Raw genomic sequence first — 72,089 nt, 5'->3', positions numbered from 1 at the left:
ATTAAATTTTTTTAAAAAATAGTCAGTAGGGAGATAATGGGAGGAAAAAGAACAGGTATCCCCTACAAAAGGGTGTCAAAGTCCCTCCTCGAGGGCCGCAATCCAGTCGGGTTTTCAGGATTTCCCCAATGAATATGCATGAGAGCTATTAGCATACAATGAAAGCAGTACATGCAAATAGATCTCATGCATATTCATTGGGGAAATCCTGAAAACCCAACTGGATTGCTTCCCTCAAGGAGGGACTTTGACACCCCTGCCCTACAACTCCAAACTTTATTTATTAAAATATTTCAATTCTGCACCATTTAACATTCTGGGTGGTGGTACAATCAAACATTCAAACCTGAAAATAGCAAATTACATACAATGGGGCAGATTCTATAAATGGGCATTCCGAACTTAGGCGGTGGCAGGCAATCTGGCAGCCAATCAGGATGCACGTTAAAAAAAAAACACTCCACGAGGCAGGACACCTACACTGTAGGTGTTTGTTGTGGGTCTAGGGAAATGCTTATGGCACTTACGCTCACCCAAGGCTGGGTGTGGATGTGGATTCGCCCGGAAGAGGTCTTGGGCAAGCTTAAGCAACTTGTTGTGGGTGTAGAGAAATGCTTATGGCACTTACGCTCACCCAAGGCTGGGTGTGGGCGTGACTTTGCCAGGAAGTGGTCTTGGGTGAGCTTAAGGAAGTTGCAACTTGTTGTGGGTCTAGAGAAATGCTTATGGCACTTACGCTCACCCAAGGCTGGGTGTGGGTGTGGTTTTGCCCGGAAGTGGTCTTGGGTGAGCTTAAGCAACTTGTTGTGGGTCTAGAGAAATGCTTATGGCACTTACGCTCACCTACGCTGGGTGTGGGCGTGGTTTTGCCTGGAAGTGGTCTTGGGCGAGCTTAAGCAGCCCTAGGCACCTCCATAGGGCCGCAACAGACGCCTGAAATGTAGGCCAGCAAAATACTGTCCTACATTTCCAAAGTTAAAAGTAGACATGGCCAGCTGAGCTGATTGTGGTAAGGGAATCCCCAATCAGCTGAGCCGGCAGGCCTCCCCGAAACTTCAGGGAGGCCTGCCGGCTCAGCTGATCGGGGATTCCCTTGCCGTAATCAGACGATGGCAAGGGATCCCTTGATCAGGCAGGCATGATTCTGTGACTGGCACCGGTGACAGTCACAGAATCGGGAGGTAAGGCATCTGGTTTTACAGACAGGTGCGATTCTGTATAGGGCGATTCTCAGTCACTTATTAGGCGGCTGCTGAGACCGGCATCATATACAGAATCAGCCCCAGAACGAATAGCAAAACAAAAATCCAGACAAAGAGCAACCAGTCTGATATTTGTGATCACATCAATAATGTAAGGCTTTATGTAAAAGTAATAAAGCATTTCCCTGGATTCCAATCATCATTAACATTAATTAACTGCTGCATCTGAGAAAACAGCTCAAAATAAATAAGTCTTCAGTTGCTTCTTAAACTGAGTTAAGGATCCTATCATTCTCAAATCCATAGTTTTGGACCAGCAAATTAAAAAATAAAATAAAATTGGAGCTCTTGTTTCTTCAAGTTGCAACAATCTAACCCCCCCCCCCTTTTTTGGGGTTTTTTTTTTTCCAAAACCGTGCTAGTGGCTGCTGCTGCGATAACTGTCCCAGAGCCCATAGAAATTTAAAGGGCTTTGGGGGGTTTGCCGCGTGGCAGCCACTAGGGCAGCTTTGTAAAACAGGGGATGGGGGGGTGGGGGGTAAACAAAGGGATACCAAATAAATTCAATCCTGCAGATCTTAAAGCACGTCCTGGTTGATTGTAAATCAGTTGAAATAACTGATGGTACTGCGTTCGTCATTGCCTTGAACATCAATAGGAATATCTAAACCAGGGGTAGGGAACTCCGGTCCTCGAGAGCCGTATTCCAGTTGGGTTTTCAGGATTTCCCCAATGAATATGCATGAGATCTATTTTCATGCACTGCTTTCAATGCATATTCATTGGGGAAATCCTGAAAACCCAACTGGAATACGGCTCTCGAGGACTGGAGTTCCCTACCCCTGCTCTAAACTAAACTAAACCTTAAGTTTATATATCCCATCCTCTCCATAAAGATTGTTTTATTTGGGACTTTATTGAAACCTAAGAGTCCAATTGATGGAAAAAAAACCCAGACGACTTATTATTATGATGGGGGTGGCTATGCAGTTAATAACGAGAAATTGGAAGAACTGTGACAGATTGAACTTTGCTTTTTGGTGGGAAACTCTCTCCCTGTTTTATGAAGCCGTGTGGCAACGGCCCCGAAGCCCTTTAAATCTCTATGGGCTTCAGATGGCATTGCCGAAGCACAGCCGCTAGCGTGGCTTCGTAAAACATGCCCTCTTTGTCAATATTATAGATATGAAAGAATGAATGCTGAGCAATTGGGATATAATAAAAAATTTAAAGAAACATGGGGTCCATTGGCGGCATTTGTAAAAACTGATTAATCGAATAAACCTTTGATTTCTAGTTGATTTCTACGCACATCCAGAGAGCGAGAGAGAGGGATAGAGGAAGGGGGGGGGGGAATATATTTTGAATTAATATTTGTTTGGCTATAAGTGCTGATTAATGTATTATTTGATTGTATATTATTTGCACTTTGTATCTGATCTGAAAATTAATAAAGATTAAAAAAAAAAGAAAAAAAAGAGAGCTTGGCAGAGTTTACAGGAACTTTAATATAAGGAAGGAAAAACATAATAAGAATTAGTGATTATAAAGAGGGTAGCGAGATTTACATTTTTGAGAATAGCCAAGTTTTCAGATGCTTTCAGAATAATTTGAGGGAGCCCAGATTCCGCAGCAGGGCAGGAAAGAACATAAGAACATAAGAACATAAGCAGTGCCTCCGCCGGGTCAGACCATAGGTCCATCCTGCCCAGCAGTCCGCTCCCGCGGCGGCCCAAACAGTTCACGACCTGTCTAAATCACCAGAAGGGGCCCCCATGCCTCCTTGGTTTCCCAATTGAGTCCTATCTTCCTGTCAAAGTCCTAGCCCTCCGGTCTTGCACCTGCACGACCTGGTTGGGTTTCTACATTTATTTTCTGGTTAGCTTTCTCAGTTAGCTTTCTCAGTATCCCACGATCCCTTTATCCCTCAGGAATCCATCCAGTCTCTGTTTGAATCCCTGTACCGTACTCTGCCTGATCACTTCCTCCGGTAGCGCATTCCAAGTGTCCACGACCCTCTGGGTGAAAAAAAACTTCCTTGCATTCGTTTTGAACCTATCTCCCTTCAGTTTCTCCGAATGCCCCCTCGTACCTGTTGTCCCCTTCAGCTTGAAGAATCTGTCCCTATCCACCCTCTCTATGCCCCTCATGATTTTGAAGGTCTCTATCATATCACCCCTGAGCCTCCTTTTTTCCAGAGAGAAGAGCCATTCCAAAGCTCAGTAGTTTTGAAGAAAATTTGAAGAAAAGAGATTTCTCTAATTTTCCAGCATAGATAACACCTTTTAACAAGGGGAAAGATAATTTTAAGTTTTTGGATGGATCTGGTAGTGTCAGGTCTCGTAGAATTCCAAGATAGTGGAATTAGGGGAGGAAGAGTTCCATGCAAGATCTTGACTGTTAAGCAGGCACATTTAAAGTGAACCCTAGAGATTGCTGGAAGCCAGTGAAGTTTTGACAAAAGCGGAGAAACATGATCAAATTTACTTTTTGCGAATATCAACCTAGCCACAGTATTCTGGATCTGCTGAAGTCTTTGCAGACTTTTCTTGGCTAGACTTAGATAGATGGAGTTACAATAAAATGATTGATTGTACAAGGACAGCAAAATGTTGTTGGTGGAAGAAGGATCTCACTTTTCTCAACATATCTAGGGTTACTATATGGCTCCAGAAAAAGGAGGATGGATTAAGATATCTGGGTTTTACTTCCATTGCTTTCAAAAGAAGTAAAACCTGGATATCTCAAATCCATCCTACTTTTTCTGGCACCATATGGTAACCCTAGAAATATCCTATATTGAACTCAAAACTCTATAGGTAGCTAATCATTTCTATGATGTTACTAGGTGCACAATGTAATATACATTATAAGCAGATACTTTCTCTGTCTGTAATGGGGTCTCAAGCTGTTTTATACCTAGGGCAATGGAGACTTAAGTGGCTAGCAAGGAGCTTCAGTGGGAACTGACCCTGTTCCCCAGAAACTTGGCACTCAGTACCCTTTGCTCCTCATGATGCCACAAATGTGGATTTTATTAAAGGCCGCAGCCATAAATGCCAATTACAAACATCTTAGCAACAAAATACAAACATTTCCCAATCTTAACAATATACTGTGTCATCAACTTGATAACACTTTAACTCCTTATAGGGTTACACAACCTCTCCAACCTCACTATTCTTCTTCTCCCAAGGAGGCACCATCCAAGCTGCTCCCTCCATTATTCTAGTTTTTTCTTTGACTGATTTGGTCCATGCCTTTCCCCATCCCATCTAAGAATGGACCTCATTGATGTCATTCATTTAACATAACAAAAAATAAAATGGCAGAACCCTATATTAAATGCCCAAAGGGTGTTCAGGTAAAAAACCCTGAAAGGGAAAAATAGGGGATAGCAACTCAAAAAGTCCCACCCCTCAACAAGATATCAAAAAATAAAGTGCAAAGTGCCACTGTCATGAGGGAGACATCTCTTTCACTGGTGTTATACAACGCTCTACGTTATAACTCTTTATTTCATTATCAGCAATGTGGCACTTTTGCCAGATGCTGTGTACCCGTTATAACTTTGTTACCGACCCAAGCATTTATAGCTGCAACGATCCTGGGATGGGAAGGTTGAGAGAATGCTGCTACACTGTCCTCGTTTCGGCCTGTCTGTCAATTCCCCCTGCTCATTGCCTTCATCCCCTCTCCCTTATGTCTACTCCCTACCTTATTGGATATCCTTACCTCTCTCTCCTCCCCTCCCCTCCCTTCTCCCCCCCCTCCGCCAGTCTGTCCTCGTTTCAGCCTGTCTGCCAATTCCCCTTGCTCATTGTCCTCACCCCCCATCCCTTATGTCTACTCCCTACCTTATTGGTTATCCCTACTTCTCTCTCCTCCCCTCCCCCCACCTCCGCCAGTCCTGCTTGACACAAATTCCTTAGCCTATTTGTGGAGATCTTGCCCTGTCTGCTGAACAAACCATCAGGTTACTCCTCTGCTCCCTAGGAAAGCTATTTAGTCTTGGCATGCAGTTTTACCATCCAAAAACAATCTGATGGTCTTTCTCCATTTCTCAACACAAAGAAGAATCCAACGGTTCTGCAGTGAAGATCAAGTAGCGAAAGCAAAAAAGGAAAACCTGCAGAAATGATATACTGGATAAAGGAGCTTTACTGAAGACAGACAAATGTTGTTTTCCAAAAAATGGCTCTTGTAAGTGAAACACCAGGACCCGACACGGTCCGTGTTTCGAAGAACACTCCTTCCACATCTTTATACTGAAAAGTGCTTCCTACGGGAGCCATCCACTGCGTGTTTTTCAAGAATTTGATGTGTTATAGTTTCAATTCTCATTTGGTTCTTCTAACACCTGGCACGATTTACATCCAGGACCCCCGAGGAAGGAGCGTTCTTCGAAATACGGACCGTGTCAGGTCTTACAAGGGCCGTTCTTTGGAAACCAACATTTGTTTGTCTTCAATAAAGCTCCTGTATCCAGTACATTGTTTCTGCAATTTTTCCTTTTTTTGTTTTCACTTTCTCCATTGTTCTGCAGATTTTAGAGACTAATCCTCTGATCTTCAACTAAAATGACTCAGATTACACCATAATTCAGTCTGGCATTCTGTAACACTGGGCCCAAATTTTTGAAATGCCGAGTCGTCCATGGCCTTCCCACTGTCATTCTCTCTTATAGGTTGCACACAAGACATGTTGAGTCTGCGACAGAAAGAATTTAGAATTATGATGTGTAGCTTTACAGATATAAACACGGCAAGCAAGATGTATGTGATACTTTGCTTCTTAGACTATTCTTAGATTAGTACACCCCAGCGAGCTGGCACAGAAATTATGTTTATTTAATACATACAATAAACCAGTGTTTTTCAACCTTTTTTGGGCAAAGTTAAAAAATTTAACTCTGTGCCTATATTGACTATATATAAAGTAATTCTCTTGAATAGGAATCAAATAAACACAAAGAAAGTATTTTATAATTACTTTATTATGAAATATTAAGTAAACAGAATAGTGAAAAATTATAAAATACTTTATTCAGTGCGAAACCTGGGTCTGTTTGGCTGAACACAAAGCTGATATTCTGGCTGGAATCGAAGAAAGACACACACGTAGCTCTTCGTCAACAGCTCTCAGTCTCTCTCTGTATTTGGTTTTTATAGCATACAAAAATAGACAAATATACCCTCCATCCTTTTTATTAAACCACAATAGCAGTTTTTAGCGCAGGGAGCTGCGCTGAATGCCCAGCGCTGCTCTTGACGCTCATAGGCTCCCTGCGCTAAAAACCACTATTGCGGTTTAGTAAAAGGTGACCATATTGTAAAATATAGACAGCAGATATAAATTCAGAACTGTGCATAGTGAGTGAAGGGAAGTTTTCATCTCTGGGAATTTACCCAGTTAACTATTAAGTTATTTGGGCAAATTCCTTTGGAAACTGTGGTAATACTGCCTCCACTTTGCTAAATTTAAAATAAAATCATTTTTCCTACCTTGTCTGGTGATTTCTGGTTGCAATTTCTTCTTCTGACTGTGCATCCAATCTTTCTTCCCTTCTATCAGCCTGTATGCTTTCTCTCCTCCACACCTCATTCCCTCCCCCAACTTTTTCTTCCTCTCTCCCTGACCTTTCTTTCTTTTTTTCTGTTTCTCTTCTTTCCTTCTGTTTCCCTGCCTGCCCCCTTTCTTTCTTTCTCCCTGCCGTTCCCCAAGCCACTGCCACTGCCGCTGCCATCGGGGAACAGGACCCACCAATGGATAACAGGCCCCAAAGTCGACGCCGACGCATGCTCTCCCTGACGTCAATTCTGCAATCGGAGAGGAAGTTCCGCCCAGCCAGGCAGCGATTGGCTGGCCCGAACTTCCTCTCCGACTGCAGAATTGACGTCGGGGAGAAGAAGACTTATCGGCTCGATAGATTAGATCGCCAAGACAAAGTGAGTCCTGGGTGATCGACTCACTTTGACTTGGCGAGCTACTGGCGCCCCTGCCTCGGGCCCCCTGTCAGCTCCGGGCCCCTGAATGCAGGACTTGTAGTACTGCCCTGATGGCGGCCCTGCGGCACACCAGGCAACATCTCGCGGCACACTAGTGTGCCGCGGAACAGCGGTTGAAAAACACTGCAATAAACATTAAAGTCATTTTGGCAATCATATAGCACCTTAAATCTGAATGCTTTATATCAATGTAAAATGCTGGCGCATGCCAATAGGCTATGGAGCATATTGCCTTGGGGATTGCTGAGGTTAAAAAACTGCCTAACTTAACCCCCCCCCCCAAAAAAAAAAAAAAACCCCACAACACTTGGAAGACTTCTTGGAAGGAAAAGCGACGGATCGGTGGGATAACATACCAGTAGTTGGATTCCAGGAAACATAAAAGTTCTTGAAACTTCAGCCGATTGTCATATTTGGGAATCATGAAAGAGTTCTGCAGAACTGGTTGCAAAGCCAGTAGGTTATTTTTTATTATATAGTGCCTTTGAATTACTACAAAACCATAGTGTGGTTTTTAGCGCTGGCTGTGGCAGTAACAGCTCTGATGCTCTTAGGAATTCTAGGAGCGTCAGAGCTGTTACCACCAAGGCCGGCGCTATAAACCGTGCTATGTTTGGTAAAAGAGGGGGGAGGGGGACAATCAGAAGAGGGCTGGCCTCACTGAACCTACAACTAGAGAATGGCACAGGGAAAAATTTGTCCCCGTCCCCGCAAGTTTTGCCACTGTCCTTATCCCTGCCCCATTCCTGTAAGCTCTGCTTTAACCATACAAGCCTTGAATACTTATGATTTTAAAGTGTTTGAGGCTTGTGCTGATGAGGACAGCGCATGAAGGAATGGGGCAGGGACAGGATGGGATGAGAAAATGAATTCCCACAGGGATGGGGAAAAATTTGTCCCCGTATCATTTGCTACTTGGGAGAACAGTATAGAAAATTGCATAAATAGTGCGAAAAGTTTCAACCTCTGATAACTAGAGCTGATATTGTGATGTCATAATGCCTCATTCTACCAATACCTAAGAGCCAAACCTCATCAGTGATATCACAATGGCTTGATTGTCCTATACTTGGTTCATGTTTACTATATTTTGATTTCTAGAGTGGTGCAGTGTAGAGAATGACACGGGGACAAATTTTTCCCCGTCCCCCGTCCTGTCCCCATGAGTTTTGTTGCTGTCCCTGTTCCATTCCTGTAAGCTCTGCCTTAACCACACTGCCACAAACACTCCTCAGAGCGGAGTTGAAAAGTGACAAAACTATGATCTGGCGTGTCCCCTAGAACCAGGGGCATCTTCAAGTCTTCCACTTGGCCCTAGGTAACTGCCTAGGCCTGGGAGTAAAAGTAATTACTGGCTTCGATCATTCAAATACCAAACTCAGGCAGAATGTCTCAAAGTCAAGAATGGTCTTTATTCTGACCTCAATGGTCAAAAGGGTGTAGCAAGAAGCAAAACACATTCAGCTTTCACCACAACAACAACAACAACAAAAAACTTCCAAAAATCAAGTCAAAAGGAAAACATATGTCTCTGGCAAACAGAGTGTATAATGAGCTTCAAATCCAGCTCTAGTCCAGCACTACAATGGTGATTTAGTAGCATTCAACGCCTTGCATGAAAGGCATGGACCTCAGTCCTGATTGCAGGGAGTTACAACCATACATATTTTTGAAAAGGGGGGAAAAAAACACATACCCTTGTCTGGCCTGAGACCATCCACTCTGGCTCAGCCTTCAAATTACCCTTGCTTGCCAGAAAACCCCAAACTTCTTTTCTGTGCCAGTTCATTTATAGGCAGGAACGAGGCATTCACAGAACAGTGCACATAAGAGGGTTATTATCCCAGGCAGCAGAGAGTATTGAACATTTTCTCTGAGGCACCAAATGGTAGGAAAGCCTAAGGGTCTCTAGTCACTGTAGCACATATTGGTAGGCAGCACAGCTGAACGGGATTCTGTGATTGCTCCTTCACCATGGCAAACACAGTGAGTTTTCAGCATACAAAAAACATTCACTCTATCTTAATGCCGTTTGGCTCAAGCTAAGCATACAGTTAGCAGCTTGCAAAATAAACCAGGTAAGTAATCACTTCTTAGCCAGAAATAATGTCCACCAAAACACAAAGCATACATTGAAAAGAAGAAAACACCAGCTGTCTCATAAGAACATAAGAACTGCCATCTCCGGATCAGACCCATGGTCCATCGAGTCCGGCGATCCGCACACGCGGAGGCCCAGTCAGGTATACACCTGATGTAGTTTTAATTATCCATATCCCTCTATGCCTCTCGTAAGGAGATGTGCATCTAATTTGCCTTTGAATCCTAGCACAGTGGATTCCTTAATAACCTCCTTTGGAAGAGCATTCCAGACGTCCACCACTCGCTGCGTGAAGCAGAACTTCCTGACATTTGTCATGGACTTGTCCCCCCTTAGCTTCAAACCATGTCCTCTTGTCCGTGTCACGTTGGACAATGTAAATAATTTGTTTTTGTGCTCTATTTTATCGATGTCTTTCAGTATTTTGAACGTCTCTATCATGTCCCCTCGCAGCCTCCTCTTCTCAAGGGAGAACAGTCCCAGTTTCTTGAGTCGTTCCTCATATTCCAAGTTCTCCATACCTCTTATTAACTTCGTTGCTCGTCTCTGCACCCTCTCCAGCAGTTTTATATCCTTCTTTAGGTTGGGAGACTAATGTTGGACACAGTATTCCAAGTGTGGTCTGACCATTGCTCTATAAAGCGGCATTATGACTTTCTCCGATCTACTCGTGATTCCTTTCTTTATCATGCCTAACATTCTGTTTGCTTTCTTTGCCGCTGCCGCGCATTGTGCCGACGGCTTCAGGGTCCTATCTATCAGTACACCCAAGTCCTTTTCTTGTTCGCTCTTACCCAGAGTTGCGCCTGACATTCTATACTCGTGTTCCTTATTCTTACTACCTAAATGCATTACTTTGCATTTCTCCATGTTGAACTTCATCTGCCATTGCTCTGCCCATTTCTCTAACAGATACAAGTCGCTCTGGAGTTCCTCGCTATCCTCCTGCGATCTGATTGCCCGGCATAGCTTTGTGTCGTCTGCAAACTTAATGATCTCACTGGATATTCCGTCTTCCAGGTCATTGATATAAATATTAAATAGGAACGGCCCAAGTACCGAGCCCTGGGGCACACCACTAGTCACTTTCTCCCAGTCTGAGAACTTCCCATTTATGCCCACTCTCTGCTTCCTGTTTTCCAGCCATTTGCCTATCCACCTTTGTATATCTGCCTCTATTCCATGGCTTTGTAGTTTCCTGAGCAGTCTTTCATGTGGAACTTTGTCGAATGCTTTCTGGAAGTCCAAATATATTATGTCCACCGGCATTCCACTATCAATTTGCTTGTTCACGGTCTCAAAAAATTGAAGTAAATTCGTTAAACATGATTTCCCTTTCCTGAACCCATGTTGACTGGGTTTCAGCAAGTCGTGTGTATCTAAGTGCCGGACTATGCTATCCTTGATCAGTGCTTCAACCATCTTTCCAGGGACAGACGTAAGGCTCACAGGACTGTAGTTGCCCGGTTCTCCTCTCGATCCTTTTTTGAAAATTGGCGTGACGTTCGCTATCTTCCAGTCATCTGGTATCTGTCCAGTTCTGATTGTCAGATTGGCGAGTTTTTGCAATAACTCTCCGATTTCAACCTTCAATTCCTTTAAGACTCTCGGGTGAATTCCATCCGGTCCAGGGGATTTGTCACTTTTAAGTTTGTCGATCTGGTAGTATATCTGGTCTAACTCCACTTCAACTGTGGTGAGGCTGTCTTCTATTACTCCACTAAACACTTTCACTGCTTCTGGTATTTTTGCGGTATCCTCCTCTGTAAAGACGGACGCAAAGAAGGAATTTAGTTTGTCCGCAATTTGTTTATCTTCCTTAATGTACCCTTTTCTTCCCTGGTCATCCAGGGGTCCCACCGCCTCTTTTGCGGGGTTTTTCCCTTTCACGTATCTAAAAAAGGGCTTGAAGTTTTTGGCCTCTTGCGCTATTTTTTCTTCATAGTCCTTTTTGGCATCCCTCACCGCCTTGTGACATTTCTTCTGATCATCTTTGTTTTTTCCATGCTTCGGTTGTTTTCATGTGTTTCCATTTTTTGAAAGAGTCCTTCTTTTCTTTTATGGCTTCCCTCACCTGTGTGGTAAGCCATGCCGGTTCTCCCTTACCTTTTGTTCTCCCTTCTTTGGAGATCCTCGGAATGTGTAGATTCTGTGCTTCTGTGATAGTATTTTTCAGTAGGGACCATGCCTGGTCTACCATTTCAAGTTTGTCCACCTTTTTCTTGAGTCGTTGTTTCACCATGGCTCTCATGCGATCGTATTTGCCCTTTTTAAAGTTAAAGGTTTTGGTTAAGGTTTTGGCACTATTTCTATTCCCGATGTCAAGCTTAAAGTTGATCGCATTGTGATCGCTCGTCCCCAGCGGTACCGTAACTTCTACTTCTTTTGTCGGTCCCGTGAGGCCATTTAGCACCAAGTCCAGGGTGGCGTTGCCTCTTGTCAGCTCTTTTACCATTTGTTCCAGGAAGCAATCCCCTAGCGCCTCCAGGAACTTGGCCTCCTTGCCGCAGTTGGAGGTTCCTAGTTTCCAGTCTATCCTCGGGAAATTGAAGTCTCCCAATATTATTACATTGCCCGTCCTGCATTCTTGTTTGATTTCCTCTATCATTTCTAAGTCAGTTTCCTCCGCCTGTCCTGGGGGACGATAGTAAAGGCCAATTTTCGTGTCTGCGCTGTTTTGGCCAGGAATCTTGACCCAGAGGGACTCTAGCTTCTCTTTCGTTTCCATCGTAGCCACTTCAACAGATTCTACTCCTTCCTGAACATATAGGGCAATACCTCCACCTTTCTGCCCTACTCGATCTCTTCTATATAGTTTGTATCCCTGAAGTACTGTGTCCCATTTGTTTTCTTCATTCCACCATGTTTCTGTTATGCCAATGATTTCCAACTTATCATGTCTTGCTATTGTCTCTAGTTCCCCCATTTTGTTTCCTAGACTTCTAGCATTCGTATACATACATTTGAGTTCTCTTCGTGTTACTTTTTTGGACTTTCTACTCTTTGCTGTCCCTACTGTTTCCTTCACGGTATCCTTAACCGCTCCAGTGTTGTCTCCCTTGTTTGCTATGCGGTCATCCCCTCCTGTGTCTGAGTTGTCCCTTCCTGCCTTGTCTTCCTTATTTGCTGTGAGGTCGTCCCCTCCTATGTATGAGTAGTAGCCCATTGTTCCTTCATCGGGGCATCCTGTCGTCCGTGCCATCGACTGGTGGTCGACTGTCGGCTTTCCCCTATTTATTAGTTTAAAGCCTTCTCAATGGCCTTCTTCATGTTGCCTGCCAATACTCTTGCTCCTTCCTTGTTGAGGTGTAGTCCGTCCTTTCTGTAGTACTTGCTCTTTCCCCAGAACGCCGTCCAGTTGCGCACGAAGTCAAAGCCTTCTTCTTCGCACCATCGTCTCATCCAGGCGTTAATAGCTTGCAATTCCCCTTGTCTCTTTCCATCCGCTCTTGGTACTGGGAGGATCTCGGAGAAGGCCACCTTCACCTCCCTGATCTTCAGGGAGGTGAAGATGATCCCCATCTTCTTTATTCGGGGGTTTCTTGGGGGTCGTAAGTCCACGTCTATGGTATAGGGCCAGTCTTCTTCCTCCAGTGCTACTCTTGAAATTGTTTTCGGCTCTTCTCACAGCTACTCACTGCCTCAGTTAATTTCCATGAGCTTGGACCTCTGAGGTAAGGCAGGCTCCCTGGATTTCCACTTCCATAAAATCCTCTGGAACATGAAGGTTAGAAGTAGAGTGACTGTCTTCTGCTTCCTGCATAGGCCAATCTAATACCTCAGAATCTGCCTTCTCTATCCAAGGCTCCTGCCTTGCTTCATCCTGCTGGAGTGCCTTTAACCAGCCCAAAGCCACTCCCCTTCAGCCTGTATAGGGGGATGGGCTTTGGTTTCACTGCAGGCTGCCTCAGCCTAAGCTTCCCCTGTCTGCTTTGCCTTAATCTTACAGGCACAGCCACCTTGTTGTACTGTCAGGGTGCACATGCTGGATTTCTGCCTGCTCATAACTACCCTGATCCAGCTTACCACTGTTCTAACAACAAGGAAAAGGGAGGTCAGACTCAAGTCACTCACTAGAGCTGATCTGGTCAGCTCTTCTGCACAGGATCTTCTTCGCCGTTCTAGATCCAAATCCGGCACGGAGGCTTGGTTTGTCACAGCACATGCCTCGAACACTTATGATTTTAAAATGTTTGAGGCTTGTGCTGATGAGTACAGAGCTTTCAGGAATGGGGCAGGGGCAGGGACAGGAAAAGAACTTGCTGAAACGGGACGAAAAAATGAGTTCCTGCAGGGATGCGAAAAAATTTGTCTCCATGTCATTCTCTACCTATGACCTTGTGTACACTGGATGTGTCCTTCAAGATATGCATCTTTTTTATGAGTGCCATGTTGTGTAGCTTGGTAAAAATGTAATATGTAGCTATTGGGACTATTATTCTTGCTGGGATAGTGGTGGATTGTAGTATCCATAGTGAGATACAGCATTTTCTTTCAAGGGGAAAAATCTTTGGAACCTATTTTTGAGCAGGCAGGCAATAAACGTAAGGAAAAAAATCATGTAAATCTAAGTTATTCTAGCTTCTGACAGCAGTCAAGTGTGTCATGAGAGGATCAAACAGGCTACAGAGGGAGGAGGGGGGCGCCCAAAATTCTATGAATATATTTAGAAAAAAAATGATAAAATGATGACATAAGGATTGTAAGGAATGTCTGTGTAAATAATATTCCTATGCATCACCAGAAATTCATCCCAACATTTAATGCATTTGAATAATGAATACAAGTCTCATAAGTATAGGGTAAATATTAACTAAGAAAACACTTCTAGACTGTGACAACAGAGAACTTAGAATCAAAGAAGTATTTCTATGGACCGAGTGCAAAATGATTTCTAAACAGAGGCAGAGCCTAGGCAGAGCAACTGTGTGCTTACTGTTGGTTAAAAACCATTACCATGGGGTACACTCAGGCATAGGTGTGGGAACGGGGGAGGTCACAAGGGCCATGGCCTCCCCCCAATTTGGTGGTCGCAGGTTGGTGCCTGCCCTCCCACCCCTTTCCCCAATGTTGTATTTTAAATCTTCAGGGCAGCCGTCACGCAGTGTCAATAAGTGGCCTGCCTTGGAACCCTTCATTCTACTTCCGGGAGCAGGCCTGCTCATTGATGCTGCATGGCAGCTGCCCCGAAGATTTAAAGTACAATGCCAGGAGCAAGTAGGGCTGGAGTTGGGAGCTGATGATGGGCTATGCCTGTGTTTTTCAACCTTTTTACACCTATGGACCGGCAGAAATGAAAGAATTATTCTGTGGTCCGGCATCGGTCCGTGGACCGGCGGTTGAAGAACACTGGGCTAAGTCGTGGGCCAGACCCCGCCCCCATGATAGTACTAATTGCACCTTGCAACGTCAGAGAGAAGGCTTCCGGTTCAGGCGCAGGATGCCCGTAGGAGCCACTGCCCGTGGCTTTGTGCACCGAATCAGTTAGGAAGAGGGAGCTGGCTCGAAGATAACGCCGCATCGATCGCACCGTGGACCGGCGGTTGAAGAACACTAGGCTATGCCACAAGATTCCACTAGAGCTAGGGAGGAGTTCCTGGGTCCCCCCAAACCAAACAGCGTTCCACTGCCTATGCGCTCAGGCATCCCACAGTAGTTTTGTGATCGCTAATAAACAGATTTTATTTTTTCAGAGACAGAGAGTGTTCGGGGATAAAGAGTGGACATGTTCTCTGCTAATCAGGTAATGCAGCTACATTGCCACATGCTAACAAATTGCTGCAGGATTAATGCATGAGCCTTTACCGAGTGCACATGTACTAATGGCCATGTATTAATTGGGAAAATCGAAGATGGGGGTATTTTACCACCACCTTGAAATTATCCTCAGCAGGTGGGTAAGACCTGTGCTGTTACTTTTTAGCTCAGCTTAGTGAAAGGGACCCTAGGTTTGCAAAACTGCTACGATAAACACTGGTGCCAGTAAAATAAAAACTTCTGGTGAAAATGGGATTCAGATGGACTATTTGAAAAGGAAGAACTCCTGTGAAGATTGTGGTCTGGGGCCCCAAACTTCTCTTGATAGATCTATAAGTAATTACATTTTGCTTTAGTAGTTTTTCATTTCCAGAGTGTTTATTGACTCAATAAGTGGAAAATTCAAAAAAGCTTGTGCTTTAAGCAAGGTCCCCTAGTCCCTCTATATGGTTTAGGTATTGTATCAGCTTTCAGTCAGTACTGCCTACATATCTCACCAATATAGGTTTTGGAATACCATTTGGAAGTGTAATACTTGATTTGAAGCAAACCCCAATTTGTCTTGCCCCTAGCAGCTGCATCCTCAAAATGGCTGCTGCGACATACAGAGGGCTATTTTCGATAGGACTTCTAAGTCCAACTTTGGGTGTTTCCCACAAGACATTCAAAGTCAAAGCAGGAGAAACAGCCATTTTCAAAACTGCCATCACCACAAGATGTCCAATTTTTTGAACATCTTCTACTTAGACATCTTGGCATACAGGACATCCAACCCTTAGGACATCCAACTTTATTCACCATTTTCAACCACAAAACCGTCCAAGTTCAAATGGATGTAGGAGGGGTCAGCCTTGTAATGGACTGGCCAGAGTAGACATCCCAATAGAGCAGTGGGGCACCTTACTGTAGAGAGCACTGCTGTGAACTTCACATAAAGGGTGCCAGAAGTACATCTCACCATAACCCCCTTATAATTTATGATGAGTCCTCCAAAACTCCCCCCCAACCTACTATACCCACCTGTCTACCTCCCTAATAGCTCTTATGGCCGTTGGTAGAACTTATATGGCTATATACTAAGGTTTTGATAGGTTTTGGAAGCCTCACACTTTATACCATAAATGTAGTAGTTAGAGTGGCTTATGGGCCTGGATCCTCCTCTTCATGGCTTATTAGCCCACTCTCCAGGCTACTTAAGACACCGATGTGCTACTCTAGTAGACTTTCCCATACAAGGTTCTAGAGATAGGTAATATACTGTTTCATTCAGATTTTGGGGAGGTGGGAGGGGATCAGTGACCACAGGATGATTGTGCATGTGTGTGTGTGTGTGGGGGGATATTCCTTAATGCCTCCAGTGGTCATCTGGTCAGTTTGGGAACATTTTTGGCACTTAAATGTTTGTAAACAGGTCTAGCTCAGAACATCTAAGTTCCGTCCAGGACCTCCTGGGTAAGGTTCAATTATCACCGCAAGATGTCCAAGTCTAAGCCCACCCAGATCATACCCCCCTTTATTCTTGGATGCCCAGTGGGTAGAATGGCTCTCAAGAGATGCAGAAACACAGTTTTGAAAATCGGTACTTGGAGGTCCTGGCATGCCAGTTTTTGCACATCTTACAGTTTTGAAAATGCCCCTAATTGCAATGTGAGCTTGTTGTAGCAGCATTTTGGAGGATGCAGCCACTAGGGTCAGGAGCAAGTGGAGTTTGTTCCCAAACCTGTACTGGTGTGGTGTGTAGACAGTACTGACTGAAAGCAAATGCTGCCGGCCTTTGCTCACATCTGTCATGTACACTAAATAGCTGTGCCGAACATCTAATACAGGGGTAGGGAACTCCGGTCCTCAAGAGCTGTATTCCAGTAGGGTTTTCAGGATTTCCCCATTGAATATGCATGAGATTTATTTGCATGCACTGCTTTCAATGCATATTCATTGGGGAAATCCTGAAAACCCTACTGGAATATGGCTTTCGAGGACCGGAGTTCCCTACCCCTGATCTAATATCCTAGAATGAAGAACTCTCCTCAGACCATAGGCACCCATAGGCTTTAGCCTCCACAGCCACAAGCCACGCACCAGGCTTTCTGTTTCAGGGCCACTGCAGGTGCTGGCATCTCTCTCTCCCTGAGTCTAGCACTTCTCTTTCATCCTCTATTACTCAGCTTCTCTCTCGTTCCCCAACCCCCTTTTCCCAGTTGCAGCACCTGTTCCTCTCCTTCCCTCCCCATGGTCCTTTCAACTTGATTAGATCGCTGCTAGTAGCAGCACTGCAACAACTAAAACATCCACACCAAATCACTTATAAAATTGCTATTCTTTCCTTCATAAGAACATAAGAAGTTGCCTCCGCTGGGTCAGACCAGAGGTCCATCGCACCCAGCGGTCCGCACCCACGGCGGCCCATCAGGTCTATGACCTGTCAGGTGTTCCTTGACTTAGCACTATAATCCCCCTTTTTTCTTCTATCTATACTCTTCCTAACCTATCTCTACTTTTATCTGTAACCCTCAATCCCCCTATCCTTCAGGAATTTATCCAATCCTTCTTTGAATCCCCGTAGCGTGCTCTGCCTTATCACAACCTCCGGGAGTGCGTTCCATGTGTCTACCACTCTCTGGGTGAAGAAGAACTTCCTGGCATTGGTTCTAAACTTATCCACTTTCAGTTTCTCCGAGTGCCTCCTTGTACTTGTGGCTCCCCGTAATCTGAAGAATCTGTCCCTGTCTACCTTCTCTATGCCTTTCATGATTTTGAAGGTTTCTATCATGTCTCCTCTAAGTCTCCACTTTTCCAGGGAGAAGAGCCCCAGCCTTTCTAACCTATCAGCGTATGAAAGGTTTTCCATACCTCTTATCATTTTCGTCGCTTTTCTCTGGACCCTTTCAAGTATCGCCATGTCCTTCTTGAGGTACGGCGACCAATACTGGATACAGTACTCCAGGTGCGGGTGCACCATTGCACGATCCAGCGGCATGATGACTTCCTTCATCCTGGTCGTGATACCCTTCTTAATGATACTCAACATTCTGTTTGCTTTCTTTGAGGCTGTTGCACACTGTGCCGATGATTTCATTGTTGTATCCACCAGCACACCCAAGTCCTTCTCAAGGTTACTTTATCCTAGCAATGATCCCCTCATTGTGTAGCTGAACATCGGGTTCTTATGCATGACCTTGCATTTCTCTATATTAAAGTGCATTTGTCAATTTTTTGCCCACTCTTCCAAAATACTAAAGAACCTGTTTCATTCATAAGCTACTCATTCCATATGATCTCCTAGAACACTAAGACCCACTACCCAACATCTTCTTCAAATACCTTCTTTAAAAATCATCAGTACTCATTGGGCCTCTTCCTTTGCTATTACTACTTCCACAAACCTAAATAAGAAAATAAGAATTGCCACTGCTGGGTCAGACCAGTGGTCCATCGTGCCCAGCAGGCACGGACCTGAGCCCTAACTAAGTCTACCCTTACCTGCATACGTTCTGGTCTAGCAGGAACTTGTCTATTTTTGTCTTGAATCCCTGGAGGGTGTTTTCCCCTATGACAACCTCCGGAAGAACATTCCATTTTTCTACCACTCTCTGGGTGAAAAAGAACTTCCTTACGTGTATACGGAATCTATCCCCTTTTTAACTTTAGAGAGTGCCCTCTTGTTCTCCCTACCTTTGAGAAGGTGAACAACCTATCTTTATCTACTATGTCTTATGAAAGCTGATCTTGCCTTGTAATTGCTTTGGACGATTAGTAATCTGTTCTCTCCTTAACTCCCTCCTGTTTTGGCCTTTTATGTCTGCTGTTGTTTAAAATTGTAGTTCTCCACACTTTCCTCTTGTTTTTATGTATGTCAAGTCTGTCCTGTTTTTTTTGGTTTTTCTTAAACTAATAGTCTCATAAATGTTTTCCCCTTTTTATTGTAAAACGCGTTAGAATTTATGATTAGTGTTTTAATCAAAATTTTAATAAACTTGGAAACTTGCCTTACTTGTGATGCATCACACCTCCTCTGGCACATCTTCCTGTTTCTTATCAGAAGATGGTTTGCCTTTAGGCCAAGGATTAATTGTCAAGCAAGCTCTATTCTAAAGATGTCACACACCGTTGTGGGCCAGTACAGCAGTTACTCCAAATCTATCCAGACATTTGAAGTGCATGTTTCAAAAGGCCAGCGGTCCTTTCTTTTACAGCCATTGTGCAGCCACTTAACTTTGTACTGTTCCTAAGCTGCATCCTGGGGAGGAGCAATGGAGTTTATACACCACATTTCCTGAGGAGATCCTCTATTACCTGCGTCACTCATTGGTTAAAAGTCAAGCTAATAAGCAGTGCTGGGACTTCCCTGGCACTTCTTCAGCTGATATGCAAAGAGAACAACAGTTTATCTGTAGGAAAAAGGACAGCGATAAGTACTTAAGAACATAAGAATAGCCTGGACTATTGGGTCAGACCAATAGTCCAGCAAGTCCAGTAGCCCGGTGGCCAATCCAGGTCGCTAATACCTGGCCAAAACCCAAAGAGTTCCAATATTCCATGCTACCAATCTAGGGCAAGCAGTGGCTCACCCCATGTCTTTCTCAATAACAGACTATGGACTTTTCTTCCAGGAACTTGTCCAAACCTTTCTTAAAACCAGCTACGTTATCCGCTCTTACCACAACCTCTGGCAATGCGTTCCACAGCTTAACTATTCTCTGAGTGAAAAAATAATTCCTCCTATTGGTTTTTAAAGTATTTCCCTGTAACTTCATTGAGTGTCCCCTAGTGTCCTTCTTACTTAGAAACCATTTGCTGCTGATTTGGCTGCTCTCAAAATACTCACTATGCTAGATTATGGCAGAACGTAAGCGCATGGGAAAACATCAGTGATGAAACTTATGGAATTGCATGTTCAGGGAGTGAAAAACTGCAATTTCTACAGCTGGCCTCACCCCTGCAGAGAACATGATTACAATGTACTGCTCCCAGAACTAATGGAAACTGAGCAACGTTATCAAATTCTGTCATGGTTTGCTATTGGTGATATATATCTTTAGGCAAACAAATATTTTGATTGGTTCTCCTCAAAAAACCATTCAGAAACTGTAAATCAGAGCAAGGTGACCATCTTGTTTATTACCACAGTAGCTGCTAGAGTGGTCTGGAAACCTCTCGTGTCCAAAACGGCAAGGGCTTGGAGACCTTCAAGTATACTAGCATAGCATGTCCTCTCCTAGTAGAAAGTTGCAACTTAGCCTATAACACTTGGCATGGAATGAAAATACGAGGGCTGTTCAAAAAGTATCAGACCTTAATTTTTCTTGCATAAACAAATAAAGCTAGGAAGGCGTGGTTTGGTGCACGTATGTAGGCGACCCTAATGCGCATGTTTGAATTTTTTCCCGCCTACAGAAGCTGTCAGTCGCTGGCAGACCGCCGATGAGTGAAGAAGTGTGGCGCAGTGGTTGAAGCTACAGCCTCAGCACCCTGGGGTTGTGGGTTCAAACCCCCCGCTGCTCCTTGTGACCCTGGGCAAGTCACTTAATCCCCCATAGCCCCAGGTACGTTAGATAGATTGTGAGCCCACCGGGACAAACAGGGAAAATGCTTGAGTATCTGACTGTAAAACCGCTTAGATAACCTTGATAGGCAGTATATAAAAATCCTAATAAAACTTGGAAACTTGGAAGTGTAATTGAGCACCATCCGATTTTCATTTTTGACAAAATGACAGAAATAACGCTACAGCATTAAATTTTGTGTAAACTTGGCGATTCCCAAGTGGAAACGATCCGCAAGATTCAACAGGCCTTTGGGGATGAAGCAACGATCCCCACACAGATAAAGGAGTGGTACAACCGCTTCAGAGATGGCTGCACAACAGAGGAGAGTGAAGCACGTTCTGATAGGCCCTCGACATCCAGAAATGAGATCGTCATTGACCATGTGAAGACCCTGGTGATGCAGGATCGTCGAATCATGATCAGAGAACTTGCAGACGAGGTGAGAATCATTCCATTTTGACTGAGGATTTGGGCTTTAGAAGTATTTTAGTGAAGTTTGTGCCAAAACTGCTAATGATCAAGCAGAAGCAACTCTGTTTGGAGATTGCACAGGACATACTGGAGACTGTGAACAGTGATCCGAACTTCCTCAGCACAGTGATCACTGGCGATGAGCCCTGGGTTTATGGGTATGACCCTGAAAGGGACCAGATTTCAGTCAAAAGATATCATGCAGGATGCGATGGACCAGTTGTGAGCAATCTCAAAAGAGACGTTCCAGCACTGCTTCCGACAGTGGCAGAACCATTGGAAGATGTGTGTGGCAGCCCAAGGGGACTATTTTGAAGGAGATTAGTATAAGATTGTTGTATCTGAATACGAGTATTTTTTATGAATAAAGGTCTGATATTTTTTGAACAGCCCTTGTAGTCTCCTTATCAAACCTAGGCCTGTGTAGGCATAGACCCTCTTAAAAATCCAGAAATGGGTCCTGCTTGTATTTGTTTGCATCTCCTATGTACCTCCTTCTGCATTGTTTCCTCCTCTCATCTGAGCCAGAGCCTACACAAATGACTTATTCAGGGCACTCATGCTAAATACATTACTAGAAACAATATAAGCAGCCCACCACAATATCCCCAGGCCCACCATCAATAACATATGTACGTAAGTCAACCCCTGAAATTCGCGGGGGTTATGTTCTTAGAGTGCCTGTAAATTGTGAAAAACCATGAATATTTGATGTGGTCAAAAAATCAAAACACTCGAGACATCTATACGCAGTAAACTGTTATGATGTGGGAATGCTGGAATGCATCTTAGATTGGCTATTTTCAAGCCTTCCGATTGGCTACTTCCAAATCTTTACTGTATATGGAAATTTAGCTGAATATGCGTTAATATTTATGGTACAAAATTAGTAAATTATATTGTTCTAAATAAATTAGTGTTAAAATTATATATTGCCAAGAAAAAAAAAATCATTAAAAAATTGTGGAGGAAAAATCGGCAAACGACTGAGGCCGCAAACTCTGAACCCCAACTTCGCGGGGGTATACTGTACACAGCAAAACGCAGACATCTGGTTAGACATAGACGACAGATAGGCACATAGCTAAAAAGGCAGTCAGCAAGATAGACAAGATAGAGACTCACATCGACTAGAGCAGAGAGAAAATCAGTAAGTACTAGTGGAGTCCCTCAGGGTTCGGTGCTGGGGCCAATCCTGTTCAATATGTTTGTGAGTGACATTGCTGAAGGGTTAGAAGGAAAAGTGTGCCTTTTTGCAGATGATACCAAGATTTGTAACAGAGTAGACACCGAAGAGGGAGTGGAAAATATGAAAAAGGATCTGCAAAAGTTAGAGGAATGGTCTAATGCCTGGCAACTAAAATTCAATGCAAAGAAATGCAGAGTAATGCATTTGGGGATTAATAATCGGAAGGAACCGTCGTATATGCTGGGAGGTGAGAAGCTGATATGCACGGACGGGGAGAGGGACCTTGGGGTGATAGTGTCCGAAGATCTAAAGGCGAAAAAACAGTGTGACAAGGCAGTGGCTGCTGCCAGAAGGATGCTGGGCTGTATAAAGAGAGGCGTAGCCAGTAGAAGAAAGAAGGTGTTGATGCCCCTGTACAGGTCATTGGAGTATTGTGTTCAGTTTTGGAGACCGTATCTGGCGAAAGACGTAAGAAGACTTGAGGCGGTCCAGAGGAGGGCGACGAAAATGATAGGAGGCTTGCGCCAGAAGACGTATGAGGAGAGACTGGAAGCCTTGAATATGTATACCCTAGAGGAAAGGAGAGACAGGGGAGATATGATTCAGACGTTCAAATACTTGAAGGGTATTAACGTAGAACATAATCTTTTCCAGAGAAAGGAAAATGGTAAAACCAGAGGACATAATTTGAGGTTGAGGGGTGGTAGATTCAGGGGCAATGTTAGGAAATTCTACTTTACGGAGAGGGTAGTGGATGCCTGGAATGCGCTCCCGAGAGAGGTGGTGGAGAGTAAAACTGTGACTGAGTTCAAAGAAGCGTGGGATGAACACAGAAGATTTAGAATCAGAAAATAATATTAAATATTGAACTAGGCCAGTTACTAGGCAGACTTGCACGGTCTGTGTCTGTGTATGGCCGTTTGGTGGAGGATGGGCTGGGGAGGGCTTAAATGGCTGGGAGGGTGTAGATGGGCTGGAGTAAGTCTTAACAGAGATTTTGGCAGTTGGAACCCAAGCACAGTACCGGGTAATGCTTTGGATTCTTGCCCAGAAATAGCTAAGAAGAAAAAAATTAAAAAAAAAAAAAAATTTAAATTGAATCAGGTTGGGCAGACTGGATGGACCATTCGGGTCGTTATCTGCCGTCATCTACTGTGTTACTATGTTACTGTATATTCTCATGGATAAGTCAAGAAATGTAGATTTTAAAATGGCTTCATTAAAACAGGGTCTTAGCCATGTGTCCTTTTTCATGGGCAGGCATCTGATCTACTCCCCGCCCCCTCTGCTGTCCAGCTTTTCCTATCTCTCTTAATCTCCTCCCAGTTTATGGGTCCAGCATCTCCCCTCTCTCTTAGCTCTCCACTGGCAGTGGTCTGGCATCTTCCCTCTCAACCTTCCATGCTTCTTCCTATGTCTTTCTTTCTGTCTTTAGAGTTGCTATCAATATACAGTACATACAGACCCTGATTCCATAAAGTTTGCCTAGAGTTAGGCACCTAATTTAATTGAGCAATAGATTTAATCAGTGCTAATACTGGCACTCAACACCTCATAATCAGCTTTAATTGGACTTAATTGAAAGTTAGACGCCTAATATTTTTTAAAATGTGATTCTATTAAAAGTAGGTGCCTAGACCAAAGAGCCTACACTAAAAATGGGCATGGTTATGGACAGCTCATGGGCATGTTTTCAAGTTTGTGAATCAGGTGCCATTAGGCTCTAATATCGGCAGAGACTTTAGGCATAGAAAATCCTGGCTTAAATTGGGGGGAACGCCTAAATCAGGGGTGTCCAATGTCGGTCCTCGAGGGCCGCAATCCAGTCGGGTTTTCAGGATTTCCCCAATGAATATGCATGAGATCTATTTGCATGCACTGCTTTCAATGCATATTCATTGGGGAAATCCTGAAAACCCGACTGGATTGCGGCCCTCGAGGACCAACATTGGACACCCCTGAAATGTTAGGATGCTTAGCCTTTTGGACTACTGTAATATTGTTTATTTAACTACTACCAAGAAAAATATTATTACACTGAAACTGACCCAGAATACCACAGTAAGATTTATCTCTGGTCTGAAGAAGTATGATGACGTGACCCCTTTCTATCGTGAGTTGATCTGGCTCCCTGTGGAGGCACGTGTTATTTTTAAATTGGGTTGCATATGTTACAAAGTCATCTTTGATCAAGCCCCACTCCACCTGACAGATTTTCCATTGCATCTCACAAGAATAACAGAAAAACACATGCCTTCTTTGTATTTCCCACTGTTAAAGGTTGTAAAAGCAAGAAATGCCATGATCATCTGCTTTCTTTTCAAGCAGCTTCTCACGATAAGGTTTTTCGTTCACTGCTACTTACATCTTACTCTTATGAACACTTCAGAAAACAACTGAAGTCCTATCTTTTCTCTAAATATCTGGTCGAGTAGTTAATTATGTAACTTTTGTAAACTGCATTGAACTCATAGTTATGCGGTATAAAAATATGACGTTTTATGTTATGTTATGTAAGCATAATTCTATAAAGCGCCCCCAAGTTTTATAGAACTGGTGCCGATATCGGCGTCTAACTTTAGGCAGACTTTATAGAATCAGAGCCACAGTGCCTATAGCTTGACCTGGAGCCTTTCCACTAATGCATCCTGCCTGTGTGGAAACAGGAAACCACATCAGAAGGGGCAGGATGCATCGGGTGAAAGACTCATAAGAACATAAGAAGTTGCCTCCGCTGAGGCAGACCATAGGTCCATCCTGCTCAGCGGTCCGCTCCCGCGGCGGCCCATCAGGCCCATTGACTGAGCAATGGTCTATACCTATCTATACCCCCCAATCCCTTTTTCTTCTAGGAATCTATCCAAACCTTCTTTGAAACCATTTAGTGTTTTCTTGTCTACAACAGCCTCTGGGAGCGCGTTCCATGTATCTACCACCCTCTGAGTGAAAAAGTACTTCCTAGCGTTTGTTCTAAACCTGTCCCCTTTCAATTTCCCCCAATGCCCCCTTGTGCTTGTGGTGCCCCTTAATTTGAAAAATCTGTCCCTGTCTACTTTTTCTATGCCCTTCAGGATCTTGAAGGTTTCTATCATGTCTCCTCTAAGTCTTCGCTTCTCCAGGGAGAAAAGTCCCAACTGCTTCAATCTGTCGGTATATGGGAGATTTTCCATTCCCCTTATCAGTTTGGTTGCTCTTCTTTGTACTCCCTCAAGTACCGCCATGTCTTTCTTGAGGTACGGCGACCAGTACTGGACACAGTACTCCAGATGCGGCCGTACCATTGCACGATACAGCGGCATGATAACTTCCTTCGTCCTGGTTGTAATACCCTTCTTAATGATACCCAGCATTCTGTTTGCTTTCCTAGAGGCTGTGGCGCATTGCGCCGATGCCTTCAGTGTTGCGTCTACCATCACTCCCAGGTCAAGTGGTATATGCAGGGCTTAATTTCTGTGGAAACAATCTGGAATGCGGTTGCACATCAAATCTGAAGTCGGAGAGGAAGTTCCGGGCCAGCCAGGCAGCGATTTGCTGGCCTAGAACTTCCTCTGCGACTTCAGATCTGACGTCGGGAGGAGGAGGGGGGGAGGCTTATGCAGTCGCTGCTGCACGCACCTAATCTGTTGCTGCATTGGCGAAGCAGGGAGAAGCATTGCCTTTAGATCGCCTGTCCCATTGTCCCCACGCACAGCTTCGGGACGTTCTTTATGAAAAAGGGACATTTCGGCGTCCCGAAGCTGTGCGTGGAGACAACAGGACAGGTGATCTAAAAACGGGACATATGGTCACATTAGGTACGCCGAACTTGGGGACAGAGAGAGGTGTTGAACTAGCAGGCCAATTCTCAGAACTACCACAGTAGAGACAATAGCACACACCCCAGACCACTGGAACAGCAGAGAAAAAATAACTCTCCAGTGATCAAATTATATATATGCTGTAAAAGCGAAAAGCAAGGTGGAGGAACGTGCTTGGCACACAGTGGCATAGTAAGAGGGGCGGGAGAGATGGGCAGTCCGCTCTGGGCGCCATGTTGGTGGTGGTGCCAGCATCCCTCCTCCTCTCTGCTCCCCCTTTTCCCATTCATCCCCTCCATGCGCGCACCCCTCTTCCCTTCCCCCATTCCTCTAGTTGAAGTTGTTCACGGCAGTAAACAGTGTGCTCTTCGTGACCCCATTAGCTCTCCCACTGATGTCACTTCCTGGTGCCCCGCATAGAACATCCAGACAGCTGTCAGGCTCTGCTTGTAAGTTTATTTGGCTACATCTGGAGTAACCTTTACATCATATAAACAATATTTCATAGTAATGGGAAATCTGAATGTTTTGTAACGTTTGGGTCTGCTCTGGCCAAGACTCAGTGTCCTTCATTTTTAATCATCTTAAAGCTAAATATAATTTGTCTCGGTTACAATTCTTTCATTATATTCAAATTAACAGGATTTCTGATAAAGCAGCTGGCAGGATACAAAGATTCACAGCAGAAGAATTTACTGGAAAAGGCTGTCTGGATGAAGTTAGGAGACTGAAGAATAATTAAACTCATTCATTCTGCATTCCATCTACAAAAAGTGTTCCCAAGTATCCCATCACAAAATTAAGTGGTCTTCAGACGCATCTGTGTTTCTGGCTGGTGGTGCTTGGGAGGATATTTTTGAAATCAGTCAAATAATGTGCTCCGCAGATAAATTATGTTGAAGATATTTATATGCAATTCATTAATTAGATGCATTTGCCGACCATCCCCCTCCTATATAGATGGTTTCCCATTGTTCCTGGAAATGAGAAAAGTGTGAAATTATTCACAGCTAAATTGGAAAGCTAGGCTTTTCATGAAACAGGTTGCAAAGCTCATGGGTGAATGTCTTTGCTTTGCACCAGTTAAAATGCATGGATATGTTCCCCATGAAAATTTCCCAAGGGTAAAGAACACATAGGAATTGGGATCTGTGTTTTTTGCAAATGTTTTTTTCCATCAAGAGCTACGTGTCATGGCTTTTCCCAACCCAACCTCACCTTGATGATGCCTCCATGAAAATGAGAGTAGAAATGTATGCATGATAGGTGATTTTCCATAGCCTTTTCACTCAGATAAATACCCATTTGTAAAGATAAGTGACTTTTTCAAAATTGTTCTGCTTATGCTAATGAAGAAATGTCCTTCTCTGTGTCTAACTATATTCACCATACTGTAAAATTTAATGGGATTTTTAAAAAATGAAACAAGCCCAAACCATAAAATTGGTATTAGAAATTGATTGGGGGGGGCCGGATACCCATGATTAACTGAGGGATGGGAACAGGGACAGAGACAGAGCCTGTGAGGACGGAGCAGGGACAGGACAGAGCCCGCGGGGACAGGGACATAATTTGTACCCATGCCATTCTCTAAACTTGAGACTAATATCAATATATAAAAACTTAACACATCTTAAGAACATAAGAACATAAGCAGTGCCTCCGCCGGGTCAGACCATAGGTCCATCCTGCCCGGCAGTCCGCTCCCGCGGCGGCCCAAACAGGTCACGACCTGTCTGAATCATCAGAAGGGGCTCCCTTGCCACCTTGGTTTCTCATTGAAGTCAAATCTTCCCGTCGTAGTCCTAACCCTCCGGTCTTGCACATGCACGACCTGTTGGGTTTCTATACTTATTACCTGGTTAGCTTTCTATACTTGTGTTACATCCCAGCTCCTCCCTCAGTATCCCACGATCCCTTTATCCCTCAGGAATCCGTCCAATCCATGTTTGAATCCCTGTGCCGTACTCTGCCTGATCACTTCCTCCGGTAGCGCATTCCAAGTGTCCACGACCCTTTGGGTGAAAAAAAACTTCCTTGCATTTGTTTTGAACCTATCTCCCTTCAGTTTCTCCGAATGCCCCCTCATACTTGTTGTCCCCTTCAGTCTGAAGAATCTGTCCCTATCCACCCTCTCTATGCCCCTCATGATCTTGAAGGTCTCTATCATATCTCCCCTGAGCCTCCTTTTTTCCAGAGAGAAGAGCCCCAGCCTATCCAACCTCTCGGCGTATGGGCAGTGTTCCAGCCCTTTTACCAGTTTCGTTGCTCTCCTTTGGACTCTCTCAAGTACCGCCATGTCCTTCTTGAGGTATGGCGACCAATACTGAACGCAGTATTCCAGATGTGGACGCACCATCGCTTGATACAATGGCATGATGACTTCCCGCGTCCTGGTTGTTATGCCCCTCTTTATGATGCCCAGCATCCTGTTGGCTTTTTTCGAGGCTGCTGCGCACTGTGCAGATGGCTTCAGTGATGCATCCACCAGCACACCCAAGTCTCTCTCAAGTCTGCTGTCTCCCAACAATGCCCCCCCCCAATTTGTAGTTGAACAACGGGTTCTTTTTCCCTATATGCATGACCTTGCATTTTTCCACGTTAAAGCGCATTTGCCATTTGTTTGCGTCTTCCAGCTTGTCCAGGTCCCTTTGCAGGTCCTCACACTCCTCCCTGGACCTAACTCTACCGCACAGTTTGGTATCGTCTGCAAATTTTATAACCTCGCACTTTGCCTCCTTTTCCAGGTCATTGATAAATATGTTGAAGAGTAACGGCCCCAGCACCGATCCCTGTGGCACACCGCTCGTGACTCCCCGCCAGTCAGAATATTGGCCCTTCACTCCGACCCTCTGCAGTCTACCCGACAACCAGTGCTTGATCCATCTGTGCACATCCCCTCCCACCCCGTGGTTCCACAGCTTCCTAAGCAGTCTTTCATGTGGCACCTTGTCGAAAGCCTTTTGAAAATCGAGGTAAATGATGTCTATGGGTTCCCCATTGTCCACCCGACTGCTTATTCCCTCAAAGAAGTACAGAAGGTTCGTTAGGCACGACCTTCCCTTACAGAATCCGTGCTGGCTTGTTCTCAGTAGGCCATTCCTCTCGATGTGCTCGCAAATGCCGTCCTTGATCATAGCTTCCACCATCTTGATCATAGGATTAAAGGACAATTGACAACTGAATTCAATGATTTAAATAAACCTGCAGAAGCTGCTTTTAGAATTAAATGAACTACTATAAAATTATAACATTTGTGTCTTGTCTGCCTTTGATGTGGCAACAAGTGTCTTGACTGCTGATCATACGTCTACCATCTACAATGTCCTTCCATCATGTACCCAGCTGCTCATGCATCTTACTGTTACTGCAACAGATCCATCCATCATTGGTTGCATCAAGGAGGATTTCCAAAATTTATTAGACATTTATTTTCCTGTTCATCCACTATACAGTTTAAGTTCTCTTCTACACCCACATCTGAAAGACAATCCAATTACGTTCACTGATTATGTAAAAACTTAGGCAACTGAATCTTTGGGAAGGTTGTACTAGATCGAATTGGAAGTCTCTATTTGTGACTTGTACAGAATATTGCCTCTTTTTATACTTTAATACAAATATTTAAATATAAAATCATAAGTGTTTGAGGCTTGTGCAAATGAGGACAGAGTCTGTGGGGATGGGGCAGGTTTTCAGCAGGGATGAAGAAAAAGCTTGTGGGAACAGGAACAAACTTTGTCCTCATGTCATTCTCTCCTATGTATGTTGTGACTACCTCTTTGAACACTATTTGCTATAAATCAATCTCGTCAAATGTTACACAGTCAGTGAATTACATAGAATCATAGAAACATGATGGTTGATAAGTGCCATAGGGCGCCTCCAGCCTGCCTATCTACAACATCTACTCTCTCTTCTTCTCCCTATGCTTGCCCATGCTTTCTTGAATTCATATATAAGCTTTATCTCCACCAGCTCCACCAGGAGACTATTCCACACATCTATCATCCTTTCTGTAAGAAAATATTTCCTGGGACTATAACCTCTTAACTTTATTCTATGTCCTCTCATTCCAGAGTTTTCCTTCATTTGAAAAAGGCTCATCTCCTGTATATTAATGCTTTGGAGATATTTATCTGTTATACTCTCTCCCACGTTTCTTCCAGAGTATACTGTACATATTTAGGTCTTTAAGTTTGTCTCCATACACATTATGACAGAGACCACTGACCAGTTTTATAGCGGTCCTCTGGACTGACTCAATCCTGTATACATTTTTTTGAAGGAGCAGACTCCTGAATTGCACACAGTATTTTAAATGGGCCCTCAAATTCTCCAATACAAGGGCACTATCACCTCTTTTAATTCTGCTACATCTGAACATCATTCTGGCCTTTTACTACCTTTTTGGTCACCTTAAGATTATCTGATACAATCACCCCCAAGTCCTACATCTTCTTAAGTGTACGGCTGAGCAGCCATGGCAGGGAACCCCTGAACCCCACTGTAAACCAACTAGCAGGAGGGATGCCCACTCCTTCCTGCTGCTAAACCAGAACCCCCCCCCACACTGACCACGGCAGGAGGGATGCCCAATTCCTTCTGCCACAAACCCCAAAACAATCTCCAGCAGGGGAGATTCCCACTCCCTCCTGGCATCACTCCTCAAAACACATGATCCCCCCGAAACCCTGAACCCCCATCCCCCAAAGCCCCCCCCCCGCCCCCCAATACCTTTATAAGCATGGCCAGCCGGAAGGATGCCTACTCCCTCTGGGTGGCAGACCCACTTCTTTGGAATTGTGGGCTTTCCTCTTCTCGCTGCACCCTGGGGTGCATTGGGGAGGGGCCTAAGGCCCTGATTGGCCCAAGTGCCTAAGGCTCTTCCCATAGGAGGAGCTTTATGCACCTGGGTCAATTGGAGTCTTAGACCGCCTTCCCAGTGTATTCTGGGATACACTGGGAGTCGCCTAAGAATCTGATTGGCCAGATACATAAAGCCTCTCCCATGGGGGGGTCATGTGTTGGGACGTTCCAGTAGGAGGGAGTGGGTATCTCTCCTGCCACGAACAATGTGGGGGGGGGGGGGTGTCAGGGGTGGCTGTGGGAAGGAGTGGGCATCCCTCCTGCTGGCTGACTTGTGGTAGGGTTCAGGGGTTCCCTGCCACTGCCGCTCAGCTGATCACAGCAGAGATATTCCTTTGTCATGGTCAGTTCAGCAGCAACGTGATTCTCTAAGCAGCGCCTTTGACATGGACACCGGTTAAAGAACCGGGATGGTTAGGTGGGGTTAGGCATCTGTCTGTTAAAGGATGCCCATGTGCGAGTCTCATAAACCGCTTAGGCGGCTGCTGAGACTTAGATTCTACCCCAAAAATAAAGAGATTACAACCATACATGCATAAAATATTAACACCCCTCCCACCTTTTTAGAAAACTGTAGTGTGGTTTTTAGCCCTAGCTGTGGCGGTAACAGCTCCGACACTCATAGAATTCCTATACCTAAGAAACACTTTGCAAGATAATGTAAAACTGTTTGTCCATTTTAGAAACTACATTGAAGCCATTGCTCTCTGCAGCAATGAATTATATACCACGTCATGAAACCGAGTAAGTCCAGGAGCTTTACAGCAGGCAGCACCATCGCTTCCAGCTGCATTGGCACAGACGACGGTGCTGAAGAATACTGGAATATACTGTTGGATTTGAGAAATGACTTTCTGGCAAGCTGTAGTCGGATCTGATCCCGTTCTCACGTATTCCACTGCTTGGTAGCTGGAAAGAGACATCATTATATCACCATCTCCTGTAGATGCTGGACTGCCACAAGTGCTATCGGCATATGCTGTAGCTATTAGGGAATCTCCTACACGACCTGGGATTTTGTGTGTGGCACCATTACGCAACCTTAGAATTACAGGGTTCTAACTGTACCGAAAGTCATTCTCAGGAATTTGAAGTGGAAGTTTGTGGGCCAATTTGGTGTTCAATGACATGTGCGGATTTACCGTGATAAATCCTCGTGAGTGTTGTAACATCTACAAGCCAGATAGAACCTGGAAGTCATCGGAGTTAAAAGTACTGAAAATTGTCACTTAGAACCCTGTAATTCTATGGTCACGATTAGTAAATGTTCCATCAGCAATGTTTCCAACTCCTTCAATTACAATCATGCCACTTGTATCATGATTGTTAACACTGAGAATTGTCGGTGGGAAATTCCATTTTCGGGATTGTCTCCAGCTTATCTTTTTCCTCATTTTGTGCTGCATAGACCATCAAGAGAAACTAGAAACTTCTACTTATTTGCTTATCCAAAAACTAAGGGGTGTAGATATAAGACCTTCTTAGATAGGACCCTAGCAACAATCTTGGTTAGGTAAATGTATTCAGCAAGCTATGTTATCGGAAATGAATTAAGACCACTTTGTTCGATAAGTTTATTACTTAGTGAGTTTTATTATTGAAATTCTATTTTACAAATATTTGTATTTTTTACTGTATTATTGTATTTTGCTGATTGTCTAGCTCTTTTTAGTGTAAACCACCTAGAACGTTTGGTTATGGCAGTATAAAAGAATAAAATTATTATTATTATTTTCCTATTATTTTAATCCTTTTGCCAGCCTGTACGGTCCACAGAATTTAGAAGCTTCTGGTACCAGTGGTGTAGTAAGGGGGTGCGTGGCATGGTCTTCCTAACAACAATGCACCCCTCCTCCTCTCTGCCTCCGCTCCTCGCCATGCACGTACGTCTCTTGTCTTCCCCTCTACCTTTTTTTACTTCCCCGGCCAGAGGTTGTTTCCCGCATCGGCATCAGTGCTCTTTCTGACATCACTTCAGAGACCCGTACCTAGGAAGTGGTATCAAAGGGCGAGCCGATACAGACGTTGGCATGCTACTCATGCTGGAAAAGTTAAAAAGGGACAGGGTAGGGGCGCCGCTCACCTTGCTACGCCACTGTCTGGTACCACATTCTTCCAGAAATTTGGCTGACAATTTTGATTTAACCATGTGGGACATATTGAAAGAGACTTGTTGGCAGTTAAATCGTCAGCAGGAAATCCCATATTCTGAGCAAGTATGAATACATGCCCTTACTGTAAGCCCAATTTTCTATGTCTGCCAATGTTGTAAACTCAAGGTAGAGAGAACGAGAGGGCACTCTCTAAAGTTAAAAGGGGATAGATTCTGTACAAACTTAAGGAAGTTTTTCTTCACCCAGAGAGTGGTGGAAAACTGGAACGCTCTTCCTGAGGCTGTTATAGGGGAAACCACCCTCCAGGGATTCAAGACAAAGTTGGACAAGTTCCTGCTGAACCAGAACGTACGCAGGTAAGGCTAGTCTCAGTTATGGCAAGTGGTCTTTGACCTAATGGCTGCCGCGGGAGCAGACTGCTGGGCACGATGGACCACTAGTTTGACCTAGAAGCGGCAATTCTTATGTAATTGTGTCTCACAGTAGCTCCTATTGATTTATACAAAACTGGAGTTCTGGCATCTTATCCATAGAGTCAAATCTCAAAGACAGAAGTTTAATATTTTGTCTGGACCTTCAGAATGCAGCCGGGCACTAAATGCTACCAGTTGCTATCGTCTTCGTTAGTCCAATTTTTATTGACTTTTATAAATAATCGTAATTTTTTTTCTCAGTTTTGAAGTTTTAATCTTAAAATATTATCACTTTTAATCTAAACCAGAAGAGAGCCACTTAGCTTATAGTGGACTGTCACTCATCTTTCCTTCACCTCTCTTGACATTCATGTTTCAAATTAGAGAATGACACGGCAAATGTTACCCGCGGCTAGCCAAAACGGTGGAGGGGGGAAAGGTGCTCGCCGCAGGTGTGGGGACAAGGCCATCCACCGTCCCGTAGAGCGGTGAACGGCCTTGTCCCCGCAGTTAAGGGAGGGAACATGCACGGTCACCGATTGCATGCGGCCCCCCCTCCCTCCCTCCCTCCTACCTTCCTACAAACCTATCTCCCTCCCAACACCTTACCTTTGCGCCGTGTTTTAAGGTGTCAGAGTACTTGTTGAAAGCCGCTGGAGTCTACGTGCATCGTGTGCATGTGTGGGCAGAAGCTTCTCCTCTGACGCAACTTCCGGTTGCATCAGAGGAGAAGCTCTCGCACGTGATGCACTGGCGGCTTTCAACAAGTACTCTGAAACTTTAAAATGTGCTGAGAAGGTAAGGGGGATGGAGGGAGATGCATGGACCACGTGAGGGGTGCTGAAGGGCAGTGAGGTGGCGAGAGGGAAGGGTGGATGCTGTGGAGACAGGGACGGGGCAGTGAAGGGGACAGATTTTTTTCCCCCGTGTCATTCTCTCTTTCAAATGAAACTTTTCTTTGGGGTCGAGGGAAAACATTTGAGGAAGCTAGTTACTGCCTTGCTGCCTTAGTGTAAGTCAGCACAAAATCAAAGGTACATTATACCATTTTTCCCTCTTTGGGAAAAGATCTTTTCATCATCATCATAAAATACAAGGCCTTACATGGACAATATCTTTAAAAGAAATGAAAAATAATATGGACAGCTCCGGGGACTTGACAATGGCTGCAACTGGATCCTCTCAAAGGATTCAATTTTGCAGTTCAGGAGCAAGCTTTACAAACTAACCCCCCTTTTATCAAACTGTGCTAGAAGTTTTTAGTGCATGCCGGGCTGGTGAGTGCTCTTCCAATCATAACATCACAGTCATGAAAAAGTTATTTGTATTTTTTTTGTATTTGCGGTTCTGTTAATTCCCTATCACAGCGAATAAGGAGGGAGAAGTATAATAGCAAATATAGACAATGTAAAGAAAAAGATGAAACAATCGACCGCTTGATCAATATTGACCACAAACAACGTCAAGACAAGATAGCCATAATGAGCCACTGGAGTTTGTGCAGGAAGTCAATACATGCTGGTCTAACTACCATGTTAAAAAAACAGTCATAGAAAATGAAAATGTCAAGATTTTATGAAACTTTTGAATTCAAACAGGCCAGGCCAGGTTGTGGGTTCAAACCCCATACTCCCCGTGACCCTAGGCAAGTCACTTAATCCTCCACTACTCAAGTACATTAGATCAGTGGTCTCACTCGCGGCCTGCCAGGTACTATTTTGAGGCCTTCGGTATGTTTATCATAATCACAAAAGTAAAATAAAACAGTTTCTCCTATAAATCTATCTGATGTACCTGGGGCAATGAGGGGATTAAATGACTTGCCCAGGGTCACAAGGAGCAGCGTGGGTTTGAACCCACAACCTCAGGGTGCTGAAGCTATAATTTTAACCACTGTGCCACACTCTCCCCATTCTCTGCTTGTTTGGGCTGAGGACTTTTCAGTGGCTCCTCCTATTGTGATGTCATAATGCCTCATTCCACCAATGCCTCATGGGCGATGTCATAATGGCTTGGTACTCAAGCATTTTTCCCTGTCTGTCCTGGTGGGCTTCAATACAAGAATCAATTTGACTCTATGCTTTCTTTTTATGCTAGTTCTATATGACATGATATAGGCCACCTAAAAATCAATGCTGACTAGTACAGTTCTAAGAGTGTGCACTATATAGAATCATGCTTAGTGCAGCCTAAGTGGCATTAGACATTTTGAGACTCCTACCTTTAGGCGTACTGTATTTATGCCAGGGTTTTCATTGCCTAAATATATGCACCTTAATTAAGCATAAGAACATAAAAATTGCCGCTGCTGGGTCAGACCAGTGGTCCATCGTGCCCAGCAGTCCACACACGTGGCGGCCCTTATGTCAAAGATCAGTGCCCTATTTGAGTGTAGCCTTAACTGCATACGTTCTGGTTCAGCAGGAACTTATCTAACCTTTTCTTGAATCCCTCGAGGGTGTTTTCCCCTATAACAGCCTCTGGAAGAGCGTTCCAGATTTCTACCACTCTCTGAGTGAAGAAGAACTTCCTTACGTTTGTACGGAATCGATCCCTTTTAACTTTAGAGTGCCCTCTTGTTCTCTCCACCTTGGAGAGGGTGAACAATCTCTCTTTCTCTACTAAGTCAATTCCCTTCATTATCTTGAATGTTTCGTTCATGTCCCCTCTCAGTCTCCTCTTTTCAAAGGAGAAGAGGCCCAGTTTCTCTAGCATCTCTTTGTATGGCAACTCCTCCAGTCCCTTAACCATTTTTGTCGCTCTTCTCTGGACCCTTTTGAGTAGTACTATGTCCTTTTTCATGTACGGCGACCATTGTTGGATGCAGTATTCTAGGTGGGGGTGCACAATGGCCCAGTACAGCAGCATTATAACCTTCTCTGATCTGTTTGTGAGCCCCTTCTTAATCATTCCTAGCACTCTGTCCTTTTCACCGCCGCTGCGCATTGCACAGACGGCTTCATTGACTTGTCTACAAGTACTCCCAAGTCTCTTTCCTGGGGGCTCTCTCCGAGTACAGCACCGGACATCCCTGTATTCGAGCATATGATTTTTGTTACCGATATGCATCACCTTGCACTTATCTATGTTGAACCTCATTTGCCATTTCGTGGCCCATTCCTCGAGTGCATTTATGCCTAGCTGTAGGTCTTCGCAATCCTTCAGTGTCCTCACTACTCTGAATAACTTTGTATTGGCCGCAAATTTAATCACCTCACTCGTCGTACCAGTTTCCAGGTCGTTTTATAAATATGTTGAAGAATAGGGCCCAAGCACCGAACCCTGCGGCACTCCACTGATGACGCTTTTCGAGTCTGAGAATTGTCCATTTACCCTCCTCTCTTTTTCCTGTCCGCCAACCAGTTTTTAATCCACGTGAGTATATCACTCTCAATTCCATGGCTCGCAAGTTTTCAAAGTAGACGTTCATGCGGGACCTTGTCGAGCGCCTTCTGATAATCTAGATATACAATATCAACCAGGTCACCCTTGTCTATCTGCCTGTTTACTCCCTCGAAGAAGTGGAGTAAGTTTGTCATGCAAGATCTTCCTTTGCTGAAGCCATACTGGCTGGTCCTCATCAGATTGTGTCCGTCAAGGTGATCAATGATGTGGTTCTTTATCAGTGCCTCTACCATCTTTCCTGGTACCGAAGTCAGACTCACTGGTCTGTAGTTTCCCAGATCTCCCCTCAAACCTTTCTTGAAGATCTACAGCTAATAATAAAAGTGAACACCATCTATTTTCAAGGATCAACAATAAAAAATGTTGAACATGATCTTTCAAGTTTTCACAGTTGTAAGATCTTGAAAATCCACCTGCTACAACATGTTTTTTTTTTCTTAGCTGTTTGCAAGGAATCACAGCCTACAAAGATGTAAGTCCTAGACAGAACTGATTCCGTAGGTTGACAAGTGCACTTTCATACAGCATTCTCTAAATACCTTGAAACATGCTTGTTTCTCCCTGTGTCAGAACTGATGTGGCTGCTGTATCCGATTTTCTTTCCTTCTCTGGCATCGCTAACTGTGCATGAATGTCTGGCATCCATTTGGAAAAATTCTCCCTCTCTCTGCCGTACAAATGAATGCTAAACTGTTCCTCTGTGCCAAAATTTATGATTGGAAAATCTGGAGCAAATTTCTTAAGTTTGCTTCACGAGGACAGCTTTAATAAGAAATGCATCTTCCTAATAATTATGGCCCGTGATGATTAAAGGCTGGGAATTCCAGTTTACATTAAAGAGGTTTTATGCTCGAATCCTTTCTACAAAGCAGCATATGCTTTTTAAACATGGTTAAGAAAAAACATGTTAAAAAATATTTAGAAGTTGCATTATATGGCAAAAAAAAAAAAAGTAATTGGTTCCACAATTATTTGGAACTATAAATAACAGATTTGTCAGTCACAATGGTTACTCTACATGCAGCTAATTACACACTTTGCAACCAGCTGATTCATTCATGAGGGGGTTTGTGCGATTTCTCAGGCGCAAAGACAGAATTTCATAGTTCTGAGATAATTCTGATATCTGTGAAAGTGAAGGGATTGAAATGTCATGAGAAAATAGGTGACGGTCTGGGACGGAGGATGTTGCCCTTTAGAAGCAGGGGGATTCAGTGATAAGTCATTACAGCTAACTAATTGCTTTACATTGCTTAACGATATAATTTCCTTCTCCCACCTCCAGCGCTTGCCAATTCATACAACTGTGCAATTCTCAAATCCCAGTCTATTAATGACTGCTTCCCTGATACAATGAAATCCCATTCAGAAACAAATTCTTGGTATGACAGGAAATAAGAATTAAATACGATAAAGGAATTTTATTAAAATCAAATCTCTAGGCGCATGCTAGGACACTTTCAGTGCTGAATTTACTCCATGGATGACTGAAAGATTATTTTATCTAGAATGTGATCATGTCACTGCTCTATCTCCCAATAAGGTAAGAAAATGAGCATTTCCTGGGATTAGTTGGCAAGAATTCAACATTTGCATTTGAACCAATCACTACAGAGGGACTGGCAGGATGTAGGTTTAATTATATCAAACAGTTTTGAGAAAAAACATTAAGGTTAAAACCATAATTGTAGATGGATGAGACCATGCATGCAGATTAGAGCTAATCTGTTTAGCTATTGCATCGCTTCATTGGGCCATTCAAGTATAACTTATATATGCAGTGTTTTGCTTTCAAACCACTGAAGAGTGTTTAAATGCTTTGATGGGCCATATGCCTTCCAGCTATAATAACACACACACAAATATTTTTCACAATTACACGAACCAAGTGTTCAGTGAACGGGAAATGTTGTTTGACAATCCCATAACCATGATAGGGTGGACGACAGCAGTCCGCTTTGGATGTTTAGATTTAATGACTCATCTTTCCACATCCAAATTCAAGGTGAGATGCAAAGAGAAGTGAAAAAAATGACTTGCCCAGGTCACAAGCACCATCTGTAGGAGAAAGAGGATTTGAACCTTGGCTTCTCTGGGGCTGTCTGCAAATTATTCAGTCCTATACAAACACTAAGATGTGTCTAGGAAGCTTTCCTGCCTGTCCCCTTCTTGAAAGAAATGAGATTAGTTAAAATTAAAAACAAACAAATAAAAACTCGAAGTCCAATATTCAAAACAATTTAGCTGGCCAGAGCCAGCTGTTAATATTCAGTAGCGTTGAACTGGCTACGTGCTGATAAATACTGCGATTAGTGCCAAACATAAGTCAACTATCCCGGGAGACGGGGTGTTATTTTATTTATTTGGATTTATTAATGACTTTTTTCATGAAGAGGTTCACCCAAAGCAGTTTGCAATACATTGAATAGTAATCAGGTACTCAAGTACAGTGGAACCTTGGTTTGCGAGCATAATTCGTTCCAGAAGCATGCTCGTAAACCACCCCTGGGAACCGGCTTCGCCCACCTGCATCCTTACCGCAATCGGGCACCAGCACGCACCACCAACCCACAGGATGTATCGGTGCCCAAAGAGCCTTCTGCTTGCCGCTGATTCTGCTGGGCCTTGAGCATCTGCGCATGCTCAAGGCCTTCTGGCTCCCGCTCTCTCAGAGATTCTAATAAGATTCTTGGAGAAACCTGAGAGCGGGAGCCAGAAGGCCTTGAGCATGCGCAGAGATCGCCAGCAGGCTCCTTCGGCACCGGCACGTCCTGTCGGTTGGTGCTGCGCGCCAGTGCCCCATCGCGGTAAGGATTTGGGTTGGTGGGGGGGGGCTATGCCTTGCATATCGAGTCAATACTCGGTTTGCAAGGCAATATTCACAAGAGTGTTTTGCTCGTCTTGCAAAACACTCGCAAACTGCGTTACTCACAAACCGAGGATTGACTGTATTTTCTCTCTCTGTCCAGCAGTTAAGACTTTTTATCTTACTAGTGAACCTTTTCCTTTGATATAATTAGTAATAATAATAATAATAATTTTATTTCTTATATACCGCTATACCATAAGTTCAAAATAGTTTACAACAAGTTACATACAATGAGAGTAAGAGATGTAAGGGGAACAGAAAAGTACTTTCTGGGATACAAATTGCAAATGGAAGAGAACCAAGATGGTTTGAATCAAAAGGAAGTATCTAGTCAGAGATTGGGGTGCAGGGGAAAACAATTTGGGTGGAATACCTTTACAAGTGGGAAGAAAGATGAGTTAATCTAAAATCAAGAGAATTGGGGAATGGGATGAGGATAGCTGAGGGGGATTGGGCAAGAATTGGGAATTAGAATTTGTTAAAGAGACGGGTCTTCAGTGATTTTCTGAAGTCGGCATAAGAAGTGGCCCCAAGAATGGGTTTTACGAGCCATGTCTTTACTTTGGCTGCCTGGAATGATATCATTCTGTCTAGGAACTTCTTGTAAAGACATGATTTCAGGGATGGGTAATTAAAGAAATTTATTCTGCGAGAGCTCTTATTAGAGCTGTTGAGGATGAATTGAGAGGCGAGGTAAGTTGGTAGCATCCCAAAGATAGCTTTGTAGCTGATGCAGGCAAACTTGAAGAGTATTCTGGATTCCACCGGCAACCAGTGGAAGTATGTTCCCATTTTTTTAAACCAAAGATGAGCCGGACCGCAGTGTTCTGAATTAATCCCAGCTTGTTAAGTGTCTTCTTATAAGCTCCCAGATATATAATGTTGCAGTAATCCAGCGTACTCAAGCTGGATGATTGTACAAGTAATCGAAAGGATGAATCATCGAAGTATTTTTTAATGGTGCGGAGCTTCCATAGGACTGATATACTTTTTTTGAATATTAAATCTGTATGCTTTTCCAGGGTGACTCCTAGTATTTTTATAGTAGATAACGTGATGCTAATTTTAGAAGCATGGACATCACATCAAATTATTTAACTCTTAATGTCAATGGTCTCTGTTTCCTGTCCATTTTTGAATTGTCTCTTTAATCTCCCATTTCTTGATTCTGTTACTTATTTGTTTTTTCTGTTTCTTCGTTTCCTTTCTCTTCCCTGGCAGAATCCCCTTCTTTGTCTTGCTCACTGTCCTTTTGTCATCTATCTGAACCACTTTCTGTTTCCTTAATATATACTTTCACTGCAGCTCCGTGATTCTGGGTAGAGAATGACATGGTGACAAAATTCATCACCGTCCCCGCCCCCGCGGATAACCGCGGGAAATAATCCCATGTCATTTTCTAGTGTCTATTTCAACCTCAGTCCTTCTACACCAGCATTCTTCAAAGCAAAGCTTGCGGGTCAGTGGTTGTGGCCATTCATACTCTGATTCTTATGTGAGCCAAGGATAATGAAGCCATTGTGACATCACTGATGTGATTGGCTCTTAGGCATTGGTGGAATGAGGCATTATGACATCACAATATCTGCTCTGGATACCAGAGACTGTCATTCTGTAGTGTCTATTTCAACCTCGGTCCTTCTACACCAGCATTCTTCAAAGCAAAGCTTGCGGGTCAGTGGTTGTGGCCATTCATACTCTGATTCTTCCCTCTCTCCTTAAAGAATGACATGAAGATGGTTTCCCGCGGTTATCCGCAGGGACAGGAATGGTGATGAATTTTGTCATCGTGTCATTCTCTAATTCTGGGCAAGTCACTTTTTAACCCTCCTATGCCCCAGGTACAAAATAAGTGCCTATATAATATGTAAATACTTTTGATTGTAACCACAGAAAGGCAATATATCAAATGCCCCTCCCCCCCATTTCCTTTCCCTTTCTTTACCCCTCTTTCCCTCCTCTATTTTCCTTGGCCAGAAGTTTCAGTTTTCAGTTTATTTTTCTATATTTCTCTTCCTCTGTTTATTTTTAAATGTAGTTTCTTTGGCTCTGCAAGGAGTCCTTTATTATATCTTCTGCTTCTTTAGGCTTTTCTATCTCTCTTGTTGCACACTATAAATTTATTTATTTATTTATTCAATTTTCTATACTGTTCTCCCAGGGGAGCTCAAGCAGTTTTCCCCTCTCTGTCCCGGCAGGCTCACAATCTATCTAACGTACCTGGGGCAATGGGGGTTTAAATGACTTGCCCAGGGTCACAAGGAGCTGCTTGGGTTTGAACCCACAACCTCAGGGTGCTGTAGCTTTAACCACTGCGCTGAAAAGTTCTCAGCCCAACCAACAAAGCTGGGGCAGTCTCCATCGAGGGCTATACACTTGGCCTGATTCTGTATGTATAGGACACCCGGTCTCAGCAACCCGCCTAAGTGGCTTTTGAAAATCACACACAGGCATCCTATATAGAATTGTCTGTCCATTATAGAATCGCCTAATCCCGTCTAATCCTGCCTAACATCCCCCCTCCCCCAGTTCTCTAACTGGCATTTATGTCACAGGTGCTGGTTAGAGAATTGCATTGCCATTGAACTGATAGTGGCAAGGGAATCTCCCTGCCGCGATCAGCTCAGTGGCAACTGCTGCGGCAGGGAACCCCCGAAACCCCTTTCATTTCAAAAAATACCCTTCTCAAATGCCATTTCAATTTTCTTATCCAGAGGTGTAAATCCACTACGAATAGCTCCTGAACTTAAATCCTTTTTAGTTACTATCAAAGGGGCTGAGCTTCAGATCCCCGTGTGTTGTATGTGTTTTACATTCACACTAGAAAGGGAATTAACCTCACTGGCTCATGCTCCCCTCCTGCCCTGTTGTTAATCAAAAATACTTATAGTTCTTAAAACGATGGACCTCCGGTCTGACCCGACAGAGGCAATTCTTATGTTCTTATGTTTTAGAACCCGGGCAGAGTTTGTTGAAAATAGGCAGTGAAAGTCGTTGTTACTCAATCTTTCCTGCTGTCTCTGCTAGTCCCTTCGCCAACATTAAGCTAGCTGTCCGTTTCGCCCTCAGGCTGCAACAGGGCTGTGGACCAGTATAATGTTGCGGCTCTATGATTCACAAGCTCACCACGGCAGAGACCCCCGAAACCCCCCCCCAAGCAATCACCGGCAGGAGGAGTGCCCAATTCCTCCTGCCGGAACCCCCAAAAAACAACTCCCTCACCCAACCACGATAGGCAGGAGGGATGTTCATTCCCTCCTGCTAGAAAAACCCCCCTGGAACACCCCCCACTTGGTGACCAACTGACCCCCCCCCACCCACCTGGTGACTACCCCTCCCATGGGAGGGGCTTTAGGTATCTGGCCAATCAAAGACTTAGGCTCCTCCCAGTGCATCCCAGAATGCACTGGGAAGGAGGAACTAAAACTCCAGTTGGCCCAGGTGCCTAAGGCCCCTCCTATGGCATCTGAGCCAATCAAGTCCTTAGCCTCCTCCCTCATGCATCCCAGAATGCACTAGGAAGGGGAAGGCCCACCATTTTCCAGTGGCGGGCCTGTCAGCCGGAGGGAATATGCCTCCTTCCACCTGGACCTTCTGTTTACAGGAAAAGGGGGAGGAGTTGGGGGAGTAGTCTCCCCTTTTGGGGGATCGCTTGGTGGTTGAGGGGTTGGTGGGTGGAAGGGTGTTCGCCGGATGGTGGGAGATCAGTTGGTCACTGGGTGGGGGGGTATTTCAGGGGGTGTTCTGGTAGAAGGGAGTGGGTATCCCTCCTGCCTATCGCGGTTGGGTGGGGGGTGTTTCGGGGAGGTTCTGGCAGGAGGAATTGGGCACTCCTCCTGCCGGTGGATGCTTCAAGGGGGATGCTTCAGGGTGGGTGGTGGCAGGAGGGAGTGGGCATCCCTCCAGCAGCCTGACTTCACAGGGTGGGAGGCAAGTTCCCTGCCGCAGCAGTGAGAATTCTTTGCAATGATCAGCATAGTAGCCACATCAATTTGAAATGTAGACCAGCTTTTTGTTGGCCTACATTTCAGGTGCCTATTGTGGTCCTAGGGAGACGCGTAGTGCTGTCTAAGCTCGCTCAAGGCCACTTCCAGATGAAACCATGCCCACGCCTAGACTAGCGTGAGCTTAAATGTCCCTACCCGTCTCCCTCAACCGCGACAGACGCCTATGATGTAGGTGGCCTGCCTTGGGGTGTTTTTTTTAAACTTGTGTCCTGACTGGCTGTTTAGACAGCGGAAGGCCACCTACTGCCACTTACAATTGGGACATCATTTATAGAATATGCCCCTTAGTCACTTTTTGTTCCACATTAAGTCCACTTTTTTCCACATTTTTCCATATTTTCCACATTTTCCTCTTACCATTCCACTTTTCCATTTTCCATATTTTTTCCACATTTCTCCCCTCTCGTCCCTATAAACTTCAGAAGTAGTTATTTCATTATTTTCCACTTTTTTCATTCCATATTTTTTCCACGTTGTTCCACTTTTCATTCCACATTTTGTTCCACTTTTTTCCACATTTTCTACTTTTTTCGTTCCATATTTTTCTGACAGAATGAAAAAAATAGAAAATCACTGTTCTGAGGCCAGGATTTTCTATATGGCGCCGATATCAACTGCTTCCTAAAAAGTGGCCACTGACTGCATGCCAATCACGCGATAGCACCATAGAGAGAATCACGCATCTGGGCAAGACAGGCATCAGAAATGTAGGCCAGAGTTTTCCTGGCCTACATTTCTGGTACCTATTTTCAGTGTGAATCGTATCTCCATAGGCACATTAGGACAACTAATGCCACTTCCAGCGTTAGTCATGCCCACAGTGGCATTAGTGCCAGTTTTTTAGATGCCAGTAGGCACCTTGAAACTTAGTTCAAAACATAATTTGAACAATGTGTTTTTACTGAGCTTGGGTGCCTACTGGCGCCTAAAAAAAATCAGCACCGATTAAGAAAACCCGGGCCTAAGTGCATAGCCCACGAAGGAGAATGCCTGAACTTTGTTGGTTGGGCTGAGAACCTTTCAGCAGCCCCTCGTATCTAATTTACCTTGTCCTCTTCCCGTTTCTTCCTCAATAACCACCTTTGAATCGTTGGAAGCGAAAGCAGATTTTTTTCCCCTCACGTTTCATTGACACTGAGATAAATCCAAGGCATATTACTTTCAGCTGCAGCATTAGAAAAAAAAAAAGTTTTAATACAAAAGTGGACAACATGGGGAATGGAGTTAAGTGTTTGACCTCGGTGCCCAACATCCTGGGCACTGTGTCATGTAGGACATGTTAAAAGGATCTTCTGATTCATTAGAACTTAAATACTGCCCAAATGTCAGGAGAATTTGTCTAACCTCAGCTTATTTATGCCTCTCTGACATTGTTCTCCATATTACTGGGCTGTCAGCTCAGGAGCCATTAAGGACACTTTTGTGTGATAGATTTTGAGCAGACACTGTTTGGGTATTATGAATGATAGAACACAGTGAATATGGGTGGAAAAAACACAGTAGTAATTCAAGGTGGTAGTCATAATAAGCTGAAAAAAACAATCAAGTAGAATGCGCCTTAAATCTTCAACAGTATAATGCATTCAGGAGAAACATAACATGAGAAGGAATGCCACAGGTATAATCTAAAAAGTGGAGAAAAGACCTCAGTGTCACGTTGGATTTCATGGAAAAAAAACTCAAACCTCCGGACAAGACAACTTCAAAAAGAATTTTGAAGATGGAGACACATCCTTGGTCTAGAAAAACTCCACTTTATATAATAACTAGTCTTATAGCCCGTTACATTAACGGGTGCTAGAATATATGTGTGTGTGTCTCTCTTTATTTCTTTCTCTCTCTCTCTCTCTCCTTAGCCGCTTTCTTTCTTTCTGTTTTTCTTTTTCCTTGGCTGTCCATCACCACCCCTTGCCTGCTCCCCCTGTCCATTCTCCCTTCCTTTTACTTCCCCTGTGTCCACCACCACCACTTCACAGCTCTCCTTATGCAGCAGCAGCCCTTCTCCCTTTGTTTTACCTCCCCCCTGTCCAGCAGCACCTTCCTTCTCCCCCTGTCCAACATTAGGCCTCCGTTCCTTTTTCTTCACTCCCTCCCCGTCCATCAGCACCTCTTTCCTTCTCCCCCCTGTCCAGCAGTAGGCGTCCCTTCCTTTTTCTCCCCCCTCCTCCTTCTTATCCCTATGATACACTTACCTTGCTCTGCCCCTGATCAGAGGCTCCTGACAGCCGCCCAGTTGCACCCATTGGAAAAGTTCCCTCTGCGGCATCCCGCACCCCTCCTGACGCGACTCCCACTGTCTTTCTTTCTGTCTGTCTTTGTCCCTGGCCCCCTTTGTCTGTTTGTCTTTCTGTATATCTCCCTGCCCCTGTGTCTTTCTTCTTGTCTTTCTGTCTCCCTTCCTCCCTCTGTCTGTCTGTCCAAAGCAGCATTCCCTCCCCCTCCATTTCCCTCCCCCACACCAGTTCCCTGTGCACCTGCCCCTGTGTCTTTCTTCTTGTCTTTCTGTCTCCCTTCCTCCCTCTGTCTGTCTGTGCAAAGCAGCATTCCCTCCCCCTTCCATTTCCCTCCCCCCACACCAGTTCCCTGTGCAGCAGCATTAGCGTTTCCTCTAACCCCTTTCCCTTCCCACAGTCGCGACTACAAACGCGGGCCCGAGTCCTTTGCCGCCCCTCCCCTTCCCTTCCCGCGGGCCCGACTACACATGGCGATTCAAGCAGCGTGTGCAGCAGTCTTCACACGCTGCTTTGGGTCCTTCTACTGCCCTGATTTACTCTGGCACGTCCGGAGCAAATCAGGGCAGTAGAAGGGCCCGAAGCAACGTGTGAAGACTGCTGCACACGCTGCTTAAATCGCCAGTCGGGCCCGCGGTAAGGGAAGAGGGGGGCGGCAAATGACTCGGGTCCCGGGCAGCGGAAAGTTGCTGAGCTCCTCGGTGGGGGCGCTGAGTGGCCGCGATCCCTCTCCTTCCAGACCTCCCCCCCAGGAGGAACGGAGATCGGCGGCTACAGCCGCTGGCTTCGGCGTCTTCTGTCCACTGCGGCTAACCCTAGCGGAAACAGGAAGTAGTCAGAGAGGGCGGGCCGCAGTGGACAGAAGACAGCAAAGCCAGCGTTAGCGTGGTGCAGCGCTTTTCTCTTCATTTAAAAGCGGGTGAGCCAGCGAGAAGGAGGAGGTGGTGGTTTTGGCAGTGAGTGAGGGCGGGAGGGGGGCAGTGAGTGAGGGCGGGGGGGAGTCGCCGGCTGTGCTGTGCTTTCCCAATCTGTCCGCCGCATACGCACTCTGGCCACGGACCTACGGATCACAGATCAGGGATTACAGATCACGCAGGTCTGAATGCGCATGCGCGGCTAGTGTTTTATTATATAGGATTCTTTACTTGGGTAAAAATATTAGTCAGGGAAGTAGCATAATGACTCTGAAAAACTTCACTACATATTAGCTACATATCATTATCTTCACAAAACTCAAAGTAAAGAAACAAAGACTTATCTGTAGCAGGAATTTCTTCCACAAGGTGTGTAAGCAAGGTGCAGAAAAGAGGTATCGTCAGGAGAATATAATATAATAATAATAATCTTGTATACCGCCCAACCATGAGTTCCAGGCGGCTCACAATCAAGAAGGAGCGTACAATCAGTGAAGTATACATGTAAACAGGGTTAGAGAAATAATCATGTCACAAACAAGTAAGTTTTCAACAACTTTCTAAAGTGGAATCAAAGAACTTAACCAGGAATTCATTCTTCCTAACTGGAAATCTCTTATAACCACAAGCTTTTACAGATGGATACATGAACAAACAGTCATTTCGAGTATTTTTTTCGACTTAAACAACTTAAACTGGGAGGATAGGTATCCTGGAGCCAGACCAAAAAGAGCTTTAAAGCCGATGCAGCCAAATTAGAACAAAATTCTCGCTTCAAATGGCAACCAATGGAGTCGCTGATAGAAAGGACTCACATGGTTGCATTTTTTTAATCTGAAGATCAAGCGCACTGCCGTATTTTGTATTACTCGAATACGGTTTAAAATTTTCTAGTAAGATGCCAAGTAAATGATGTTGCAATAGAATTAGAGACTGAACTACTAATCTGAAAGATAATAAGTCAAAATATTTTTTAGTAGTTCAAAGTTTCCAGAGAATTACGAAACTTTTTTTTTTTTAATCATTAGATCAGTGTGGTCTTCTAAAGTTAAGTAACGATCTAATGTCACCCCCAAGATCTTAATTGAAGTGGCTTTGACAAAATTCTGACCTTTGATTTGAAGGTTTTTTTATCTGTAATGCTATCATTTGACTGGAAAGGAAAAATTTATTTTTTTCTGGATTAAGCTTCAGTTTAAATTTGAACATCCAGTGTTCTATCTGTGCCAGGAGAAAAGCAATCTGATCTTTTAAATCCTCTGAAAAGCTGACATTGGCAAAAGTATAGTAATATCATCAGCATAGATAAAGAATTTGACTTTCAAGTCTTGCAATAGATTGGCCAAGGAAATCAAATAGATATTAAAAAGAGTTGGCAACAATGGAGATCCCTGTGGCACTCCTGATGGGTTACTCCAAGAGGATGAATATTGCCCAGCCGAATAGACCTGATAAGACCTATTTTGTAAAAAAAATAAATAAATAAAACATCTTTAAACCACTTCCAAATGTTCCCAGTGATTCCAGAACAATAAGGTCTCATGATCCACCAGATCAAAAGCACTACAGTGCTCCCCCGTGAATTCACGGTCCGCAGTTCTGGTCATGTGTGGTATTTTCAAACTACAAAGGAGAGGCAGGAGAGGAAATCACTCGCGGTATGCCTCTTCCTGTACTAAAGTCGGGCCTCACCAATCAAGAGCTGCAATTGGTGTTAATTACACTAAATAGACGCCCACCGCTTTGAGGTAGGCGCCTCATCCAAGAGGGCGGATAGAGGGCGGATCGTGGGTATGGTTTTCATCTAGGTGCTTGTTTTGGACGTTGGCGCACTCATTTAGGCCAAGCAAACCCTGGCATAAATAGGGTGTGCCTAAGGTTAAGATACCTAGCGATGCCTAAGCCCACTTTAGGTACCATTGGGCATGATTCCTTTTTTGTTGTTGTTGCTGTTGTTGGGAAAGTATTTAATGTAGAATATCATTTAATATGGTTGAAAGTTAAACACAATTGCATTGCTGCTTAACCAAAATGATCAGGGATAAGAATTAAGAACATAAGAATAGCCTTACTGGGTCAGACCAATGGTCCATCAAGCCCAGTAGCCCGTTCTCACAGTGGCCAATCCAGGACCCTAGTACCTGGCCAAAACCCAAGGAGTATCAACATTCCAGCAACTCAAAGAATAGCAAGATTCTGGAACCCCAATGAGAGCAACATTCCAGAGCTGAGATTGTGATGTCATAATGCCTCACTCCACAGTGCCTCAGAGTCAACCTCATCATGTAAGAACATAAGAACAGTCATACTGGGTCAGACCAATGGTCCATCATGCCCAGTAGCCCGTTCTCACAGTGGCCAATCCAGGACCCTAGTACCTGACCAAAACCCAAGGAGTAGCAACATTCCATGCAACCGATCCAGGGCAAGCAGTGGCTTCTCCCATGTCTTTCTCAATAACAGACTATGGACTTTTCCTCCAGGAACTTGTTCAAACCTTTCTTAAAACCTGCTACGCTATCTGCTCTTACCACATCCTCTGGCAACGCGTTCCACAGCTTAACTATTCTCCGAGCGAAAAAAAATTTCCTCCTATTGGTTTTAAAAGTATTTTCCTGTAACTTTGTCCCCTAGTCTTTGTCATTTTTGACAGAGTGAAAAATCGATCCACTTGTACCCATTCTACTTCACTCAGGATTTTTTAGACTTCAATCATATCTCCCCCTGTCTGCAGGCCGCTTAATAGAGGCTCTTTGTTTTTAATGTTGATATCATTGATCTTTCGGGGGCAGTGGCGTAGTAAGGGAAGGAGGCACTCAGGATGGTGGCATCTTCATCACCACACCCCCACTCCTTCCGTGCCCCCCCTCTTCTTCCCCCCCTCCGTACCTCTAAATCTTCGCCAGCCCAAGTGGCTTCTGCAGCACTCTCCTTGTGCCAGAGTTGGATTTCCCTCTAACGTCAATCACAATATCCTGTTTCCAACAGTGGCCAACCCTGGTCCCAAGTACCTGGCAGAAACCCAAATAGTAGCAACATTCCAGAGCTCAGATTGTGATGTCATAAAGCCTCATTCCACCAATGCTAAGAGCCAACCTCATCAGCGATGTCACAATGCCTTGATTGTTCTATACTTGACTCACATAAGAGCATAAGAATTGCCATACTGGGATAGACAGAAGGCCAATCAAGCCCAGTATTCTATTTTCAGCAGTGGCCAACCCAGGTCCCAAGTACCTAGCTAGATCCCACGTAGTAAAACAATTTTATGCTGCTTATCCTAGAAATAAGTAGTTGATTTCCCCAAGCTAAGCTAACTGATATCTGAGCGTGCATGGATATTTCCATACATAGCTGCCTCTATGCTAGTACTTCAGTTTATATGCAGTTTAGAAACAACTCTCAGAGAGTTGGTAGTGACTGAGTGCCTAACTTATCCTGCTGCTTACAGAGGACTTCCGTTACAGGGATGCAACCTTGCTTTCTTCACTGACAAGCATGATGAGTTGGCTACACAACTAGGGTCTCCCCAGAAGTTAGCAGCTACCAATCACATAAGAACTTTTTGGAGATTTTGATATGGCTTGCAGGGAGCTGCTCTTGGTTTGTGATCTATAATAGTTAATATTGTAGTTCTGAGCAACCTGATTTTTCTCTCTCTTCTTTATTTCTGGTTAGAGTTGTAGTTGTTAAACGGAGGGGTTCTTTTTTCTTTTTTTTTAAAATAATGCTTGGCTGGAAGTACTGGATACATGGGCTAGGCAGTCCATCCAAATTTCAAGGGTGTGTGTTGAGGGCATGTTTTCAGTGGGACTTGGGCTTTCCCTAAAATTAGATGTTTTCTGCCGTAATGAAGCAAAAACAAAAACATCCAAAGTAAAAACTGAGATGTTTTTGTCTAGACTAAGTTACAAAAAGGTTCCGTAAATCACCAGATAACCACTGGATAAATTTAGGCATTACCCACCCCTTAATCTCTCAGTGGTCACTGACACTCTCCCATCCCAAAAAGATGTGACAGTGACGGCTGTTCCTATTAGAGCAGCAAGCTGGTCCCAAGAGTACGGTAAGTTCAAGTTCAATTTAATTAATATACCGCAAATATAAAAACAGATGGCAAATCTAAGTGGTTTATAATAATAACTAGCTCTTTAAGCCCGTTACATTAACGGGTGCTAGAGACGCTTCCTCCCTTTCTCCTTCCCCTTGCATTTCCCTTTGCACGGTCTCCCTCGTGATCAGGACGGGGGGACGGGGTGGAGGGGGCTGCCGGCCGGGGCCGGCGGAGAGGAGCTAGGCGGCTGGAGGAGTAGCAGCAGTCACTGCCGATCGCAGCCTCCGTCCTACCTGGATTTGCTTTTTTTGCTGCATTGGGAAGGTGGAGAGCGGCCTGCAAGGTTCGCTACAGCGGTTGGCGAACCTCAGCAGGCCGCTTTGAAGAGCAGCGGCAGCGGGAGGGAGGAGTCTCTGGAACACGCGCCTCCAGCTAGCGCAGGCGCCGTGAGGTGTGACACAGAAGCACACCTCACGCCACCAGGAATCACGATCTTTGAAAAGCGCATGCGCGCTTAGCCTTTTATTATTATGGATAGAAACCCCAAATTAAATAGGGTAAGGACAAAACGTAAAGAGAAACAATTGAGAGCATGGGATTAGAGGGAATCAAGGATTACAATAAAAATAAAAAGGTTGAGCAAAGGGATGAACAATGTGGTAAAGGAGGAAACAAGGAATTTAATTCTGCCCACAGAAAAGAAAAGTAGCCATCAGGCGGAAGTAAGTTAAGAGCTAAAGGCCCAAGAGAAGTCATATGCCTTTAATTGTACCTTGAACGAAGGTAAAAAGGCAAAGAATTCCAGAGAGTAGGAGCCATAACACAGAATGAAGAATTCCTATGGAAATCCAAGAAAAGTTGTCTAAATGAGGGGATGACTAATAACTGCTGTTCTGAGGAGCGTAAGGTTCTTTGAGGCGAGTATGGGACCAGAAGACTATGTAAAAATGAGGCAAGACCACTCGATAGAATCCAGTCAGTGCAGTGGACTGTAGAGAAGAGAACCTGGGGTCATATCGTACTCCAACTGGTACATTTATGGTGGAAAGTGTGAGTCCCAACTAAATGAATAGTGGTTGCATGGGTCAACAGCCAATGCTCTCGTATATTTAACCCTGAATATGTATACCCCAGAGGTCAGAAAGGACAGGGGAGATATGATTCAGACGTCCATATACTTGAAAGGAATTAACATAGAACAAAATATTTTCCAGAAAAAGGAAAATGGAAAAACCAGAGGGCATAATTTGAGGTTGAGGGATGGTAGACTTAAGAGTAATGCTAAGAAATTCTTCTTTACGGAGAGGGTGGTTGATGCCTGGAATGCGCTCCCAAGGGAGGTGGCGGAGAGGAAACCAGTGACAGAGTTCAAAAAAGATTGGGGTAACACAGAGGATCTTTAATCAGAAAATAATGGGTATATGCTGAAAAACTAAGGTCCTCTTTTACAAAGCGTTTTAGCGCGGATTTAGTGCGCACTAAATCAACGCATGCGCTAACCGTTAACACGTTCATAGGACAACATGCACGCGTTAGCGTTTAGCGCGCGCTAAAAAGCTTAGCGCACCTTTGTAAAAGAGGGGGTAAGGCCAGTACTGCGCAGTCTTGCATGGTCTGTGTCCCAGATGTGGCCATTCAGTTGAGGATGGGCTGGGACTCCAGTAGATGGAACCTAAGCACAGCACTGGACAGAGCTCTGGGTTTCTGGCCCAGAAATATCTAAGAAAAAGGACAATTGAAATCATTAATTTATAGAGGGTGTATGGTTGGGCAGACTGGATGGACCTTTCGGGTCTTTATCTGCCGTCATTTACTATGTTACTACTGTCTACCCATAGAGCACAGCTAAATATACTGCATGCATGATTGTTGCAGTTGGCTGGGTATTATTATAGGTATTATTTTAAATGCTGGCACAGGCATTTAAATAAAGCTGCTTGCCACTGCTGCTGAAAATTACCCCCATATATATACATAATGAGGGCAATTTCCAAGTCATTTACTCTGGTAAATGGTAGTTTATCTGGCTAAATGGGGCATTGGAAAACTGACAGCCCTTGTTGTGAATAAAAAGTATGAGCTCATACTTCTTGGAGTGAATGTGGCTGTCAGGATCTATTAGTTTGCCTTAATTTGAGCTGCTCTTTGCTGGCTACCAGAAGCTGCAAGTCTGTCTAATGCACGAGACCTGCCAAGCTCTTTTTCTGTAGGTCTTGCGGTAGCCCGTTCATCAGCATGGCTACCAATTATTATTTTATGTTTCTTAATACAGCTGATCTTGGTTCTTCTTCCTGTTCGAAGTAAATGGGATTCCTTTGTATTCTTTTCAAGAACTTAGCATGCTTGTATCTTTTTACCCTGACAAACTAAGTGAAGGAGAGGTAAGTGATCTGATCTTAATGACAACTTACAGCATTCTTTCCATAAGCTATTCAGTGGTATGTAGGGATATTTGAATCCTCTGGGAGCTACTAATGGAATATCACTAATCTTTTTGCATCCACATCGCAGTGATTGCTTTTTGTTGTTTGGGCCTTCCCCTGTAGGTATCTCTGGGCAGATGGAACCCTCAATACAGACAGTTGACTGCCAGTGAGCATATAAGTCCTTTCAAAACCTGAACCTAGATAGTTACCATAGATATGAGGGGTGTTCAATAATTTACAGTAGGAAAGAAAAGAGTTTTCAAAACATTTTCGTTTCATTTTTCAGTATAGTGCCCTGATGGCTCCATACACTTTATCCACTTTTCCTGCAATGACTTTAACCCCTTTGAAAAGAATTCTTCTGTTTGACCTTCAAACCAGGGCGTCACAGCTTCCTTGACGTCTTTCATCACTTGAAAACTGTTGTCTATGGAGAGATTTCTTCAAAATTCAGAACAGAAAATAATCCGAGAGAGCTAGCTCAGGACTATAGGGTGGATGATTTAACTGCTGAAACCCACATTCTTGGATGGTGGTCTGTGACTGTCGTGACATGTACACTGGCACATTGTCGTGAAGAAGCAGCACATCTGCTGTGAGTTTTCCTCATCTTTTTTCTTGATTGACTCCCACAAAGCGATTATTGTGTTGGCATAACTCTCCCTGGTTATGGTTGCCTTGTATGGTATGAACTCCAGAAGCAAAAGTCCTTCATCATCCCAGAAGACAGTTGTCATGACTTTGCCTGCAGATTTTTCCTGCAGATTTTTCTGTCTTGAACTTTTTTGAGGTAGGGGAAGACTTGTGCTTTCACTTCATTGACTCCATTTTCAACTCAGGATCCAGTCACCAAACAATGAAAGAAATTCACTTGGTATTTTCGTAGCATCTCCAAGTTCTCCTGGCAGCACTGAAGCCTCGTGGTCTTCTGACATGTCATTAGCACTCTTGGAACCCACCTTGCACTAACCTAAGCATGACCAACTTTTCATGAATTATTTTCTAAACTGTTCCTACCGAGATGTCCATTTCTTCAGCTATTTGGGAAACCTTAATTCGTCTGTCTGACAAAATTAAATTCTCGACTTTCTTGCACATTTCTGTGTGAGGGTCATCTTCAATGGACTCTACCCCACTTAAACTGTTTGCTCCAAAATTTTACTTTGTAGGATGATGGGGCAGAATCACCATAAACTGCAGTCAGGCGTTCATGGATCTCCTTTGGCTTTTTCCCTTCTTTTGTGAGAAATTTTATCATTGAATGATCCTCCAAATCTACCAGTTTCTTACTTGATTTGCACGAGGACTCTCCTGACATCCTGTCTCTTGGAATGCTAGACTTGCACTGAGGGCTCCTTTTACTAAGCTGCGCTAGCGTTTTTAGCGCGCGCTGCAGATTAGCACACGTGCACTAAAAACGCTAGCGCAGCTTAGTAAAAGGAGCCCTGAGTCGCAACTGTGCATGAGTAACCTTGAGACATGTGACAACATGCACAAACTTGTTCCAAAGCACTTGCTACTTCTTCCATACTCAAGTAGATAAACTGAACACCCTTCATAGATATAGGCAAATACAATACAACACAATCTTTAATAGGACTAGATTCAGTAAATGGTGCCCAAATTTGGACATCCAAAAATTGCATACTGAGTGTTCTTCTATAAATAGAGCTCGGAGTTGAACATCATGCCTGAATGTAAAAACTGCTTAGACAAGCTCCGTTGTTGGGTGGTATATAAAATAATTAAGAAACTTGGGTGTGATGATTTACACCAGCCCGAAACCTGGTGTAGGCCCTTGCATTTAAATTAGGCGCATATCCCCCCAATTTTTAAATATTGCCCAAATCTTTAGTGCTTCTCCCATGGCTTCATCCCCTTTTCAGTTGTGCTTTAATAGATTTGCAAATCCAAATTGTTGTCCATTAACCCCAAGAATTGATTATTAATTCCCAATTATTGGTGTTTACACAATTACACATGCAAATTAGGTGCACACCCAAATTTGCATGCACAATTTTGAGCACCATATCTAGTATCTAGGGGATTAGGAGTTAGTATAGCCAAATAATAGATTATTTATTTATTTAAAAATTCTACTTACAACCAGCCAGACATTATTAAGGGAAATTACAGTACTTTGTCCTTAGGTATAGGGTCTTGAGTTGACTCTGGAGTCAAAGTTTTCATTCCCTGAAACGATATATTTGTTTGTTGTATTTCCGTACTCACATTTGGTGAAAGTCTTTGTACAGAGCACGGTTACTAATCTCTGTCAATTCTCGTCTGATATAACAGTTAAAGTAAATGAACCACAAATCAGTTATCTTCACTTACTGTTAGATTAGATAAAGTAGATAATTCTGTGGAGGTTTTGCAAAAAACGGCTATTTCTTTACATAACCAAATGGAAAAGATGGAGAATTTGGCTAGAGTAAAAAAATCTTAGATTTCTGAATTTTCCCATATCACACTACCTGGCACCTTTGGAACTACTGAAGATGTATATGAGGGATGTTTTACAATATAATCAGGTGGAATTATTTACTCTTGATAACTTATATTACATCCCCATGAGTACTAAAGAAACTGGTGAAGAAGGAGAATTGGATAAAATTGTGTCTCCAGATGGTTTAAATATTAGCCAGTTTCTAGAATCTTCTAAAGAGGTGGTTACTAAACGAACAACCTTGTTGGTAACATTTAAAACAGAAATTGAAAAACAACTTATACTTAAATTGTATTTTGTGAATAAACAGGCCTTGTTTTGTGGACAACAATTAATGATTTTTCCTGATGTGTCCAGATAGACATGCTGAGGAAAGTAAGATCCTATTTACGCCAACAACATTTCGCCGTCCTTGTCCAATCCATCATCCTCTCCAAACTAGACTACTGCAATGCCATCTACTTAAGCCTATCAAAAAAAAGTCTTCAAAGACTCCAGCTAATCCAGAATACTGCAGCCAAGTTGATCTTTGCAAAACGCAAGTCTGACCATGTCTCCCCACTCCTAGCCAAACTTCACTGGCTCCCAGTGATTTCCAGAATCCATTTCAAATGCTCCTGCCTGGCTTTTAAGATCATTCACAGCATCCTTCCTCCCTTAATCCAACTATCTTATAACTCCTCGAGTCCTGACTCTACCAGACCTGCCCAAAGGTATAAACTATCCTTCCCCTCTCTACACGATATTCGCTATGCAGGCAAACTGGGAAAATCCCTTCTCTTCAGAATCACAGGTCTTTGGAACGACCTTACTACCCCACTGCGGAACCTGGGCTCCCTCCAATTATTCCGCAAACAACTGAAAACCTGGCTTTTCACTAAAATGTAATTCTATCCCCCCTTACTCTTCTCTTCTATATATAAGTTCATGTAAACCTTTTTATTCCCTTCTCTTCCTATATTTTAAGTTCTTGTAAACCGTGCTGAGCTCCACATCCATGGAGATGATGCGGTATATAAACTTAAGGTTTAGTTTAATTTTATTTAGACACAACATAGGAAAAAACAGTTTCTACAGCTTAAACCTAAAGTTATAGCTGTGGGAGCTACTTTCTTTTAAAAATTTCCCTGCAAGTGGATTGTAAACTATAAAGCAGATAAATTTGTTTTTGTGGATCCGTCACAATTGGAGAATTTTTTGATTGATAAAGTTTCACTGAAAGTTTCAGATACTAATGTAGTTGAAGAAGTTTAAGGATATATTGGATAGGAAGATATTATATATAGTTTCCTATAAAAATTTTCACTTTCTGTATTGAGCGGCCCCTGTTAATGTGGACTTGGCGTAAGTCTTAATTGTGAATTTTAAATTGTTTCTTTGAAATGTTTCTTTTGCTTTTCCTGATTTTTTGTTATTGATGTAACAAATGTTAATAAAATATATTTTTTTTTAAAAAAATTATATACCACATAAAACTATGCGGTTTCCATACCACATACATAAAATCTTGTTTCCCTGTGATTACCACATATAACATAAACATGTCTAAACAACATCATAATCATTCCTGTTATGAGCAGGGATAAAACGCAAATTCAATCAATTCAGAAATACAAGCAGGCCTTAAATCATACATTACTGTCAAAGAATAAAAAAAATCTAAAAAGGATATTATCAGCAGGAATAAGCCTTAGCATAGGAAGACATTGGCAAATAATTGAGTTTTCAGCATTTTCTTAAAATTCATCCTCCCCATACAGAACCGCAAGATACCAGGCAAGGCATGCCATAATTCTACGCCAGTCACAGACATCATTAAGAACATAAGAAGCGCCATCTCTGGATCAGACCTTCGGTCCATCAAGTCCGGCGATCCGCACATGCGGAGGCCCTGCCAGGTGTACACCTGGCGTAATTTTTAGTCACCCATATCCTTCTATGCCTCTTGTACGGAGATGTGCATCTAGTTTGCTTTTGAATCCTAGGACGGTCGATTCCGCAATAACCTCCTCTGGGAGAGCATTCCAGGTGTCAACCACTCTCTGCGTGAAGCAGAACTTCCTGACATTTGTCCTGAACTTGTCCCCCCTTAACTTCATTCCATGTCCTCTTGTCCATGTCGAATTGGACAATGTAAATAATTTTTTCTGCTCTATTTTGTCGATTCCTTTCAGTATTTTGAAGGTCTCGATCTTATCCCCTCACAGTCTCCTTTTCTCAAGGGAGAACAATTCCAGTCTCTTAAGTCGATCCTCGAATTCAAGTTTCTCCATACCTTTTACCAATTTTGTTGCTCGACTCTGCACTATCTCCAGCAGTTTTATATCCTTCTTTAGGTTGGGAGATCAATGTTGGACGCAGTATTCGAAGTGGGGGTGCGCTCTATAAAGCGGCATTATGACCCTCTCCGATCTACTCACGATTCCCTTCTTTATCATTGATGCTCCAGTCCTAGCGTGCATAATTGACATTCTACCCTCCAAACTTAATTTTTTCCCATTTATATCTAAGCTCTCTTCTTGGTTTATATCTCAAAAAACTCTTGTAGTATAGAATAGATAGAAAGCAAGAAGCAGGTCGCACCTCAGAGACTAAAGTTTTACGTGAAAGTTCTTTGGAGAAGAGGATTTTCTTCCTCTTCTTGAGAACAAGAACTCTGCAAGTTTGTGCTGTCAGCTCGAGCCCTTGGTTTTATTAAGTCATATTTCACAAAATATCTGTTCAGGAAACACCTAAAATGGGATATTATTTTCCAAGTTATTGAATCCACGTTAGTGCAAAACATTCTTGGAGAAAGATGCTAGTTATCCAAGCCTACACTGTATTAGTACTGTAGGGATATAATGAATGTCCTTGTGTCCAGAATTACTTCAGTTTTTTCTGATTTGTGTCATAAAGTGGTTCATATTTCTTTATTTTGAAAACTATTGCAGAAGTATAGAGAAAAGATGTATCTCTCTGGGAGTCCAAGGCCATCCTATTAACTCCCAGATATACAACCAAACAGCTGAATTGCCCATATGCATCATAGGTTATTCTGACCAGCACAAATTCAAACTCATGCACAGTATGTTGCTACATCTGCTTCTTTCTTCATTTGGCAAAATCATAATTCTGAATTTCACAGTGTTTCCTAGTACAGTCAAACCTCGGTTTGCGAGTAACCCAGTTTGTGAGTGTTTTGCAAGACGAGCAAAACATTCTCGCAAAACGTGTCTCGCAAACTGAGTGTTGACTCGATTTGTGAGCACCCCCCCCAATAACCGGCATTGCTCCCCCCCGCTCGCAAAGGGCCCCCTCCCGCTCGAATCGGCACCCCCCCCCGCGAGAACAGGAACCGCCCGCCCGACCAACTTTATCTCACCCCCCCTTTGGCACCGGCACGCAGCCCACAAGTGCCGGTGCCGCTTGTAGATCTTCTTCCCAGTCTCTGCCGGCTTTGAGCATGTATCTGCGCATGCTCAAGCCCTTCCAATTCTCCCTCTCGCCAAGAATCTCTGCCGGTTTGAGCATGCGCAGATGCATGCTCAAAGCCGGCAGAGACAAGGAAGAAGATCTTCAAGCGGCACCGGACTTGTGGGCTGCGTGCCGGTGCCAATGGGGGGGTGAGTTAAAGTTGGTCAGGCGGGGGTTCCTGTTCTCGCGGGGGGGTGCTGATTTGAGCGGGGGGGGGGGGACCTTTGCGAGCGGGGGGGAGTGGTTCTCGTGCCGGTGCCAGACGGGGGGGGGTGAATTAAAATTGGTCGGGCGGGGGGTGCCTGTTCTCACGGGGGGTGCCGGATCACGCGGAGGGGGACTTTGCGAGCGGGGGGGGGGGAGCAGCGCCCTGGCCTCGGAGGGGGGGGGAACGTATCAAAGCGAGTTTCCATTATTTCCTATGGGGAAACTCGCTTTGATAAACGAGCATTTTGGATTATGAGCATGCTCCTGGAACGGATTATGCTCGTAATCCAAGGTACCACTGTATTACCAAAGTCTCTCTTATACCCAGTGGTGTAGCGAGGGTAGGAGGTGTCCCTTCCCCCCAACCACTTCATCCGTGCCTCCCGCTCCTTCCCATCCCCACTCCATGCTCACGCTCTCCCTCTTCCCCCCCACCATGTACCTCTGTAAATCTTTGCCAGCACGAGTGGCTTCTTTAGCACGCCACTCGTGCCAGCGTTGGGGTTTCCCTCTGATGTCACTTCCTGGCACCCAGAAGTGATTCAGAGCAGAACCAGACCAGCATGAGCAACAGGCAGGAGAAGTTGCTTATGCTGGCGAAGTTTCTCAGAGGTACGGGCTGGGGGAAGGGATGGCGCGAGCATGGCGTGGGGTGGTGGGGTGGAATGCCGGCGCCCCAATTGAGATGACGCTTGGGGCGGTCATTTCCCCCTTACCATGCCAGTACGCTTACCTTCAGTGTATTCCCTTTGATCTTCATTTTTACAACATGAAGATGGTAATTTTATAACATGGAGTTTAGATTATTAGGGCAAGAAGGCTCCTATTTTGGCCTTAATTTATAAAGCAATGTAGAGGGAAATTTTAGAAAGGAAATCCAATCCTAATGTGGACACCCTAGTCAGTATAACACAAGTACATGTCCATCTCACATATCGTATTTTAGAACAGGATACAATCTGTTCTAAAATACATGTTCATGGATGCCCGTGTGCTGGAAACGTCCAGCATAAACATCCATTTCACAAACTGAAATGTCCAGATTATAAACAAAAGAAAATGGGGTACATGGGCACATTTCTGGTAGCAGAGGATCTTCCATGTTATAAAATAGCCTAATGGTTAAAATAGACAGCAGTAAGCAGAGGTTATCAATTCAAGTCCCACTGCAGCATTTTGTAATTTTTGTTTCTTTTCTTTCATTTTGGGTTTTTTTTTTAAATTATGAGCACTCCAGAATAAGAAAAAACAAACAACTTTCTGACTTCTTTTATCTCCTTTTAGTGGAGAACTGCTCGATCGGAGTCTAAATATGAACATCCTTTCCCCTTCTGTGATCGGAGTTGGACATATATGTTTTAGAACCTTCGGGTCTGATTTTCAAAACCCGCATCCCGATTGCAAGTGGCAGCAGGCATCCTGCTGCCGTCTGGCAGCCAATCAGGATGCACATTTTAAAAATAAAATGGATTGAGGTCGGACACCTACATTGTAGGCGTCTGTAGTGCATCTATGGAGATGTGTAACGATGCATAAGCACGCCTGAGGTGGGGTGTGGGCATGGTTTTGCCCAAATTAGCCTTGGGTGTGCTTAAACATCCCTACGCATCTCCGTAGCAGCGAGACAGATACAATTCTCTTTAGGACGCCAATGCGTGATTGACATACAATCGGCGTCCGCCTCTTAGGCGCCCACTGAGATCAACATCCTAAAGAGAATCAGGCCCTTCCTGCCCCATCCAACACATGCTCAGACCATACTCTTCTTTCATAAGGATGTACTGCAGTGTTAAACATGTATATCCTACTTTTGTAAAATTGGGATTTGGCTGTCCTTGAAATATGGATGTCTAAATGCCAGTTTTCAGACATCCAAAACAGGAATATAGCTTCTAAATGACCACCATAGGCTCTCATATCTTTAAAAATAATGTTAGTGGAAAGCCAGCAGTAATAGCGACTGCTTGAGAGCAAGTGAAAGTGTCTGAATTGACAGCATGCGAGCAAACGTGTAGATCAGCAAACTTTATAATGAAGGCGCATCCTATATAATAAAAAGCTAGCCGCGCATGCGCACTCAGACCTGCGTGATCTGTCTTCCTTGATCCGTAGGTCCGTGGCCAGAGTGCGTATGCGGCGGCTACACAAAGCGGGAGAAACAGACTCAGGATGGGAGGATGCGCCGCAGCAAAGTGCTGCAAAGGTACTGCAGGGGAAGAGATACATAGCGTGCTGCGGCTGGCAACGCTGGAGGGAGGTTTGCTATTAATGTCATCTCGCCGGAAGGGTTGCAAAGTCAGCGGGGGTTGGGCTGGGAGGGGAGAGAACAGTCTGCCTCGGGTGCTTCAGGCAGCAGCAGCGTTTACAATTCGCTGCTGTTGCGGCTTCAGGCCTTCCTCTCTGGCCAGTCCTGCCTACTTCCTGTTTTCATGAAGCCAGCAACAGCAATGAATTGTGAATGCTGCTGTTGCCCAATGAAGTAGTTGAAGGAGGAAAGTGAGCACAGGGGAGAGTGGTTTGGAGGGAAGAACAGATGGCAGGGCATGGAGGGAAGGAGGAAGGTATGCCAGACCAAGGGAAAAGGAAAGAGGAGATGGAGAGAGGCCATATGAGACAGAGAGAGAGAGGGCGGACACTGGATGGAAAGAGAAGAGAGGGCAGTGAATGGAAGGGGCAACATAGAGGGTGAACAGTATTCTAGCACCCGTTAATGTAACGGACTTAATGACTAGTACTTTATAACTCCATAAATACCGTACCCCGGCAAACCTACAGTAAAAGAATGCATGTTCACGACAGTGTATGTATTTTTAAAAAATACATGTTTATATTGCAAGGCACTCGTGAAAATGTCTTTACGCAATTACTCCTGAAGTGTCCTTCAGAACCTTCCATCATAGAAAACCGGGTAGAGGAAAACGGTCTGCTATTGCTTCCAAAGTCATTTTATTTCATTTGAAAGGAAACTCTGGAATGAGAGGGAATAGGATGAAGTTAAGAGGTGATAGGCTCAGGAGTAATCTAAGGAAATACTTTTTTACAGAAAGGGTGGTAGATCCGTGGAAGAGTCTCCGGAAGAGGTGCTGGAGATGGAGACTATGTCTGAATTCAAGAGAGCATGGGATAGGCACGTGGGATCTCTTAGAGAGAGGAAGAGATAATGGTTACTGCAGATGGGCAGACTGGATGGACCATTTGGCCTTTAACTGCTATCATGTTTCTATGTTTCATTGCTGATTTATTTGTTACAATCTAGGAGCAGAATTATATTTTGGGTAACGCTTTCAGGTTCTTTTATTAATATAACTTTTATATATTGTTTGGTGCAAGGAGTTCTAGACCAGTGTTTTTTACACCCATGGACCAGCAGAAATAAAAGAATTATTTTGTGGACCGGGAAACTACTAAGACTGAAATTTTAAAAAAAAAACATTTCCACCCCGTCTCCACGAGCTCAGTCCTCGCAAACCATCTGATCCCATCTGCACAAGTCGCAGTTATGATTTTATATTGAATGTATTTTATTAAAGTATAAAAAGAAACAATATTCTGTACAATTGTGATTTTATAAATACAAATATATAGAGCACGGACCAACAAAACCCCTGTCTCCCCTCCCCTTCACATATATCCCCTCTACTATCAAGAAAACTGAACAAGCCAAGTTATTACAGAATGCTACACAGAAATATCATGCTAACAGAATACTGCAGTCACACATGACAGGAATAGTGTTAGGGGAGTGACCCCTGGTCCGAGAGAGCCTTAAGCCAGCTGGAAGCTAAAGATGCACTGCCTGGGCTTTGCAGTCCCCAGTTATGTCTCTAGCAGGATATATATTTCAAATCTGATATATTCTAATGACAAAATAGAAATAATTTTTTTTTCTACCTTTTGTTGTCTCTGGTTTCTGCTTTATCTTCTTTTCACTCTTTTCCTTCCAGCGTCTGCCCTGTCTCTTCAATCCAGCATCTGCCCGTTCCATCCATTGTCTGCCCTCTCCCCCTTCCATATGTATCTGACTTCTTTCTATGCCCCTCTTCCCTTTCCATCCAGCCTATGCCTTCTCTCTCCTTTTTACATGATTCATTCCAGCTTCACTGCTTTCTTCATTTTTATCTCTCCTACACCAGATCTAGCATCTTTATCCCTCTCTCATTTCTCTGCTGACCCCCTTTCCAGCATCAATCTCTCTCTACTTTCTCATTCCTCTTTCTCCCCTTTCCCTCATCTGATCTCTCCATTCCATCCTGACCCCTTCCCTCCCTCTAATCTCCTTGCCAGCTGTTTCCTTCCATTTTTCCTTCTCCCTTTCCTGCTCCCCCTATCCAACAGTAACTCTTTTCCCATCCCTTTCCCTCCTCCCCTCCCAGCAGCATCTCTCCTTCTACCTCCCTCCAGGTCCAGTAGCAGTTCTCCCTTTATCTAGCAGCTTCCCAGCCTCCCCTTCCAACAGCTTGCCTGCAGCAGCGATTTACTTGCCTGCAGCAGCGATTTACTTAGGCAGCCTTGGGTCCATTGCCACCTCTGAGGAAAGAGGAAGTTGCCGATGAATCACCGCCCCACTTCAAAGCAAACATGATGACATGGGTTGACTCCCTTCTATCCACAGGAAACTTCCCTTCCGAGCAAGGTCACATTATGATCACTCCAATCATAAAAAACGTAAAAGAATCACCAAATTCCCCAGCTAACTACAGACCGATCGCTAGCATCCCCCTATTTACTAAAATAGCAGAAGGGTTGGTAAAGGCAGAACTCGCAGCATATCTTGAAAAATTCAACATCCTAAGTGACAGTCAATCAGGTTTCCGCGCAGATCACAGCACGGAAACCATCATAGCCTCCCTTCTCGACCACCTCCACACGCTCTTCAGCCAAGGCTCAAGTGCCCTGATAATACAACTTGACCTGAGCAGTGCTTTCGACCTGGTCGACCACACCATTCTCCTAGATTGCCTGGCCCACATCGGCATTTCTGATCAGGTCCACAACTGGTTCCAGGGGTTCCTAAGAAATAGATCCTACAAGGTCTTCAAAAACAACGCGTTCTCATACAGCTGGGACAACAGCTGTGGGGTCCCTCAAGGCTCGCCGCTGTCACCCACCCTGTTCAATATCTACCTGGCCTCCCTAGGTAACCTCCTACACAACCTCAAGCTCAAATTTTTTATATATGCAGATGATATCACAATAGCCATCCCACTAACCAATTTCTCACAAGACCTATTTAACCACATTACAAATATTCTTAACCAGATTGAACTATGGATGCTCTCTTTCAGAATTAAACTCAATCCCGACAAAACAAAATTCTTCCTAGCCACCCCCAATGACAAAATCAAAAACACTACAATTCAACTGAAAGGAATTACTTTCCACCTTGAATCCACCCTAAAAATTCTGGGAGTCACTCTGGACAAAAATTTATCCTTAGAACCTCATGGTCAGGAAAAGCTTCTCCGTACTATGGAAACTGCGCACCATAAAAAAATACTTCGATGACACCTCTTTCCGCCTACTGGTACAATCCTCCATCCTCAGAATTCTTGACTACTGCAACATCATTTACCTTAACGCCACGAAAAAAACCACCAGGAGACTAAAAATAATCCAAAACACCGCAGTGCGCCTCATTTTCGGCCTAAAGAAATGGGAACACATCACCCCCTTCTACCACCAACTACACTGGCTGCCTTTCGAATCAAGAGTCCTTTTTAAATTTGCATGCTTCTGCTACAAATCGGTAAATGGTTCTTCACCAAGCTACATCAACCCCCACTTTAACCTCTATCACATAAACAAGAAATCTCTGTCACCTTAAAAGATTCATAGACAAAACCTTCGCCTACCAAGCAGCCAAGCTCAACCCATGGCTGGCCCAAATGATACTCGAGGCCCCCTCCTACCTCGACTTCAGAAAATCACTCAAAACCTATCTATTCAGCAAACAAGACCCCTAATGGCCCCTCCCTTGCATATTTACACTTCGCCCACCCCTTCCTCCCCCCCCTGCTCTCCTCCCCACTCATTATAGCTTCTCTTTCCTCAACAAGCTCTCTCCATACCCTGTCAATTTCGGTTTTCCTGTTACATTGTTGTTAATTTCTTCAACAAGCTCTCTCCATACTCTGTCAATTTCGGTTTTCCTGTTACATTGTTGTTAATTTGTTTTTAAATCTGTGTGCAAACATAGATCCTAATCTAACTTATGTAAACCGCTAGAACTCACCGGGTATGGCGGTATATAAAAATAAAATTATTGTTATTATTATTATTATTATGCCCTGGCAAGTACGAGAGCTGCTGGGAGGGGAGACATACGCTGACCATCTCCCTTCCACCTGCACCTTTCCCGTGGCCCTCTTCAGCAACTCGACAGGGGTGGCGATCAAGACAGGCTGCTGACGTCGGGACCTTCACTCTCTGAGTCCCACCTATTTTGTTTCAACTTCCTGTTTCCGAACATGCTTGAGTACCTGAATAATTTCATGTAAAGTTGTAAACCATTCTGAGCTCCCCTGGAAGAACGGTATAGAAAAGTGAATAAATAAATAAAAATAAAAACTGCGCTTAAAAGTGGTCAGCGCTGTTTTTTGCACGAAGGTTTCCCATGCACTGAGATCTCTTTTTAGTGCGACTCTAAGATGGACGACTGCCATTCTCTTCTCGATGGCCAATTAGCACATGACTCACTACTTCAGAAGTGATGGTGTCAAGTCCCAAAAATGACGACAATAGTACAGAAAAAACGGACTTGCTAGCACTCGGTAAGATAAATGTAGCCCTCAGATGCCTGTGCTGCAGTGATCAGAATAATCACACTGAAGCAGCTATGGACAGGTTTGCACGTTGTCTTTCATCGGCATACATATAATTTTTTGAGCTTCTTTTAATTATGCTTATATTTTGGTGGGAAACAACAAACAAAAAATTGTGATAAACAATGCCACTTATCTTTTAAGTGAATCGCTTGTTTGTTGAGCTTGTAACAGTGGCCCAACGGGACCCGTTTCACGGGGTCTGCTTTGTCAAGCGTGTAAAAATGGCATCTGAGGGCTACATTTATCAAGTTTCAAGTTTTATTTATATTTGATTAATCGCTTAATTAAAATTGTTTCTAAGCGAATTACAATATTTAAAAGTAACGTATAACTAAACATAATATTAAAATAGGAGATAACATATAAGATGTTATAAAACTGGCAATTTATACAATAAATACCGAGTGCTAGCAAGTTCGTTTTTTCCGTACTAAAATTAGCGCATGGCCATTAACATGTGAGCCCTCAATGCCACCTATTTTAATAGATATTAAGGGCTCCTTTTACGAAGCCGCATTAGCGGTTTAACGCGAATAATAACGCTAAACTGCCAGCCACGCTAGCCGCTACTGCCTCCTCTTGTGCAGGCGGTAGTTTTTCGGCTAGCGCACAGGTTAGTGTGTGATAAAAAGTCACGTGCGATATAGCCGCTAATGCAGCTTCGTAAAAGGAGCCCTAAGGGTTCCTGCACTAATTGGTCAGTGTGTGCCAATGCCCTCCCCCCATAAAAACACCCCCCCTGTGCTAAAGAATAAAATGTAATTTTTAGGATAGGATCCAAGATGGCCGCGGCCTAGGTGATCGGGTAAAAGCCCTCGATTGAAGCGCTTCTTGCAATATGATTTTCGGCTGGAGACCGCTGTTTCCGGCCTGGATCTACCTGTTTTAGCGGCGCGATGCTGAAGAGAAGAGGCAGGAGTGCTCCTGGCGCCTCGTGGCGCTCCGATGTGCCATCCCTCGGCAACACTGAAGAACTTATTCAGAGGATGCAGGGAGCTGCTCCAATGAATCCAGTTCCCAGCCCGCTGAGGATCCTGGGTGTTAGTGAGACCAACGGGACTCCTCTTGGGCCAGACATCACTCTTAGCCCGGATGTTAGAGCACCGCCTCCTCCACCACAGTTGGCCAGCTCACCCAGGGGTCAGGACACCCCAGAGGATTACTTTCCCCAGAGGCAGACAATTTAACTCGGGGAGTCTGGAAATGGAGATCCCGGTTCGGGTAACCTCCAAGGAAGACTCTGTGGTGTCCATAACAGCTGGAGGAGGACTGAACCAGAAGGAACAGAAACCAGAACATCCAAAGGAAGGTGAGAGACTCTGTACTACAATACAAACTACTTTTTGGGATAGACCTGCTGAGGTGACCTTAGAAGCCCTATGGGATATGGTAGCAAATTTTGCAAAGGTAATTAGTCCCAATTTCCAACAGATTGAAAATAAACTTATCCACCATTCAGAAGAACTGGGAAAATTAAAATTGGATATGACTTCTAATAATTTACTTCAGAAGACTCAGCAGGATATGGTTTCAATGAAACAACTCCAGGAAACTATAATTAAAGACAATTTGAACCTTAGAAGAAAAGTGAAGTCCTTAGAGAATCAGGTACGTAGTATTGCACTAGTAGCACATAGTAACAATTTGAGATTGATAAACTTTCCAAGGATAGCCATGGTAACTCCTAGAAACATGCTTAAGAGATATCTATCAGAAATTTTGGAAATACCGGAAGGTAATCTTCCACCATTTGCCCAGTAAAACTCCGTATCAACATCAACCTGAGCCTAGTGAAGGACAAGTATTGAATATTACTGAGATTTTGGAGAAGTCAGATAAGGAAGTGGTAACACCTGCAACATTAGTAGCTACTTTGGCTCTTTCTATTGATAAATCTTGGTTATTGAGACTATTTCTAAAGAATAAACAAAAGGAATTTCTTGGTTCTAAAATTCAAATGTTCTCTGATGTTAGTTTCAAGTTTATTAGGATTTTATATACCGCCTATCAAGGTTATCTAAGCGGTTTTAACAATCAGGTACTCAAGCATTTTTCCCTCTCTGTCCCGGTGGGCTCACAATCTATCTAACGTACCTGGGGCTATGGAGGAGGATTAAGTGACTTGCCCAGGGTCACAAGGAGCAGCACGGGGTTTGAACCCACAACCCCAGGGTGCTGAGGCTGTAGATCCAACTACTGCGCCACACATAGATGTGATTGCCTCCTTTTGAAACCGGGGGTCATCTCATTAGGGCCTACATTTTATTTGAGACACCCCTGTAAGTGCATTGTCCATAAGTATTCTTTGAACCCCAGTATTTGACTAATTTTCTGGTGATGTCCCGTCTGGACAAGGAAAAAATTCAAGGTTGAGCTCTAAAGAAAATAGTAACTTACTTCCCGATCTATAGGAACAACATTACTTCTCTGATTGTTTTCTTCATGTTTTCTCACAATTAATTCTTGGACCCAATGAGGACTTGAGCTAATTTTACAATAATAGTTTCTCTTGTAAACTGCTTAACATTGTTAAGTATGGATTTATATGATTGTAATATGTTGCGGTTAAATTTGCTTTCTGTACAAGTTTACTTGATATAATATTGAAATCAATAAAAATACTTAAATAACAGAGAAATGTAATTTTTAGCACATGAGTAGCACGTGTCAAGCCCACAGTTAGTATGTGGCTCCCGAGCGCCTGTGTTCCTGCTTACAATCATAGTAATAGGGCCCCTTTGTGTATTAAACATAGCACTTTCAATTCAACATGAGCCTCCAGCTATTAACCAATGTAGAATAATGGAGTGATTCTGTCAAATTTTGACTTGAGCAGAATTATTCTTGCAGCAGTATTTTGAATTAGTTACAAATGAGAGAGTGAATTTTTTCATAACCCTGCATAAAGAGCATTGCAAATAATCCAAACAGGAAAAAATTAAAGCTTCAATCAGTAAAGAAAAATTAAGACCGGATCTGATGAAAACAAAATCATAGATTTGAGGCTTGCCACCTAAGGATGTGGACCTGAAATAATATGGAAATTATAAGAGGTCCTATGATCTGATCACCCACGATTATGATACGCCTGTCTCTTATCACAAGTAAATCTACTGTTTAGAAAAATACAGCAGTTTATTTGGTTGTACATGGGAACAGCTAATATTGAAGATAGACACACTCGTTAGCCTATGGTAGGCCTTTTCATATATTCTTTAAGTCCTTTGGAAACATCCATTTTGCTCTACGACACCTAAGGTTGAATCAAGCAACATTCCTAAATGCCATACAGTAGTTTGCGATTTTAATTCCTCAGATAGTGCTGGATGATTTTTATCTGCTTCCCATAGAACTGTAGTCTTGGGATTACTTACCAAAGGATAGTTCTGTTAAGGGGGGGGGGGGGGGCTATATTTATGCTCCGTCATGATATTGGTGCAGGTATTAGTTTTATCCATTGTAGACTATTGTAACATCATCTATTTAGGAGCACCCAAAAAAATCCTAAGGAAATTAAGGATAATTCAGAATACAGCTATTTGATTGATTTTTGGTTTAAAAAAGAACGACCATATTACTCCATATTATCGTTTGCTTCATTGGCTGCCTTTGGAGGCAAGAGTATTATTTATATTTTCCTGTATCTGCTTTAATCTGATATCGGGATTGTCTCCAGTTTACCTTTTTCCTCATTTTGCGTTGCATAGACCATCAAGAGAAACTAGAAACTTCTACTTATTTGCTTATCCAAAAATTAATGGGTGTAGATATAAGACCTTCTTAGATAGGACCCTAGCATTTCAAACTGGTAGGCAACAATCTTGGTTAGGCAAATGTATTCAGCAAGCTATGTTATCCTATTGCAGTTTTCAGAAATTAATTAAGACCACTTTGTTCGATAAGTTTATTACTTAGTGAGTTTTATTATTGAAATTCTATTTTACAAATATTTGTATTTTTACTGTATTATTGTATTTTGCTAATTATCCAGCTCTTTTTAGTGTAAACTGCCTAGAACTTTTGGTTATGGCGGTATAAAAGAATAAAGTTATTATTATTATTATTATTACATGAGCTTGTAGTGCCACTGGGCCTTGAAAGCATCTGTGAAGCTGAAAGCTACGCCATTGGTAGATTCACTACCAGCAGGGCTTCCCAAGGTAGACATTTTAAAGTGGAGATGTCAGGCTAACAATGTACCACCCATATGGGTGGCAGCAAGGAGGATTGCGTTTGGTGCAACAATGGCGACAACATCAAATATATATTGCACAGAAGAAAGGCCCGGCAATCTACTTCTGTATTTTGCCACAAAATGTTGATGATGCTCATCAAGGACGCGAACACAAGTCAATGTCATCATGGCACCATAGAGGCCAACTGAATTTCAGTTTTGGCTTTGGTTTCAGCACTGAAATTAGCCTGAAATTTGGATTCTGGCTTTGGCAGAAAATGCCAGGGCCTTTTCAACTGAAATCGAAACACCACACCCTACCTCACCTCCCCCCCTGCTGCTGCACAAAGCCTTTCTTCTCCCTCTCTTCCCCCCCCATCGGCTACCACTACCACCACCACAGCGCCAGCAGCCTTTCTCCCCCAACTGGATTTTCCTGTCAGCCGGTTCCACCCCTCCCCCCCCCCACCCAGATCTACCTCAGATGCTCCAATAATCTACTGACCAAACTGGAGCAAGAGTGATTCACAGTTGCTATCACGCTGGTCATATCTGACCCCCAGAAGATCGCTGTGAGCTTCCGTGTCAGTCTCAGGAGGCTGCCACTAAAGGCCTCGACAGCCATCTTTGAACCGGAGCTAGTACAGGCTCCAGTTTCTGCTGAAACTGTGGATTCAGTTTCAGCAGAAACCAAAGATCTTAGGCTCTGTCGGGATCTAACACACCACTTCTGTGTTTAATTGTACAGAATACTGCCACTTTCATGGGTAAATGCACACTTACATGCAAAATTGGCTGCACAGCAGCATAGCGCTATTCTACAGGAATGCTTGTGAATGGCATAGCAAGTAAACGCAAAAGGGTAATCACATGGGAAAGGAATGGGTGGGGCTATCATTTATGTGTGCCACATACAGAATATGGAAGAAGCCTGCAGCAATATCAAGTGCACAGCCGATATAACTGTGGGCACATAGGCCCAAATTCTTTAAACTGTGCCATAAATCAGGCAGTGGTAGGCGCCCTACCTCTACTTAACTTAATCTTTTTAATTGGTGCGGTAATTGACTGCATCCTTTAAAGCCAATTAAAAAGTGATTAAAAAAAAAAACAACAAAAAACGTAGCCGCCCACAGGCGCCTGCAAAACAGATGCCATAATTGCATCTACAGAGATGCCTAATGGTGCATACGGTTAAAGTGGGCGTGGTTTACGCTGGAAATAGCATTGGGCGCTGTTCAGCATCTCTGTAGATGCGATTTTTTTTCAAAGGCAGGCGCCAGAAATATAGGCTGTCAAAACCCCGGCTGATATCGCTGGTGCCTATCTTCGACATTTGCCACGATTCTGCAAACGGCGCCGTATCGTGATTGACATGCGATTGCCGGTGGGTTTTTAGGCGGCTGCCGATTACAGCGCCGTTTGCAGAATCTGGCCCTTGACGCCCGATATGCAATGTCATTTAACACGTCAGGAATGGCTCCTGGCCGGTTTTATAACACTTAGCTGGCAAACCACCAGTAGTCAGCAGCAGATAGCAAGCGATCTCCGATGAATATTCGTAGTTAGAGGCTAAAACAGTCGACTATATTGTGTGATAACCACC

At 43.8% G+C, this 72,089-nt stretch overlaps 1 protein-coding gene across 1 annotated transcript; it reads right to left on the bottom strand.

Annotated features, from left to right (window-relative positions):
- Positions 1 to 31,626: 31,626 nt before the first annotated feature.
- Positions 31,627 to 60,245, bottom strand: LOC117351867 (N(4)-(Beta-N-acetylglucosaminyl)-L-asparaginase-like). Its single transcript, XM_033927714.1, has 6 exons — positions 60,219 to 60,245; positions 37,909 to 37,998; positions 33,037 to 33,148; positions 32,698 to 32,726; positions 32,201 to 32,340; positions 31,627 to 31,975 (listed from the first exon to the last, which is right to left on the bottom strand). The coding sequence occupies exons 1-6, from the start codon at positions 60,243 to 60,245 to the stop codon at positions 31,627 to 31,629; spliced, it is 747 nt and encodes a 248-aa protein (XP_033783605.1).
- Between the last annotated feature and the right edge of the window lie 11,844 nt (positions 60,246 to 72,089).

The sequence above is a fragment of the Geotrypetes seraphini genome, chromosome 18 (assembly GCF_902459505.1).
Source record: "Geotrypetes seraphini chromosome 18, aGeoSer1.1, whole genome shotgun sequence".
Classification (NCBI taxonomy): Eukaryota; Metazoa; Chordata; class Amphibia; order Gymnophiona; family Dermophiidae; genus Geotrypetes; species Geotrypetes seraphini.
Note: the sequence above shows the minus strand (reverse complement) of the source record. Positions and strands in the feature narration are given on the sequence as shown.

Coding starts and splice junctions, on each gene's coding strand:
- LOC117351867 (XM_033927714.1), bottom strand. CDS start 60,245: ATGAAGATCAAAGGGAATACACTGAAG. Junction 32,727..33,036: donor GAAGAATGTGGTACCAGACA/GTGGCGTAGCAA, acceptor TGGTACCAGAAG/CTTCTAAATTCTGTGGACCG. Junction 31,976..32,200: donor ATTGCTGATGGAACATTTAC/TAATCGTGACCA, acceptor TCTAAGGTTGCG/TAATGGTGCCACACACAAAA.